The following is a 72,089-nucleotide window of genomic DNA, read 5'->3' as shown; positions in this document are numbered from 1 at the left end:
CAGGCGCTGCTAGAAATTTAACAGAAAAAACGAAGAAACCTTTTCTCCCGAGCAAGCGGTGAGAGCCGATGCCTGCGCAAGATGTTCAAACCACATGAAGGCTGCTAAGCAATTCGCAATAAGAAATTCACAATAATTTCAGGCAGCAACTTGGCGCTGAACTGGGCTGCGGCCTTGAACAAAGCGTGCAAAAAAAGTAAGCGGGTCGTTCGCTCATAGCGTTAATTTGATACTCCTGTCATACTCAAACATCAAGCGCAGTTGTTTTCTCCCGTCACGGCACCAAATCAAGCAGCAGTCAAAGGCTTCTCATAATGAAACAATCGCAGATCTGCCAGTGCCTTAAATAGCAGTGAACCTAAATAGATACCTTTTCGTGGCATACATTTGAAAAATAATGCTGAAGGGCTTCGAATGCTGAGCAAAAAAATTCCTCTATACGCTTCCCTAGTCTAGGACACATACGCAGCAACCATTATTGCTGCCGTTTGAAAAACGAACCGGAAATCTTCGCTCCTTGTCAGCCCACCAATGTGCCAGGAAAAGAAGCCGCTAAGAGGAGGGTGGTCACGGTGCACGTCCGACAGCTTTCTTCTTTATACGTGCTTCGAACTGCACGTTGCTGACCTGCGCACTCACACACAGAGACAGACAGGCACTTCAACTAACCGGACGCCTGAACTTCTGCTAATGATTTGCAGCACTTTTAGGCCGATTATCTGCGGACGGGAACAACTACTTCATGTCACCCGCTGCCATGTCCTCTACCACAGGCGAAAAGAGTCTCAACAAGGCCTGGCATTCTAACAAGCGAGGAAGGAAGCAGAGCAGTATTTTCTACCACAACATCCCACGGGTCGTTAATGCGGACAGAGTGGTAGGACCTCCCTCTTCAGAACTTCCGTGGCGCGGAGCAGCCTTGGGCAAACACAGCTGGCAGAGGTAATGTGTCGTTAACGGCTGGCTGGGTGCTGAGCTTTCGTTTATTTATTTGCTTTACTCACTGTACTATCCTCTTTTGTCAGAGTTGGTACTTGTTGCGCAACGTTTCTAGGTCAAGGAGTGCTTTCTTGCCGGTAAAAGAAGGCCACAGAAGCACACCGCAAGCAGGGAGAACTAAAATTCACAAGATTTTCGTTTAATGAATGAAAATCCTCAGTCACAATACGATTTCACTGCACTGCTTCGAAAATCTAACTCTACTGGTTCAAAACCAGCATCCAATTCAGAAAGCAGAATTATATCCGTGGTCTGCACAATCGGGTGCTTTTAAAGGGACACTGAGGAGAGCACTATTAATATTTTTTTAATAGCAAAATCCGATAGTTCGGCATTTCATGGCTTTGTTGCCACTTGGCCGGCAGCGAAAGATGCATTTATTTCTAAGAAATTTGGATTCGAAGTTGAAATAGTTTTTCGCGCCGCTCTGATTCAAACTTGGGGTTCTGCTATGACGACACAGAACTAAGTGACGTGAAACATGACATTCACATGACGTAACGCAGACTCCGTGATTTCTGGCCGGCAGCAGTGCGGCCCAGCAGCAGCCGAAAAGGAAGCTACCGCCGGCCGCACGTTGAAGGCATCTATCGGCTATTGCGGCCGTCGCTTCGTTTACATTTGCACCGGCGTTTTGCCAGCGTTACAATGGATCCCGTTCTCGAAGTCGTCAAAGAAGTTCTCGCAAATAGACGCCTTTAGCATACCGTACGTGTACCTTGTTACCGTTAGCGGAATACCGGGAGCCCCCATACCGCTGAGAGCAAGCGCTGATTGGTCCCGGCGCTGCAGGAGCGCGCGTAGCTATCGGGTACGTGGCGCCATCTGGCGACGTCAAGGAGATTTGCGCATGCATTTGCTGCGCCTCAGTGATTCGTAGCTTCTCGTGTCCTAGTGTTGCTAGAGCTATTGGTTCTAGCAACACTGTTTTGTGCTATGACGCCATGAAGCTTGTACTTGCGAGTTTGGCCTGTGGCGGCGATACCTGTATTTTGGTTGTTGCTCTTTTCTATGTTACAGGAGCTTTGTTGTCAGTATGAATGGCGTTTTTGTAATCAGGAGCTGGTATTCTGTCGATGCAAGTCAACTTCAATTTCTCCTCAGTGTCCCTTTAATGTTGCAAGGCAGTTTTCGTAATTATCGAAAAAGTCTCTAGTAGCGCTACAGTTCTGCACTATGAAATGGGGGTCGGGCAAGAGCTAGTCTCTCGCTACAGAGATTTCAACTGCCGAGTTTGCAAAATCATCTGCACAGGAAGAGGCACAAACAAACCGGAAGGGCTGTACTTATAATACCATGGCTCTTGTTTCAAGTACAAAATTCCATTGCCTCTCATTCGTGGGCTTACTTTTAGAACATTGCCTTGAACACCGCTGTCAACCAGGTGGGGCGAAAATTATGTGATAAACAGTAAGCTTACCTGCGTCGCAACCAAGGACGCAGATAATACCATGAAACCGCAGAGTTTTATATATCATCATCAGCCTGACTACGCCCAGTGGAGGGCAAAGGCCTCTCTCATGTCTCTCTAGTTAACCCTGTCACTGCCGACTGTGGCGACCGTATCCAGTCAAACTTCTTAGTCTCATCCACCCACCTAAAATTCTGCCGCGCTTGCCTTCCCTTGGTATCCACTCCGTTGCACTTAAGAACCAGCGGTAATCTTGCCTTCGCATTCCATTCCCTGCCAACGCTCATTACTTTGTCTTGATTTCGACTATAATGTCACTAACCCGCGTTTGTTCCCTGATCCACACTGGCCGCTTCCAGTCTCTTAAGGTTACACCTACCATTTTCCTTTCAGATCACTGAGTTGTCCTTAACATGAGCTAAACCTTCCTCTTTAGCCTCCATGTTTCTGCCCCATAAGTGAGTACCGCTAAGACACAGCTGTTGTACATTTTTCTCTTGAGATTTCGGTAATCTTCCATTCATGACCTGACAGAACCTGCCATATACGCTCTCTACACCATTCTGATTCTTCTGCTTATCTCCCTCTCATAATCCGGATCAGCGGTCCCTACGTGCCCTAAGTATACGTACTCCCTTGCCACTTCGAGCACCTCGGTGCCAATTGTGAACGGCTGTTCCCTTCCGAGACTATTGGAACATCATTTTGGTTTTCTGCATGTTGATATGAGACCCACCGTTCTGTTTCGCAGTTCATCGGCTGAGTGACTTGACAAGGCAACTTCATCAGTGATTCGCAAATTTCTTATTTATTATTCATTAACTCTTATCCTCAAGTTTTCCCAATCCAGGCTTCGGAACACCTCCTGTAAACCGGCGGTGAATAGCGCTGGAAAGATCATATCTCCTTGCCTGACACCCTTCCTCAGTTCTATTAGTATTCCATAAATTGCAGTCAATACGGGCGTTCAAATATCGGCTAGGAGTGCTTGGCGATTCTTCGAAGATGAAACTGCTAAAAAATAAAAAAGTGTCATAGTTAAATGAGTGAATTAGTAAATGAAATTAATTTTCAGAAAAATTATAAGGAAATTAGATTAGCAACAGAGTATGAAAATAATTGAAGAGTCCAATAAAAATGCGATATTCAAGTCAGACGTGGTATCGGATATCATGAGGTTTATGAATTGAAGCGAGCCACAGCTTGTGACATGAAATTTTAAAAGAACAACAGAAATATGTATGAACAGCAACATGGACATGTTGGTAATTCATTTGCGATGTAACAGCGCAGGACAACAGGACAGCGCCTGTCTCGTGTCCTGCCCCGTCATTCTGCGCTGTTCCACCCCAAATCACAAGTGAAATATGTTCCCTTTGAATACATACATTGCTGGTAGCTTAGTCAAAAGGGGTAACAATTTTTCCGAAGATTTGAATGCATTCACAAGCACCCGTTCTTTATTCAAAAACCACCTAGACATACTAACAAGCCTAGCCGAGGGTTCTTTTTTTTTTTGGAATCAGTATGCATGGAAATTCATTTATGTCTGGCGCCAAAGAATCGCGATTTTATCAGAACGAATTCGCGAGGCAGATCAGTACTCTCTGGGCCATTGTTAGTGGAAACGTGCTTCCTCATCGAAATAAAATTTGCTCATTAGATCACCGGTCTCTTGTGTGTGTTTCAGGCGTCATCATTTTACCATGAACACATTAAGAAGTGCACGTTTTCAGGAGAACTTCCGACGGGCTTCCTCGGTTAGAGAAAGCCTGTAAATTATTTCGTTTTAGGTGGCTGTTGAACATGGCGGCGTAATTACTGAATATTAACCTTGCTGTTCAAATTACCAAACGTTACGCAAGAAAATATATTTGGCGCAGAGGCCAGAAATACTGACCCCAATAAATAGACAGCGATAGTAAAAGGAAAAAATGTGGGCACGGACGCACAGCGGTGACCTGCGGGCTTCCCGAGATGGCAAAAAAAATGGGAAAACTGGGTTTGGAACGTGCAATAGTCTCGGAAGAAAGCAGAAGAAAACTAAAAACACGGAGACAGGGACAACCACAGGTAGGTGGTCGTTTTATAGTTAAACGCATAAATTTCGGAATTCGGCTTGGAAACCGCTTGCGGACACTATACTTACCATAGTGAACAACTGGTGTGTCAGCCAAAGCACCCTATTTACCATGAGAAACCAACAATATTTAAAATCTTCGCACCTAGTATAAAGGTTACTGGGTCCACTTGTAGGGATACCTTTATTGCGTTAGTCAGATGAAGGCCACAGAGTGGTGAGCTTTCATTTTTGGAGATTTCATGAATGTATTCCGAAGTGCAGAAAGTTTAAACCTATGAGGCAAAAGTCGTAGCTTTACGAAAATCATGGAAATCATGCGCTTCTGGCTCCTCACGTGAAATATTTTTATTTTAGAGGCGTGCCAGAAGAGCAGCAGTCTACGAAAACATAATTTTAGTAGCTTCCAGCAAGCACGCGTAAAGCAGTCAGCTGCGTGGTGGCGAGGGAAAAGCAAAAAATTTTAACTATAAAAAACCATTGAGATAATTAGAATCGCTTTGCACAGCACAGCTCATTTAGGACAATTTTTAAAACAAAACGTAGGCAGGGCACTTCACTGCATGCGTATCAGAACGCGCAAGTAGCTCCACTCTGCGAACGCAGGCGCTACGCTGTGTGGTATGATCTAATCCGATGAAACGCAGCTCTCGATTCTAAACCTGCATGGCTCTACGTATCCGTCGCCGCACCCTTCCTCATCTTCTTGAAAGCAGTCACCGCCCTACCGCGAACCGTGCCCCGCCTTAATTAAAGGTCAGCTCTCTAGCTAATGTGTTACTGCCCATATTTGGAACCAATGGAGTTTCTCTACTTAATATTCATAAATCCCTGGAAGTCCTCATGCCATCCCTGGAGCAGCGGTTAATCGGTGGGCCACTTCCCAGGGATGGCAGGTGGTGCCGCCGGTAGACTTTGTGCGATCCGCATTGCTCTCCACGACCAACCTCGAGCGGCCAATCATTAATTTAACCGCCGCCTGCCAAGCTGCGTGTGGACCCCATCTTTTATGGGTACCATTGAGTGTTAGTCACCACTGCCCTGGGATGGCAGGTGGTGCCACCGGTAGACTTTGTGCGGTCCAGATTCTCTCCACGACCAACCTCGAGCGGCCAATCATTAATTTAACCGCCGCCTGCCAGGCTGCGTGTGGACTCCATCTTTTATGGGTACCATTGAGTGTTAGTCACCACTGCCCTGGGATGGCAGGTGGTGCCACCGGTAGACTTTGTGCGGTCCAGATTGCTCTCCACGACCAACCTCGAGCGGCCAATCATTAATTTAACCGCCGCCTGCCAGGCTGCGTGTGGACTCCATCTTTTATGGGTACCATTGAGTGTTAGTCACCACTGCTCTGGGATGGCAGGTGGTGCCGCCGGTAGACTTTGTGCTGTCCAGATTGCTCTCCACGACCAACCTCGAGCGGCCAATCATTAATTTAACCGCCGCCTGATAGGTTGCGTGTGGACCCCATCTTTTATGGGTATCCTTGAGTGTTATTCACCACTGCCCTGGGATGGCAGGTGGTGCCGCCGGTAGACTTTGTGCGGTCCAGATTGCTCTCCACGACCAACCTCGCGCTACCAGGCGTTAATTTAACCGCTGCCTGCCAGGCTGCGTGTGGACCCCATCTTTTATGGGTACCATTGAGTGTCAGTCACCACTGCCCTGGGATGGCAGGTGGTGCCGCCGGTAGACTTTGTGCGATCCAGATTGCTCTCCACAACCAACCTCGCGCTACCAGACATTAATTTAACCGCTGCCTGCCAGGCTGCGTGTGGACCCCATCTTTTATGGGTACCATTGAGTGCCAGTCACCACTGCCCTGGGATGGCAGGTGGTGCTACCGATAGACTTTGTGCGGTCCAGATTCTCTCCCCGACCAACCTCGAGCGGCCAATCATTAATTTAACCGCCGCCTGCCAGGCTGCGTGTGGACTCCATCTTTATGGGTACCATTGAGTGTTAGTCACCACTGCCCTGGGATGGCAGGTGGTGCCGTCGGTAGACTTTGTGCGGTCCAGATTGCTCTCCACGACCAACCTCGAGCGGCCAATCATTAATTAAACCGCCGCCTGCCAAGCTGCGTGTGGACCCCATCTTTTATGGGTACCATTGAGTGTTAGTCACCACTGCCCTGGGATGACAGGTGGTGCCGCCTGTAGACTTTGTGCGGTCCAGATTGCTCTCCACGACCAACCTCGAGCGGCCAATCATTAATTTAACCGCCGCCTGCCAGGCTGCGTGTGGACCCCATCTTTTATGGGTACCATTGAGTGTTAGTCACCACTGCCCTGGGATGGCAGGTGGTGCCGCCGGTAGACTTTGTGCGGTCCAGATTGCTCTCCACGACCAACCTCGAGCGGCTAATCATTAATTTAACCGCCGCCTGACAGGTTGCGTGTGGACCCCATCTTTTATGGGTATCCTTGAGTGTCAGTCACCACTGCCCTGGGATGGCAGGTGGTGCCGCCGGTAGACTTTGTGCGGTCCAGATTGCTCTCCACGACCAACCTCGCGCTACCAGGCGTTAATTTAACCGCTGCCTGCCAGGCTGCGTGTGGACCCCATCTTTTATGGGTACTATTGACTGTCAGTCACCACTGCTTTGGGATGGCAGGTGGTGCCGGCGGTAGACTTTGTGCGATCCAGATTGCTCTCCACAACCAACCTCGCGCTACCAGACATTAATTTAACCGCTGCCTGCCAGGCTGCCTGTGGACCCCATCTTTTATGGGTACCGTTGAGTGCCAGTCACCACTGCCCTGGGATGGCAGGTGGTGCCGCCGGTAGACTTTGTGCGGTCCAGATTGCTCTCCACTGCCAACCTCGCGCTACCAGACATTAATTTAACCGCCGCCTGCTAGGCTGCGTGTGGACCCCATCTTTTATGGGTACCATTGAGTGTCAGTCACCACTGCCCTGGGATGGCAGGTGGTGCCGCCGGTAGACTTTGTGCGATCCAGATTGCTCTCCACGAGCACCCTCGCGCTACCAGACATTAATTTAACCGCTGCCTGCCAGGCTGCGTGTGGACCCCATCTTTTATGGGTACCATTGAGTGCCAGTCACGACTGCCCTGGGATGGCAGGTGGTGCCGCTGTCACAAAATTCGGCGCATTTTAGAAACAAACAAAGAAAAACCGCCGCGCGCACAGCGTCTCGCCGGCGCGAGCCCAACGGGAGAGAGGGAAAGCCCCCGCCGAGCGCGTGCCTCTCTCTCCACCGTCACGGCATGCGCCGAAGGAATGAGTCATCCAAGCCGAAGATTCTCGAACATGCGAGTCGGTTCTTCTGCTGACGGGAGGAAAACGGCGTGGCCTTGCGTGCACTAAGTCACGTCCCCCTCCTCTGCACTCGGACGTCGGCGACGCCGCCACAACGGCGCCGCGCTAGAACACGCTGGAACCTTCGCGAAACGACTCCTGACTCTGGCCAATGGGGACGCGCGGCCAGTGAGAAGAGAGAAGGGAGACAGCACTGCAAATGCTGCGTGTATGTGCGCGCCTACTCTGGCGCGTTGAACAGACGTGAAAGCAAGCCTATAAAAGAGGACGTTGACCGCTATCAGTCAGTCCGGACCGAAGCTTCATCGAAGCGCGCCCGTTCGACTCCCGGGAAAACACCACTCGGCCAGCATCGGACCAACGAGGCAACGTTCGCCAGTCTGCGGGACGGCATCGTCATGGACTTCTGGTCGTCGGACTGCCGCAGTGCCCGGTGAACAAATTGTGTTTTGCTTGTTACCTCTCTCTCGTGTGTTAGTACACTTTAGGTGCAACATTGCCTTTGTATTGCATTCTCTCTCGAGTTTAACTTTGCCCGAGTTGCATTGTTTGTTAACCACTTTGTATGTGTTTGTACTAGTGATTGTGAAATCCTCTATATCGTCTCTTTGCTATATAAACCTTGTTTTGTTTTGTGTACCTTTGGCTCCGACCCATTCTCTGGCTTGCGACCAGTGAAAGCTGGGCACTGAACGCCCAAAAACCTCTTGTCACTTGGTAGCTGGTCTCCGCTGAGTTTGCCACGCTGAGTCGAGGGCATCTCCTTTGAGTCCGAGACCGCTACCCCCACACGCTCTAAGGATGTCTGGGAGCTTCCCGCGAAAAGTGCGCGAAGTCTGGGTGACAGCCGCCGGTAGACTTTGTGCGGTCCAGATTGCTCTCCACGACCAACCTCGAGCGGCCAATCATTAATAAAACCGCCGCCTGCCAGGCTGCGTGTGGACCCCATCTTTTATGGGTGCCATTGAGTGCCAGTCACCACTGCCCTGGGATGACAGGTGGTGCAACCGGTAGACTTTGCGCGATCCAGATTGCTCTCCACGACCACCCTCGCGCTACCAGTCATTAATTTAACCGCCGCCTGCCAGGCTGCGTGTGGATCCCGTCTTTTATGGGTATCATTGAGTGTCAGTCACTACTACCTTAGGATGGCAGGGCCGCCGATTGTCAACACGCGCGCACGGACGCACGCATGCACGCACGCACAAGCACTCACACTCTCACACACACACACTGACGCGCAGGCGCGCGCGCAGGGATTTTCGCCTAATGGGGCAAGTAGGCTTACGCCTTAAATTACTCTGTAGTCCCCACCTGCACACTGTCCCCAAGCAACAAAAACAAAGAATCATTACATGCACGAAATGCTGCGTACGAAGGAGTTGAAGTTGGGATGTTACTCAATGTCAACGCCGCTTTTTTTCTGAATAGAGGATGCTAAGTTTATGTAACCGGCAGCGAAAGCTCGTGCTTCAAACTTTTGACGCAATTATTATTATTTTCAGTGCGAAATACAACAAATCACAATTATTGCTTCAGTTTCTAAAGCAGGGTATCGAAAATACGGTACACAATTTACTTTACCAGCGAGGTTAGGTGTCAGTCCTTGTGTAACTACCAGAATCTTTGTGACCGAGATGCGGATCACCAGAAAACAAGACTCAAAGAAGATACACAAGTAAAACATGTGGATTATAAGTATGTATTGACAAGGATATGAAAAGAGGCGATCATTTTTTATTTCGAGCTAATGCCAATATCCATAATTTGGGATTGCTATGTGCTATAGATTGTCGTATAAGCAATTTTTAAAAAATAACCTGTGCAGGCGCCTATTGTTTTTGCTCGCCGTCAGCCACTTGAAGAAGTCTCCTACTTTGTTGCTTCAAATTGCACTTGCCCTAATATTCGTGTCCTCCAAACCCTTTTCTCAGCACATGTGCACAGTAGGTGGCGAACGTCCATCTCCGCGGCCAAAAGGGAGGCCGTTTGGAGGTTCTCGGTTCGGGACTTGGCGTGTAGGGGCGTCTGCTTTTTTCCGGTTGGCTTTACCGCCATCATTTTGTTTCCAGTGTAACCGGATGTGTGTCTTCAGCTGCTTATTGATGGCATGTGACTCGTGAGTTACAGTTAGTGTCTTTGTTAGTGTGCTGTAGTATATAATTTTGTCACATGGGGAAATAAGACAAAGGCTACAAAAGGAGAACCTATGTTTATTTGGCATGCTTGAGATGATAATAAAGCGAGCAAGCAGGATAATACTCCTTCAACATAAAGGCAGTGTCTTGCATTTAAAGAATATATGAGATCCACAAAACGAATAGGAGCTAAAATAATAGGATGCGCAGATAAATATGCTTTCTCATAGATTCACCTCTAATAGTAATAATCGTTTTTATCAAGTCCTGTTGTACTTTTCTTTTAAATCGATTGCAGCTACCATATCAGGCTCTGCAGAAACCACTTGATGTTCTTAGTGCATGTTATCAGCGTTCATACAGATTGGCTTGCGAGTCATGAAAGGCCGATTCTGTTTTCAGGGATGACAATACGTGCTCAAGTTGCATATGGTATATGTCGTTTTCCGACCAGTTTGTTCGTACCGGTGTTACAGAAAAGAAAATAACGTTTCTCTCTGAGAACTCGTCTTAAAAAACACGGACGCTAATCTCAGCTAACAACGACGCGGGAAACATTAGCTTAGTCTGCAGTACCCATAATTTTTTTCGTAGCATATATGGGACATAGGCTTTCGATATCACTGAAAATATATTAAAGGTTTTCTCCTCTGCTCTCGGAAGCTGATAACTTTTCGATGTAATAGACGATATGCGAAATTGCTTGGCGGTCTGGCAACACCGCGCCCACAACTTCCGGTTTCCATCTTGGCACGGTCGAGCTCGTCGAGCTGGTGCGTACTTTCTTCTTGCGAGTGGATTTCAACAGGCAAGCTTCAGCTGCTGCGTTGTTTTCACAGCTGATCTTTGACCAAATGTAGGTGCTTTCAATAAGCGCCAGCTTACTCCTACCGCGTCCTCAGCTTCGCTTGAAGTATGGCGCTGATGATCGCAATAATCGGCACTCGAAAGTGGGTTGGAAAGTTGAACCGTGACCGTGTGCTGTGGTCGTTTTAATGCTCGCATTAAAGCGCCGTTCAAGCATCACGCATTATCATGGCTATTTTATTCCCAGGTGGACGCGAATTCATCTGGTAGGGTAGCGAGCGGTTATTTTGCGGTGAGTGCGCACGTGTGTTGACAAACATCTGTGACAGTGCGAACTTTCGTTCGCGCCGACGCCAGGAGCTTCGTGCATTGCAGTATAATCACACAAGAACCTCGACCAGCTGCGTAATTCGATTCCTTTACTGTAATGTGCAATGCGCATCCGCGGTTTTCAACGTCACCGTTTCAGAGCCCGGCGTCGGTTGATTTTCGCCACAATTCGTTGAAACCGCGTCCTGCTTAGACGCAGTCAGTCGACATTAACAAGAGGAAAGTAGGCATGCACATATAATTGAAAATATTAAGGCGAAAGCCTTTAATGTCTCATCGTTGTAAGCAGCAGTTGTCGACAGAGAATGTCACGCTTTTCAGTTGGTCGAAACGGTCGTGACGTCACAGTGCGCCAATTTCAAACGGGGCCAATTGTACTTTGGCTAGTAACCATGCAACCAATTGAAGGGACTATATAGTGATGCTCCAAGTAAGTGGGACTGAGCTTAGTTAATTGCTTAATTACCCAATTAGCCTAATTAACTTCTCTAGTCGGGCCATATAAATAAATAAAACCTAGTAAGAAATTGGTCGAGCTCGGGAATCGAACCCCGGTCTTCGGAGTGCGAGACGAGCATGCTATCCACTCCGCCATGCCAGCTCGATGGTTTGGAATGAACAAAGGCACGTCTAGTGAATACGGTGTCTTCGCTCACTGCCATCCTCCTCCCTTCCCTTCCTGCGAGGTTTAGGTGTCCACCGAGATATGAGAGAGAAATACATTTCCTTTCCTCAAAAACCAATTTACCGACGAGCGAGGCATAGAACCGAATGGGCGATGGCGTTCTATGGACTCCCTGGCAGCGTTGCAAGACTCTCCCGAGTTCCACTCTTAGAGGCGAAGCTTAACATCTTAACCACACATCAGTGACTCAAAAAAGTGCACCCCCCCCCCCCCCCCTGAATTTTGACGGGTGTCCACCGAGATATGTGAGACAGTTACTGAGTAATTTTCTTTCCTCAAATACAACTTTCATTTTCTTCATTACGGGCCATCTTCGTCTTTCTTCTTTCACTCCCACTTCCTCCGTTCCTCTACGGTGCGGTTCAGGTGTCCACCGAGATGACAGAGATTTACTGCGCCATTTCCTTTCCTCAAAAACCATTGCGTTGAAACGGCGGCAAGGCATCGCGCCGAACGGGTGGTGGCGTTCCGTGGACTCCCTGGCAGCGCTACAACACGCTGTCGCGTTCCACTCCTGAAGGCGAAGCTTAAGTTTAAGCTTAATTAGCAGTTAATTAGTATTCAGGCATTAATCGGTAATTAACCATTAATTAGTGATTTGTCATCACTTAGTGATTAGTACTCAATTACATGTGACGCCACCAGTGCCACAGAAGCACTGAAAGTGGTGCGGAAAATGCTTTCGCCTCTACGCACTTTAGACAGTCAAAGTGCGCCCTGAATTTTTGTAAGCAAAGATGCAGCTTTTTTTTTCAGATAAGCACTGAGCCACCGCGGCGGCTTGATTAAAGAAAGATGCTACAGCTGTAGGTGCATGCACAGACTCGATACGCTGGTCAAGCTGTGTGTGCAGGGGCGAAATTAGCATGTTCGGTTGCTTCCGAAACTTAATTAGCTTACTCCCAAACTTGGACAAATGGCTTTGTTGCGAAGCAAACTGTTGGAGCTTGCCACAACGATAATAAAATGATGGCCTGAAGCGTTTTCAGAACACTGTTGTACGTACTTTCTAGCTTAGAAATGCGTCCCTCCTTCATAATAAAGTAGCTATATTATTCGCTTCTTTTTTTTTAGATTTTCGTCGCCGCAGATATCGAAGGTATAGGAATCCTCAAGAAATAAAGCATTCGCACCTTAGTTTTTATACGTAGGGTGTATTGCTTCACAAACTCCTTAACGCGCATAACATATGCGCATGGTCCAGAGAGTTTGCTCGCCCTTCTAAAACTAATTGAACACGGGAAAAACTTAACTGAACACGTAGCAAACTAAGCAGTAATCGGCATATGGTTCTTCGAGTGAAAAAAATTACCTTCTCTATTACGTTGTTCAAGTATGCGTCTATATATATTCACGCCCGACCGGAGAGTTGATAAATGCACGAAATCGGCTTTTAATTTTAATCAGAGACAACAAAGGCTGTGGTCCTTATCTTAATTTAAACGCAAATCACCTCGAGAGATTTGTCAAAAAACAGCGCAGAAAGCGAAAGCTGCGCACTGATCCGCGTGCTGAGACATGATACCTCGCATGGCGTTTTGTGTTACTAAAACGTTGGGACGGAGTAAAAAAATAGAAAAGCGAAAAGCTGGAACGCACCTAGTTCTGGCACGCATCGTAGTGTCTTTTCACAGTGGAGAGGGTAGCGCAACACTGCATCGGCATTTTATTTTCCAAACGAAGCGCAGCCGTTTTAACCCAACGCTGGGCAACGGTTTCGATTTCTGTACCGTGCCAACATGGAGGACTTAGTTCTCGGAGCGCCGAGAGATGGCGCTGCGCATTTCGCATATCGTCTATTGAAACAAGAATTCGCTTTAGAAATTAATGCCGGCATGAAAGCTCTATCAAATCTTGTCGTGCAAAGCATTGGAATGTAGGCTTGGACCTTAACGTATAAAATTCATATTTTCATCGTGGTAGGTCGTTACTTATGCATGCGCATACTCAATTACAAATTCAGTGCATGCATTTATTCCGTTATTACACATTGTGCCAGCCTCTTATTTTGTGTTTGCCACATTATTGCCGACGTCCGCTTTGCTAAGGCGAGAAGGTAGAAAGAGACTAAGCTCGTAAGCTCGAAAGGCTCTGTCAATCTGAAGTCCCATTTTTTTCCGCAGTGTCTCCATGTGACCTTCCATTGCAAATAAGTGAAAATAATAGATCAATTCCGCACTTTTCGTCGCTGGATGTGCAAAACTTCTTTTTCTTTCCATCGTTCGTGTTTTCTAGAGCCATCGTTCGCACAGGCACCTGCGGCTCTGACACTGAATTCTAAATTTATCAATAATCTTACTACAACGCCAATTGCTCTGGTTGGTGTTTTTCAAAACTGACAATTTTTAACAAAGTGTGTGTTGCAAGTATGTTCTAGAAAACTTTAGTACCTAAACAGGAGTTTGTTACTAATGGCGGTGGAGGAACCTTCAAATGAAAATCAATTCGTCATGCGGAATTGAAAAGAGGAAAACAAACCTAACGAGTCGGACCTCGACCGCCAGCCATTATGAAAATCAGGTTTATGTATCCACATAAAGAACCTGAACAAATTCAGATGAAAAATATTTGTACAAAAGGCGGGTAAAGAAAATATTTACCTCTGCAGCTTGGGGCGCGTTGCAAAAAAAGCATGTGGTATAAAACCATTTTTGTTGTTCGTTCTCGGATCGCGGCCACAGGGTATCATGCTTCACTCCTGTCGACAGAACTTATATTAGTGGGCACATTGGCCGTTCTCGCCATACGTTTTGGTCCTAAGGAGAGGAGACTAGGTGTTACGCGAATATGTCCGTTAATATTTCACTTCTGGAGATGTCTTTCTACAAAATATCTGCACAATAAAAACGGCCCAGACTGAGATACTGCCAAGAAAATATGAGCACTCCAAGCTCTACAAGAAACAACTTCGCACTTTTGTTCTGCATCATCATCATCATCATCAACCTCATTACGACCCCTGCATGGCAAAGGCCTCTCCCATGTCTCCAAGAAACCTTGTCCTTTGCCAGCTGCGGCCACCTTATCCCCGAAAACTCTTCAATCTAATCCGCCCACCTGACTTTCCGCCAACCCTGCTGCGCTCTGCTTCTCTCAGAATCCTTTCAGTTACTATTAAGGACCAACGGCTATCTTTCCTTCACATTACATGCGCTGACCGAGCCAATATCTTTCCCTTATTTTGGCTATGATGTTAGTAACTCGCGTTTGTTCGCTCACCAACTCTGCCCGCTTCCGGTCTCTTAACGTTGCACCTGTCATTTTTCTTTCCAGAGCTGAAAGCTGAACCCTCGTTAGCCGCCATATTTCTGCCCCATAGGTGAGTTCCGGTAAGATACAGCTGTTGTATACTTTGCTCTTGAGGTTTTGGTAAACTGCTATTCATGATCTGAAAGAACCTGCCATATGAGCTCCACCCCATTTTTCATCTTTTAGTTATTTTCTTCTCATAATCTGAATCAGCAGCCACTACTTGCCCTAAGTATACGTAGTCCCATACCATTCTAGAACATCAACACCAACTGTGAACTGCTGTTCCCTTGCGAGACTGTTGAACATTACATTGATTTTCCTCCACATGTTAATTTTATGACCTACCGCACTGCTCTGCCTGTCTGGCTGATTTACCTTGTTTTCCAGCTTATCTCATTCAAGCCGATGTCATCAGCAAATTGCAAATTACTCAGGTATTCTCTATTAACTCTTATCCCCAACCGTTCCCAATTAAAGCAGCGGGATGCCTCCTGTAAATGGCCGTGAATAACATTCGCGAGATCGTGTCTCACTGGCTGACACCCTCCCTTATTGGAATTTTATTGTTGACTTTAAGAAGGACTATGGTAGCTGTGCAGGCGTTATAGATATCTTCCAGTATTTTCACATAAGCTTGCGGAGGGATGGCGTAGAGATGCAACATCCGCCTCGCGTGCAAGAGGACCGGGCCTTGAATCCCGGTGCCGCGGAATTCTCAAGCGGGTTTAAAAAAAAACAACTTTTCTCGATAGAGTTTCAAAGCCAGGCCTGGAACGCGGCTTCATCCCGGTGACCAGAGCCGACAAACCACACCCTCAGCAGAGCAGGATTTGGCCACCCTTGTGTAGTACTTGGCCACAACTTCTATGAGCAAACACATTAACCCTCGGCCCTCATTCCCCACGGCTGCAGAGCAACTGTCTAAGTCAGGCCTGTGATGCAGCGGAGGGTGCTAGTGAACTCTGGCTCCGGACAGAATGCCATTGGAAACAGAACATGGGAACCTTTAACGCTAAAACCTTATCCTTTGAGGCTGGCCTAGCAGTGCTGTGCAAGGAACTAGCGGGTTTTAAAAGGGATCAGCGACCACATCATAGGGATCAGTGAGGTCCGTGAGGTATACGCATCCTAGCTGCCGGTGGCAAATGCTGCCCAGGATGGCCCGCCCGAGCGGGGCCGTGGATATTCGGCGTGGCGGTGGCAGCTGATGTCTCCCTTCTACAGGAGAAGCGGAGAAGGTGTCAAAAAGGGTGCTGCGACAGAAAGTGACTGGATGCGGCGGAAGCGTCGCGTTCAGGAGAAATATGCGTGGCACCTCAATTTCTCCAGTTTATTCCCGTCCCACGATGCGCCTTTGGGTTGGAGTGCACACATGGAGCAGGCCTGCTTTGCTGCGATACGGCGCAGGCACCCCAATGAGCGAAGCGTGATCGGACGTGCAGGTAACAAGAGAGGACCTTCGCCAATAACCCGGAATGGAATGGTTGGTGGCTGAGGGCAGTTCCCCGAGGTACTGAGGAATGGCAGGTTACAGAAGTGAGGTATACAACACTGAGGAGCAGGCACGTGCAGAGCTATCGTGAGTTAGCGAACAGATAGGAACTAGGTGTGACATTGTTCATCAATCAGGATATAGCTGGCAGCATAGAGGACTTCTGCAGTGTTAATGAGAGGGTGGCAGCTATCGCAATTCGGCTTTATAAGAGGTACAAGAAGAAGGCGGTGCAGGCCTCTGCGCCTACATCCAGCCAATATCCCCTGATTATTGAAAGCTTCTTTAAAAAAGAAGCTTTCAATGCAAATATTTTGCAGATGACAGTGGCTGGTCCTTCATTGCACAATGTATAAGTATGTTTTATTATGAACGGCACAAGAATAAAACGAAAGGTTGATAGGTTAATGCTCATGCTGTTCTCCCAGCACTTTTGGCTGCAGTGTGACAAGCTGTAGTACGAATTTTTTTTAATTTTCCTACAGCTTGCAGGTAAACCAGAAGCGAACCAGGAAGCAAACTTGGAGACTTTTTGAAGTAGTAGTGTGGGCTGTGACACCTGCCATGGGCAACATTCTTATGCGACAACGTACATCGATGGCGCCATATATTATGTAGCCCGGTTCACCACTGATATTGTAGATGATACAGATTGATGCAGGTGTCTTTCAATTGAACGGCCTATAGATTCTAAACTGGCAAGTATTTCAGCTCATAGCAGGTAACAGTTTGTCAGCTCGCTACTAGAAACAGAGTTCATTTAGCTGAGGAATTGCCAATCCACAACCATGAAAACACATTTATCAATGCACGGAGTTACAGGCCCAACCATTTGTTATAACAGCGGTCGGGGACGAGGGGTGATATTTAGTCTTAAACGGGCTGCACACACTTGGTATCCTAAAATTCTCCATGAGTACAGTGATAACATTGCGCATAAAGGCAACCAATTCGGGTTTCTTCATGCCCTAAGTGCCATTATTTCTTGTGGCAGAAGCCAACAGGGAGTAAATTTTTATATTTTTATTTTTATCTGAATTTATGTTTGTTTATTCATTGATCACATACTGCAGTCTGTGAAGACCAAGCAGGTGGGAAAATACATGCAGATATAGATTACAACTTCTTTCCAATGCTTTAGGAAACATGCTTGAAACGTGCGCTTGGTCCCAGAGAAGCATACAGTAAAATCACTTTTCGCAGTGACTTGGCAAGCGTAGAAAATTAATAAATTCAACAAGATATGAACTGTAATTGTATTGTACACCGGTAGAGCAGATTTCCACAAACAAAAATAAACGACAAACGGCAAGAGCATTAGGTACAGAACTACGCCTGTACACAAAGATTAGAAAAGAGTCGAAATGAATGTAAAATTAGTATCAGGCATACAAGAGAACGGAAAAGAGGTCACCGTTATGGCGTACATGACGGAAGTCTGCCTCTCCGACAGACTGGTACTTCTCTGCCTTGTCTTCCTGAAAAAAACAGACTTCAAGACTTGACGTGAAATCAAGAGCTATGGACAAGGGTACCGCAGGCGAACACTCTAAGGTTCGCTTACACTAGACATGAATACCTGTGAAAGCAGCATATTGGATAGCCGCAACCGTAGCTAAGTTGGCGGAGCACCGGGCGCGAAATTCGGAGGTCGTGGGTTCGGGTCTCACTCGCGACATGTGGTTGTTTTGGAGCGTTAGCTTCGGTTTTCGCGTTAAAGTCGCAAAAGGCATTGTTTAAAAATGACAACCTAGTGTAGCCGCCGCATAGAAATAACGCATATATACCGTGTGACCAAGGTGGTACCATACCACGTGACCAGAATGGTGACAATACCACGGGGCTACACGGCGGCAGCCAAGAGCCACCGAAACAAAGGTGGATAGGGGATGTTTTTTTATTTGTAGTTTTTCATAAATGGCAGATTAGTAGAAGCAGAAGAAAAAACAACATGCCTCCCGTGAGATCGAACCAATGACCTCCGAAATTCGTGTCCGTGCTCAACCAACTGAACTACAGCGACGCATATCCAATCTGGTCCTTTAAGGGGTATTCATGAGTAGTGTAAGCGAACCTTGAGAGTGTTCACCGCCGCCACACTCGTCCATAGCGGCGGACGTGGTGCGTCCTGTATTAACACGAGTGCGACGTAGAAACGTGGTCGAACGGTGAGGGCGGAAGCTATGCGAGAAGCCTCTTAACTTACTTACGGCATCAAGGCTGCCAGGCTACAAATTAAAATTAAAATTTAATAATAAATAGAATTTGAAAAAAAAACAAACAAGTTAAAAGACAGGCGTTCTGTATTCTCCCTCGTTTCAGTGGCTGTTGGCTTCCGTCAGGTTGCCGTAACCAGCACCTCTTTTCCCATCACTTGTATGCTTAATAGTTTAACGAGGGCTTCGAATCTCACAGGCTTCCTGCCATAGGTAGCACAAGAGGGTTATCACACAGCTTCTGCCTTGGCCGTTTGACCACTTTCCTATCTGGCGCTGGCGGTAATACAGGACGTACTACGTCCGCCGCTATGAACGACAGTGGCGCTGGTGAAAACTATTAAGGTTCGCTTACACTACACATAGATACCCACGAAAGCAGCAGATTGGATAGCCGTCGCCATAGCTCAGTTGATAGAGCTACAGACGCTAAATTAGTAGGTCGTGGGATCGGATCCCCCGGCGGCATGTGGTTGTTTTTTCTTCTGCTTTTAACAATCCCTCATTGAAGAGAAACTACAAATTAGAAAGAAACTGAAGATCTCCTTTGCTCGTCGGTTTCAGTGGCTGTTGGCTTTCGTCATGTAGCTGTTATCAGGATTTTAGTACACTGGTCAAAGCATGCTCAACGTTTTCCGCAGAACAAAATTGCTGGATGCAGGTCATTCTACTTGATATGGTGCTTGGAAATAATGAACAGGTGAACACATTTTTGTGCGCGGCATATGGCAGGAAATTACTGGGATGCTGGTGCACGGATTGGCGCGTAAAAATTGCTTGACATAGATTTTTGAGATAGCATGATGCCGCTTTTTGGAAATTTCAAGCAAAAATTTAGACCTCACAGTTTGTCTTGTTATTCGAGCCTTGAGACTTATTTTCGAATTGGAGGTTTGGAAGAGATTCTGTGGCCCTCTATTTAATAATAACGCCGGAGGAGCTGAGCCGTACGATGGGCATTCGTCAGCTCCGTAAGGGTGTTCTGGACGCCCATGGACAATAGCCTAGCCGTCGAGGTAGATGTGGGAAGGGTTAGGGCCGACTTATACGCCTGGCGAATAAGGCTGTTGACTTTGTCCTCTTCGGTGCGAGAAAGGAAGAGAATAGATGAAGCGGCTTAGAACCAAGACCTGGACCAAGCGGCGTAGGTCGTCCTCGAGCATGCCGTGCTGGCTGTTGGCAATGCGGCGTATGAGGCGGATGGTATGGTGTACAGTGCTTGTGAGTCTAGTGATGAGGGTGGTGTGTTTGCCATTAAACTGGTGAAATTTTCCTCAGATCCGGAGAGTAGAGACAGGAGGAATGGGTATGCCGGCCAGGTAGACAGTGAGAGGTTCTAGAAGGCAACATGCAGACCACCCCCCGAGGCAGAAGAAGCAAAGACTGGTTCGGACGGGGAGCAGCTCAACCCGATAGCCCGGGCGTGAGTCACCACCGCGTCCGCGCCGGCCTGAAGAATGGTCTCCATATCGCCAAGATTGTCTGTGGTCCCCCAGAGCGAGATGATGATGATGATGTCCTCGGGCTGAATGGCACATACCCACGGCGGGGGATTGGCCAGGGTGCATAGCGGATACAAACGCACTCATGTACAGGGAATGGAGTAGAATTAAATCTAAAAATTTGGAACGCAGATGTCATCGGCGTCAGCGCGAGAGCATCTTTTCTTTCTCTTTCTCCAATAGAACACGCAACGAGATATTTACAAAGGGATTATTATGCTGTGACTACACCATAAACTCTCTTGTTACTATTTGTGTCTATTTCGGTTTTTTTTAAGTCTATGCTTTCTTAAAGCATGGAATTAAAGCGGCAGTCCTGATGTGAATGTGGATGTGATGTCTCGCGTTGTTCTTTTTTGCGTGTTGTTACCTTGTCCAGAACCTAGCGCTCCCCAGTCTCAGTATGGATGTCAGGATGCTTCGACAAGCCTCTGGATAACTTTTAGGGGTGTTCTTTTATTTGTGCTATCGCTTAGGAAGCGGGAAATTTGTCTGACATACCTGCAGCCTCAGGAAACAACTGAGTGCAGTGTGCCGAGATTTAATGACCGGAAATGATTTAGGTGCTTTTAATGCAAATAAGTATTTTTTCAGACTGCAGTTCACAGCTTTGCCATTTTTCAAGCCTCATTGGGAGCAACTGAAAAAAATCTGATCAATATCTGCTTATCTTTCTCATTTCTCTAAGTTGTGCCGCAGACTGTGCCTATACGTACGGGCGGACCGTTACATTGTTTCTTTTTTTTAGGCATTTAAACATTTGAGGCATTTAAACATGATAATTTTAGCATCTGCGTGCCGTACCATCGGAAGGAGACGTCAGTACGTAAATAAGGCAGCGAGCTTTCCTAAGGAAAACTGTTTCATTTTGGAAGCTACTTTTAACCACATGCTCACGAGAGCTTGGTAGTGCATTGTGGAAGCTCTGGTTTGCTGATGACTTCCCATCAGAATAAAATGAAAATGCCCAATTGTTGTCATTGGCCTGTTGATTTGGGTTCGAAATCCGAGCATACTTGGCTGCTTCACAGGTTAAATCGGATAAGCGATAACCAGAATATTCTGAGAACTGAGTTCACAATCACCTTATGTGATTGTAGAAAGTCTGTAATATGTGATAAACTCTGCGGCATTGAAGTATTACAAGGAGCGTCATCGAAGGAGAATAAAACAAAAGAATATTTTATATTAAACATCTTCGCTCACATGCGGCTTGCTCTTATATATCAAACATCTCCGGTTCCGAAAATAAGTAAAATGTCACTTAAAAATGCTTTATGCGGAATGAGATGAACACCTACATCTACTGTGAAAAGATGTCACGCCAAGTGTTAAAGTGCAGGGTAAAACCTGAGCAGGTTAAGAAACCTGCTAGATGTTGCACTGGCGATGTTTTGCAATGACACCACTGTAATTGTCAATGCAACTTATGACGCGAGTGAGAAACGTTTTACGTGAGAGCTAGTAAAAAGAGTTTTTAGTTCCACATACTACGGTTTTAAGTGTATGTAAGAGGTCATTGCTTTTCCCATTATAAGAAAATTGCTATAAGAAGGAATTATTAAGCGTTACGAGGTATACAAGTGCATGCATTTTTAGGGTTGGAAGGATCAAGATTTTACAGCCATTTTGTCATGATACAATAGCGAATTGTCGAAACTGGCATGCCACACTAAAGGGGTATGGGAAAAATACAATACCATCTGCGTTTATTGAAACCTAGTAATCATATCATATCATTGAAAATGGTGAAATAACAAAGGAACACCACCGGGCCACGATGTAACGTCTGCGTGGCGCGGAGATACGCCACGTAATGTCTAAGCCATCGTGAAATATTTGCGTCTTACGCATGGAGTAAGGTATGATAAATAATGCTCCTTCGTGTTATAGAGACGACGAGTTCCATAATCAAACGATACTATTGCAAAATAGGGAAACATTATCGTGCGGTACTCAATCGGCTCTCTCCTGGCCTCGTGATTTTAAAATTAGAAATTGCGCGCTCAGTCTCAGCCCATGTGCATCTGCGGCAACGCCGTGCCGAGTGGGCCGATTATAACGCTCTGGCCGCTGATGATGCGCACGTTAAACAAAAAATGTTCTTTTGTACCATGTAAATTTGTACAGTGACAACTAAGCGGTTTTAGTTTCTCAATGGTTGCAGCACTGAAACAGCAATTCGCACGTATGTGTGATCATGTTAGACTAATATAAAGTGTATTGATGTCATCAATCTTTCCTAAAGCTTACATCTCTGCTGAGGTTTTATTCTTTCCGTTAAAAAGGGAAACATCATAAGTGAGTTTCTAGTGTTCTCTTCCTGAAAGTAAACATTCTTCTGAGAACAGAGCGATGCTTCAGCGCACAAAAGTTCAACTATACTATCTACTGTACTATCTGCCGTATTTTTCGCGTATCTGGCCCGACATTCACCCGGCAGCCGGATGATGCCCTCGCGTAAACAGACTCCACAGAGTCCGCGCTGCTTATAACGTGCACCCCTCTACCTTCATTTTCCGCCTCAGCACGCTTCTTCTCTGTGTACCAAAGCTTATGAGCGCCGGCAGAACAACAGAGAAACAAGAAAACGGGAATAGCGGGTTCGCACTGTTCGCCCCCGAGGGCATGGGTTCGACGCGATGCTTTGTGTGGGCCCAGGGAAACGTGACCGGGCGTTCAAACAGGACACGGGGAAGGTGGATTTACTAGGATCTCCAATTGGAAATTCCAGCTCTTCCATTCAGGCTCCGCGGAAGTGGGCACTCTTGCCTCTTTCTCGGTGTGGCCGACTGAAAAGAGCCGGCTTATTTGGGCAGACCGAAAGAGTTTTGAACAGGTAAGATGAAAAGGGAATGGCGGAGCTGAGAGCGAGGCTTTGTTTAGCGAACGTAGGCGCTGAACAAACTTCATTTGGCTCAGTCCGGATTTCGCATCAAACACGCGCCTAGTTATGTTTTTGGTTTCCTCTGAGAATACGTATTGCGTTCTTTCGAGCTCCGCAACTGGCCTTCTATGAAGGAGAACATAAAAAGACGACGGTTTGTTGCAGTTTATATGTTCTGGGATACTTTCACATTTTCAGGGGCAATTAATAACAATTAGGACTAGCTACCAGTATTTAAGTGACGTGCTGTGGTCGGTTTTTCTTAGGCGTATATAGTGTGTATTGTTAGGCACGTGGGGTTAAGATCAGAGGTGCCATCTGTTCCGGCGCAGAACCTACATACGAAGAGCTTCGTAAATTGAGCGTTTGTTTTTCCCGCGAGCTTCTCAGCTTGAAAGGAATACCATTCCGATATGACTCCGGAAGTCTGAATACGCCAATATATTTGTACAGTCCCTCCCATTTAAATTAGAACCTAAGAGTCACAGCCAGCTCAACGAGGCTGGTCAGAAGGACGGTCATAAATATTCACTCTTCGCAGGCAGTTGCGTGTGTCGAACATATATTCAGTCAGGACGGCAACGCCATATTTATTGGTTTCGCTCTTCTGTTCGCCCGTATCGATGCCTAAAGCGATATTGGAGATTGTCTTCGCTCACTCTAGATTAGCTTTAGCTGCCGCTGTTATAGAAGCCGACCTGGCCGTATTTCCTTCTGTCAGTGGAATACATTGCGTGATGGTAAGAATATCAGCAAGGAGTGGAAAGAAGGAGAAACGCCTGATAAGGAAGCTGTTCAAGAAAATAAAGGTACTAGGAATGTTTTAATAAGTTAGCTACTGTGCATCCTGAATGGCGATGATCTTGATGGCTACAGTACTTTATGAAATCAAAAGAATCCTACAAACAAGAAGCGGAGGGGAATTCAGGGCACAAGTCATTAAAAAAACACAAATTTACCTTTTTGTGTCATCACTTCAAGGAAAGATTGATGAAATTATTGCTACGGTCGATGGCTACGAACGTCTTTTTAATAAGACGTTCAAAGCAAAAAAAAAAAATTACCATGTTCTGCGAGATAAAAATTTCAATTGAGGTTTTATAATGGATGTAAAAGTATTTAACTACTCCTCAAATTGCCGATCAGCTATGGCAGAAGAAGGATGTCCATGCAGTTCTTTAGATTCCTAACCATCTACAGGAGATATAAACAACCCCACTAAATATTTTTTTTTATTTCTACCCTGCGGGCATATATGGTTAATTCCATTCAAGCGATGCAAAAAGTACGTGCAAGTAAGTGTACAAACTTCCTTTCCTAAAGGAGTGGAACGCATTCGCAATCTTGAGCCCTGTTCAAATTACATTGTGCGTGTTTAACTTATACGAAAACAATAGCCGCATGTCTCATCTTTGTTATTCCGCTCCCATTATTAAGAAGTTAGGTTGTGCTTGAAAAAAGCACTAAATATTCATTTAACTATATTACTGAGAGTCATCCCTCAGCAACAAACCTCAGCTGGGAGGCGTGCGAGTCGAATGTTTAGGCGAAAAATCAGCCAGCACTGGGCTTCTCAATAACGAGAGAAGGGGCACTTATGGCCACCACACTGTGACGGGTCTGAAAATTAATAACCTCCCTATTCCATGCCACGCACATGCTCACACGCTTAGCTTTATCTGAGCAGAGGGTGACAAAAGCACGGTGTGTACATCAACAGTCCTTTGACAACTACGTAATCCGACACATTTTGAAATACATTAACTGCACTAACCATGGGCTCAGTGAACAGAAGCCCCACAATACTGGCGAAGCAACATTGTTCTCACGAACCATTTCAATGCTTACTCGTACCTTCAGCTAAACAATTTATTACCAACAGTTCGCGTGCGGAAAACAATGAGCCGCTATCAGTGTCTCATGCAACGTAGACCCCCTTGCACAATGTAGAGCAGGAGGGGATGAACGCCATTACGAGCTTCAATTCCTCCACTTGGCTACATCTCGTTAAGACCGTGCAACACTGGAAACACTTGGATACAGCATGGGCCATCTCCTATGGACATGCGATTCTCGACATCCATGGCACCATCTACTAGGCGTAACCGGTTGGCCCATACTTCCGCTGCATGGGCCTGAACAAGCTTCCACTGACCATGATAGAAGAACTTCTCATTCATTCTTTTTTAAGTATGACATGGTCCTGAGTATTGTGCAGGCTCCGGTCCTCGGTTTTGCTTAGCCTCAGTATTACGCAGTCCGTGAGGATCTCCGCGTCCCTGCGTGAGCCAATTGGAGGGACGGCGCAATATTAGAAACACCCTAGTAAATTCGGAACGAAAATTTTTTTAAAAGCGATTCTTCTCAGTGGCGCCGTTCAATCAGCGGTCGGTTCGCAGCTTTAGAAAAGAACATTAAATGGAGTAAACAATTAAAAGAACGGAAAGAAAGCAATACAATACAAATTCCCCTCAATTAGAAATAGCAATTTTGCAAAACCAGACAAGACAATCAGGCTTTCGGCGAGAGAAATACGACAGAAGAGGTTAGCCTGCAACCGGAGGAGTGAAATGTAGCTGGCTGGCCCGCACAAGGGCAGCACTCGAATACGAACTCCGCCTAGGTACGAAACTGCAATAGAAGGGAGCAAAAATAAAAGTAAATCATTCATGGTATGGCATTACCTCAGATGCGGCCTGTTGGTTTGAGCGTACACCTCGTCTCCGTCTTTCATTTGTGTGACACGTTTTGAAAAGGGTCTGCAAACAAAATACTGCCTTAGTAAGTCGGCGATCAGTTCCTTCGTAAAACAACATAATCCTCTTCGCAGGGTAAAAGCCACTTCGGAACTTTTCCCCAGTATCTTACAAAAAAACAGCCAAGCAGGAGGGTGATAATGTTTGCGCCCATTGGAAAACCGCTTGATGCTCCGAAGCACTACAGAGAAGAACCTAACAGCCCCCTTCCCCCTTGAGAGGCGGATGCCCTAGACTACTATGCTCTATCCCATGACTCCACCCCGTGACATACAGTTCAAAGGTGCACCTTACTCCACCTCCAGCGCTGCGTCAGCGTTGATATTCCGCCGCCGTCAGAAAGCCCATTATCCAATCGGTGTAATTCACCTCTGAACAGCTGAGGCACAAGTGAATACCGATGCAATACTGCGCTACCCTCACCAAACACCGCCACAGTGCGCACGGAAAGCCAGCACACTGTCCGTAACTTCGCCACCAACATGCTCCGGGGCATATACACGTCCCACTAAACCCGTACCTTTACGAGCACTTGCACCTGCACTTACTTCTGAAATGTTTTCCCGGTCGCCAGGCAGTAGAGAGTATACGAAAGGGCACATGCTCTCGCTCGCTACATTTGTACGGTAGCCGCTCCCCTTGGCCAGATGATTGCAAACTCAAAAGATGAGTGGGCTACGCAGATCGAATTCCGAAGAGACGGACTGAGAGAACTACTGCACACCTGCAGCCCCCGTCCAGCCCCTTGCCTACACTTCACTTGCCGTCAATACACATGTATATTAGACAAGCGCCAACTAATTCTCTCTCATATGACCTGTACACTACCACGTGTACTTGCAACCTGGCCATCTCCGCTGACAAAATGTGCCCCCCCCCCCCCCCAATACGCTAATTCCCCCTCCCACCCCTGCCGTCTCGTTACATCCCGTATTCACGGTAGAGCAGGGCCGCTCCTCTTCTGCGGTATACACCCAACGCCTAGGCAACTGCGCATAGCCCCATATCTCACATGTTGGGTGGAAACCATAATGCGTCGAGCTACAATGTCATCTGCAAAGACTCGAGACAGTGGCCTTTGCCTCGATCGTGCATTAGAAATGGTAGGGGGGGGGGGGGGGTGGCACTAAAGCTCTGCCTTAAGGGTATGACACGATAGTTTTGATAGTTTTAATGAGTTTATGGCCATTTATGCGGAATCGGTCACCCTCGAGTTTACGCTTGTAGATCCCTGGGAGTCCTCATGCACTCTTGGCGCAGTGGCGCAGCGGTTAAGAGAAGCGCTACTGCCCTAACATGCAGGTCCTGCTACCGATGCGGGTGTGTGCGACCCAGGCTGTTCTTGCCGAACAACCTCTCGCGATCAAGCTGAACTGCCGCCTTCAGCGCTGGACAGTTAGCTCACATTCCGGTGGGCCGGTTGTGATGACGCCACAAGGTTACGTGACCTGGGTGACCCATTTGCATATCTTCTCCGGGGATTTTTCGCTCGATACGCCGCGACCACCACCGCGGTTTTTTCGCAGAAAGGGAGCCTTAATGGTACCGTGCTAAAAGCTTTCTCTCCTTTCATGTCCGCCCCTCCGCTACTAATTCTAAGTTCACAATGTCTTCAACACGTTTCCTGATGCCATAGGAATCCGCAAGAAGCGGTGGTAGCGCAAAAAAGAATTATTTTCGTCTCAGATGCGACTGAAGGGCGAATATATCACAGAAGAAAGAACGTTAGGATGCAAGCAAAAGAAGCCTTTAGCGAAGAGCAAGTATTGGTCAATTGGTTCTTTTCTTCAACCGGCGCATTCAAAGACTCCTCATGGCACCGTCATCTAACGGCCGAGCTTTACGATAATGCAGAAGAGATTCGCAGCATAAATAAAACGCCCACCGGAGACCAGGAACAAAGAAGAAAGGACGGTGCTGCATTGCCACCAGATTTTATTTTTGAAAATACTTGACGTTTAAATACATTCAGTTGTCCTGACGTAAAGCCCAGTGACGTTCCCCCCCAAAAAGGTCATTATAATATTAACCAAATGGCCCAAACCACCTTGCTCCTGAGCGTTAGGAGCAATCCTGAGCGTGAGCGAGCCGCGACAGAGTGTATTGAAACAGGCTAACTGCTCAGCCATCGAATCTTGCAAAGAAAAGCACTTAAGAATAGGCAGAACGAAGGCGGCATATTGCGCACAATATGTGCAACGGTGAAATACAGATGTGAACTTATCAGGTTGAGCACCGGCTTCGAAATTAATGTTAAGAAATTTAGCAGAGCATACGAAGGAACGTGCATTTAAAAAAAAAATTATTGCAGCTAAAATCTTGCAGTTTACAAATTACTAAACGCTATTCTCGCAGGCCTCTTTCACCTCTCTTTAATATGCACTAAATGGCACGTTCATCAGTTTGTTAAGTACACCGTCTTTTACAAGACCTGCAGCCGAGTTGATAAAGGTAGCTTGCTTCGTACTACATTGTAAACACTCACTTGGATTTCTTCTGTTGGAATCGACTCCGTTACGCTTGCCCTTAAGGGCAGTGGAGTGGATTCCAAGAGAAGGGAAGCGTACCAGGGGGCGGCAGAAAGTTAGGTGGGCGGATGAGATTAAGAAGTTTGCGGAGATACGTTAGCCGCGGCTGGCAAAGGACAGAGTTGATTGGGGAGTCATAGGAGAGACCTTTGTCCTGCAGTGGCTTTACTCAGGCTGATTATGATGCTAGAAGTCTCAAGAAAGGAGGTTTGTATATTCATTTACTGCTCTCTCCTCTTGAAGGCTGGTACGGCACATAATAAGGTGGTCAGCTCAGACAACACAGCAAGTCTCTAATGTCTGAAAGAGGCTAGCTTTAGGTGCAACACATTTATGCTTCACATGCGCCTGTACTGCTTCATGCACATCATATTATTCACAATCAATATCAAAACAGCGCGATATTTTTTGCCGTTTACAGACTTTTATTTTAAATGCTGTCAGAGATATGTGGATGTGGTAAGTTGAGCTGAATGTGTAGCAAGATGGACAATATCTACGTCATACGGATCAATAATTAGACAATTAACTGTCGCACCAACTAGCCCTCCTACAAGTTTTACTCGAGTAAGATTTAATAACACACAAACCTAATAATTATTTATTCTTTATTTTGAGACACAAGGTTATATTGCGAAATAGATGGCTTCAACATCAAAGGTGATCTTTGTTTTTAAATTTTCTCAGTTAGCAATGCGATTCGAAATGTCGGTCGCCTACAATGCGCAGTTGAAAGCTTGTTGAGCTGACGTTCTTCGTTACCTAAATGTAAAATAACGTCCCTGTGCGTGGCATCGACGCCGAATTCTAGTTAACGTGTTTAGATCATCGAATACATGAAATGGTCCTGTATCTGCCGCATAAGTACGAGAGCCCCTATATTTCAAAAGACAAGCAAAGCAGGTGAGCCAACCCAACAATTTTTCAATTTCGCAGTTTTTCCAAACATATTGCAGAACCGGAAAGTTTAACACGAAGCTCACCTTCGATGCCGACGGCCATCGATTTCGAAATATAACCTTGCCCCCTAAGATCAAAGGAACTAAAGTTAGTAGTTAGTAGTAGTTTATTATTCGTTCAATTTTCAATCTATATGGAGTACATAATGTGAGTCATTCCGTGCAATTCACCTCTTGAGATCGCACCAACTTATCTTTCATAGTAGTTAAAATAACAATCTTTAAAGGTTAAAATCTTCCGTTGTTGATTACATTAGAGTCTAACTGCAGAACATATCTTCTAACAGAAAACTAGGTTCACATTTCTGTATTCCTTTACAAAGAGCGTGTTATATGCTCCATGAATTACACGCTGTGGGTAGCGCCGAAAACATTGAAAGGTGGTCTATAATTATTGAAGGATCGCCGCAGATGGCATAATTATGAGTCCATGCTTTGATAAGCGTTTATGCGCATTCCTGGTCCTCATTTCCGCGAGTCAGGAGAACTAGTGCGCATCAAAGGCATGCGCAGCTCCAGTGGTTGGAGCGGAGTAGATACTCACAATAGCAATGAAAATAATCACTCCCCTGCCATTTGTGAACGCAATGATTGAGTTTCGAAAAGAAGCCGGCGTGAAAGAAGAGGTTGGAGCAGAGATCGCGCGAGCATGTTTATCAGGTGGCCGTTTAGTGAGTGGTAATTAGCTGCTTTGATATGAGGCTGGCTCTGACGTTCGGCGCTTTCGGTAAGAAGCAAGCAAGCGAAACTCTGAGATGAGCGACGTGCTTTTGCTTTCTTGCTGGGGCATGCTAAAAAATATTTTTTTTTCCGTCGAGCTGTCTGCATTACCTCCAAGATCCCTTTAACTACTGATATCTTTTGCGATGATTTTCACTTTCGGTTTATTCCTGAAACCTTCAGCGCTGGCGTTCACATAGGAAGTTCTTCGAACGAGTTAACGCCACTAGCTGGTTTGAGAGGAATTTAACGGTTGTCCGCCTATGGATCCTGGCCAAGTTATTTTTACTGATTCTATAGCACAGTTAAGGCTGCTGATTCAGGTTTCCTTCGTAATAGTTTACGGCTGAAATAATTACTGAGCCTCGCGCTGGTTGGGCCTTATTCAAGTTCCAAAAAAAGATAATGGTTGTGTTGTGTTTTTGGAAATCTCTATTTCCTTATTATTAATCCTCCATTGTTAGCTGGTAACTTCGATCAAGTTGGTCCTGTTCAGATGCAGCATAATATAAGGTCGAGGAAAAATTGCCTAAAGAGCTAGAAACAAGAGAAAGTTTCTGTAATGTTACAGCTTCTTCTTCTTCTTCAAAAAAGTCTTTACAGCTTCTTATAACCCCTCGGGCACTCATTTACCCCTACGAAGAGCTGCCATAAAGTGAATTTGAAAACTTTATAAGTACTAACGCCATGAGAACCACGCCACGCACAGCAATTAATGGGTAGGTGACAGTTGTCACCACCCCGATACTAAGGACAGGCTGATAATTATCTAAGATAACAGATGGTAGTAAATATTCACAGATGCAGTCGCGCGCATTACTTACAATACAGTGAAATGAACTATACCCTTTTGGCTTAGTCTCTGCAGCTATCCGCGGCTGTGCGCAATTTCGTGTCACACTCGTAGATCTTCCATTTAACTATGCACGCTGCTCATCGTACGTTTATTACGCACGAAGACGCTCCGCACGAAAAACAGAATGCTTGCTAGAATTCATGTTGGAAGTCCCCGTTTTTTGCGTGTGCGTGAGCAAGTTCAATTGTGGCAAAAAAATATCGCGGCAACATCATTTTAACTCCGTTTTGTATCAACTTCGTGTTCCTTTCATGTATTTGCCTTTTACCGCGTCCGTTGTACCGTTATTGTGGTTTTTACTTCCGCATATTCCTTTTTCGATATGCCGCCCTCACCCAATGCTCTTCGGGGCCTGTGAGGTACAAATAAATAAATAGTTAGAGTTTAGAGAAAGGGCGGGCCTTAGGTACCTGTGCCCAAGATGCTGTGGCAGTAAGGGAAAAAGCCCACTTTAACCTGCAGGGCATGGACGCCCTTGCGCTGCCGCGGTAATAGAAGACTGCCATTGTTTATGTGCTTTCACCTTTGGAAGCACTGTCATAGCCATCATCAGCTACCCCACACGGATTGCCTTCACTCGCGTGGTATTGCAAATAGCGTTCCGTTCGCGTTCGAAACGGAACGGTCTCTTAAGATTGGCTGGAAACAGATGGCATGGTAGTCCTAACACACTTTCGCTTAGAGTACAGGGCGAAGCCGTGTTTTTTCCTACGCCATTTCGATGTCACCTCTTTGGCAATGATCTCCAAACTGAATGGAACGGCAGAACGGTCTCCTAAGCTGTTGATTTTGTAGTGAACAGACAGTTTACTTCTTCGAAATGGGCTGTAATTCACCCTTATTCAATTGTTATATGCAAAAAATGTATTTTTAATATCCACTGACATCCTCTTGCTTTAGTGTTGCTTCAACCGAAAATGAAAGAAGTGTAGTGAAGCGTGCTTCTGTGCCGGGACGAGAGCTCCGCCGCATCGAAGAAGGGGACCAGCAGGCGTCGATAAGATGCATTGATCAACTTGATTGATTAAAGGTAGACGCGAATCACTGGTTAAACTTAGAACTGAGGCAAAAATATAAGAGGTCACATAGTAAAACAGTCAGTCATACCCCTGGGCGTGCAGCATCTTTGGAGCGGAGGTCCCGAGCAGCAGCCGGGAGGCAGCCGTTCCTCTCTCGAGTCCCTTGTTGTTGAGAAACCCGCTCTTAAATGCACTTGACCAGCATTCTGGCGACCCTTTTCTCGACCAATCTAAAAAGCCGTTACCGGAGCCAACCAAAGGAGCTCCGGCAGCATTCTCAGGACCCTTTTTGGAACCAATTAGACCAATCAGGAAAGCCGTTACCGGAACCAATCAGAACACATCCTTTCAAGACATGCCGACAGCAAACACGTACACATTCTCAGACTAAAATAAACAAAATCACCCAGCGTGCGCCAGCTCGCAACCTTGTACGAGTAGGGACGGAATGCGCGCGCGTTTGTGTATATGTGTTGTGCGGGAACCAGGCGACGATGGGCATAACGGCCCAAACGCATACCGCGGAACGCGGCTAGAGAGCCCCCCGCACGGCAAGACCCGGGAAACGGCGCCAGAAAGCGGTCGGGAATCCACAGAAAAACACCGACTTTGTAACCTGATCCGACCGCGCCTAACGAAATGAAGTGGGGGACGCACGCGGGACCGCTCCACAGGGGAGCTGTGTCTTCCTTGCAACTAGAGGGCCGCAACTCTACGAAAACCGATGGCACCAAGAACGCACTCTTCTCGTCGGCTCCCGGCTTCAGCATTTGGCGCGAAAAACTCGAAAACTCGCTATGCGGCAGAAGTTTCAAAGCTTGTGGAATTTTATTAACAGCAGCGCAACGAAATTTCTGTTGCTCTAACTCAAGGTAATCTAAATTCAGATATCTGTTGTTTTTCTGTTGCAATATTACCTACTACTACAGCAGTTTTTTCTTGCTTAATGCTAGAAAAAAGAGGTTACATCTCAGAGGTTACATCTGGATGCAACATTATATGGTCAGTAATAAAGATAAGACAGTGATTCGCAGACATAGCTATATATCACAGATGCGGCTGGTCGAAATGATATTTGTGAATACACATACTGACTTAAAACTACACGTCTTTCACAGATCCTTAAAAAAGGAGCTTGAGCACGAGTGGATGCATGGTGCTCTCGGACGGATCGCTCTGCAGCGAAACAGTGTATAATGACCTCCTTGAACCTCACTAAAATACAGTTTTTATGCTTCGCACGCCACTGCGACACTAATTCCTAGAGATTTGTGTCATGGCAGATAACAGATACATAGTCAGGAATGTCCAAAAGTACCAGGAATTGTGAGAATTCAATGATTTGAGAAGTATAAAGAGTAGCGCGATGCGAATTTCACTGCAATGCCCTCAATGACATGACCCTTTTTTTTTTGTGTGAACATAGCATGACGTCACTGTCACACCCCAGCTGACGCATATTGTCTGAAGCCGCTATTTTGTTCGCTGAACGCCGCGACAAGGAAGGAAACGCGAAAGACCGAAGGCGAAAGCTTGAAATTTTGTGCTATTGGCGCAGCAGCGTATTGTGAGCGTTTAGAGTGATTATTTGAAAATAAATTCGAGAGTGGCAAGGCACTTAAGGAAACGTACATTATTATGTAGCCCTCCAAATCAATCAGAAGCACCGCGTGACATGATCGTGCCGACTGGTCACGCAACTGCTCTGATATCATGGAACCATCTCGTCTTTCGATCGGAACGCCACGCTATAATTGCGTGTTGGCTTACAGGGATCATTTTCGAGCTTAAAGCCTTCCATAATACCACCTGAAGGAAAAATCGAACCCATCGATGGCCAGGTCTTATTATGCGCCCCTAGCCTGGGTCGTAAGCGTCTTTTCCTCTTTTGTCCGTTAAAGCACCTAATTTGTCTTGACACCGATTCTGTTGCCCTTGGAGAGCAGCGCTCGTCTTCCTTGCGCTGTACGTCTATTTTCACAGTTTTCATAATTATATCAAGATGATCATTTGTTTCGTTCATTCTTTCACTCACCTTCTTTTCTCGCTAATTAAATTCTTTTATTTGAAAATTTAAACTTTTAACATCAGCTGCAATAGGTTGTAATTGATGTAACATTTAAATCGGCACCAGCGCTATAGCGAAAATGCAGCTGTGTTCTGACCACGTCGCTAACGCAGAGAAAACACCGTTCGGAATAAGAGCCTTGCACACACAGGGAAAGTGATGTTTGGGGGGGGGGGGGGGGGGGGTAAATTTGCGCCATATTTAGTTCTTTATTCTCATAGTGGCCCTGCTTCTTTCTATTTGGCCAGCATGTTATTTTTATGTCGGCTAGAGAAACTACCGGGAAAGCGAAAAGATAGTCGTATCGCTTCCTTCGAGCCCATCAACACTTTGCGGAAAACTTCCACGAGCTATCCTTCAAATCGTGAAATCAGACTAAGTTTCTCCAAGTATTACATTTCTTTTGTACTGAAAGCTAATAAGCTTGCCTCTGCCTTCGTTTCACTGGTTTTGGTCCCCTATCCTTCATAGCCTCCATATCTCCGCGAAATCCCCGCCACGACATGCCCGTGGTCGCCGGGTAATGGGTTTCCTTTGGATCTAGCAAGGAAGGAACCGTATCCCGATAGCTGTGTCTACGGGAAACGAACGCTTTCGTGCGAGCCTCCGCGACGGACCATATCAGATCCAGCGCTCTAGGTCATGACCCATCTTGCTTCTATTTTATACGCTAGCACATGGTATAAATATCCTTCGTGCAGATAGACCGCTAAATTGCTTCAAAGGGATGAGCAAAATGAAACTTAGCACTTCTTTCATTTGAAACAAAATGTTTCTTGTTTCAGAATGCTAGCTATTGTCAGCAGTTTCTCCGTAAACTCGCGCAGATATGGCAAAATATTTCGAAGATAATAGCGGAAAGCGGTAATGCACGGCGTACGTCTCTTGTACAACTTTCTATAGATAAAAATACCCTCAGGTTATTTTATACACAGCAAGTCTAGCATTAAATGCTCTCGTTCGGATATGTATATATAAACGCAGTTACAATTTGAGGGAAATGTCGAGCTTGATTTTCTGTATTACTCATCAACCAGAATGCGTGTAACGGGAGCTGCTGCAGACGGACGGACGCCGAGAGCCTGCAGTTTTCTTTTCCAGACACCTTTTTTTTTCACGGTTATTTCTTGCCTGGCGCTGTAAGCTCTTGCTTCCTCACTAGAGATGCAGGTCCCGCACCAGGGCACGTTTTGCAAACCTGCTTTTGAAATTACCACTTGGCTCGATGAGAAAATGATTAAAGCAGTAAATCACTTTACTAACTCGCTGAGCGATATAGCGTCTATAGCAAGGAGTACACTGCCAGCTAGTCCCATCTGAAGACGAAGAAAACACAGCAGAAGACTGCGTCCCTGCTTCTCTTGACGCTGAAATAGGCCTACGCCAAATCGCTTCACTCGCTTGGAATGCGCTTTTTGTTTTCGAGAAACTGAGTGACGCTTAATATGCGACTTTGAAAGTACAACGCGGTAGCTTATCGGGAACCGTTCGCATCGCCTACTCAAATACTTATACCCTTATCTGCGTGCTCATCATTTCTCATGCATGCAACAGTACATGACTCTATGACACGTCAGTTAGAAAAAGACTGCAAAACATTCACTAGGTCTGCTTTCATTCAGCATTGTTCAAGGAGCATTCGTAGCCTACTTCATCAATTGAAGGACACCATTCGGGTATGCGTTGGAACGGACCTTGAAAAAGAGAATTTATTTGACTTTTCACAGCATTCGAGTCCTCATCGGAGCAGAATATGTTGATAAACCCCTCGATATGTTTTTTTTTTTGTGATTGGACTACACAGCTTATGGAGAACTGTAATAATGAACCGGCACTGTGGATCAGTTGTTTCGACGAAATCGCAATTCTGCCAAAGGTATACTCAACTGAGGGAATTGTGTGTATAGAGCGACTTTAAGCCTGAGTGGTACACCCACTTGGTGATGTGCTCATCCTTGTCATCATCCTTGGTGATGTGCTCATCTAGTGCTCTCTTGCACTATCCTTTTGAGGTATCTTTCGTGGCGTTTCCTAAAACCTTTGTAAATAGCACACCTAAATTCACCATATTTTCATTGCAATAAACACCATGTTTAGTAAGAAAACAAGAACCTTCGTAGCTTATGGGAGTCGCGTTGCTGGCTGCGAGCTGGTTAAGTCGGGCTTTAAGACTTTCAGGTTGGGCGTACCTCCACGCAATAAAGACAGAAAAAGAAAAAGAAAACCTTCGTGGCTTAGGCTTTGCGTGCCGATGTCGCAGTCCGAAGACAGTGGGTTCGATTCACACGGAAGTTAATATTAACTAATTTTTCTTTTCTTTTCTTAATTTTTATTTCTTTTTTAATTCTTTTCTTCCGTCAGAATTATTGCTGACGGCCAACGATGCCAATGATGATGACGACGCGTCTTTTATGCGACACGGGCTCTTGACGCTTCCCCGTTCGGACACCACCCTCGTTGCGTGCACATTAGCATGGTGCACTGGTTCATCGTTATCAAAACCAACACTGGTCAAAAAAAAAAAAATTAGTGCCAGAGCGAGGGACCAACGCCAGAGGGAGGTGATCGAGGCCTGGCTCATATCCAGACGAGGTGACTGGTGCGTGAGCAAGCCATCGATTGCCTTATCGAAGAAAGAAATCAGGTTTCTGGACGGTAGCATTGGTTAGCCGCCTTTGTGCTTTTATGTTTTCTCTTCGCAGGGTGCATTATTTTTCCGTACTTCTTCTTCTTCACCATATGAAAATGGCACACACCCACGCGGGGGGATTGGCCAAGGTACGGTGGTGAATGGCAAGGAGGTATGAGTGCGGGAAACTACTTTCTCTCACTTCCTTGTCGCGGTTTTCACTACGTTTTTTTTTTGTTTCTTCTTTTTTTTTCACTTCTGTTGTTTCCGGGGGCCCATGGGGTGTTATTTCGTTGTTTTACTTTCACGCATTTGACTCGGCGTTTGCCACGCTGCTGACTTCCGTGTCTCAGTCTTTTAAACGAGATTACATCCTGTTCTGTTGTTTTCATGATTCATCCAGTTTTTAAGTAGCTGCACATGCCTTCTCGTGATTATCGGGTTGTGTGATATCCATTTGAGTGGTTTTGATGCTGGCATTCTATAATCTTTTGGTGAGTCATTATCTTCTTGGAATTGTGATAGCCTGTTTGTGTTTAAAGCTCTGCCGTTTTCAATAAAATTTCAGTCGTTAGTTCAGCGCCAGTCCTGTTGGTTGTGTCTCTCTTGTGTCCCCGTTTTTTTGCGCTGCTATTACCTTCCAACGCTGATGTATGACGCCTGAACGCGGAAAATCGCTCAACCTGAGAGTGTTGACGCATGCTACGAAATACAATCTAGCAAGAGACCTGCCAGCCGCTGCCGTCGCGATACTTGGCCGTCTTTATGTCATATGACATGGAATTTGTATATTCTCGCTCTGATTGGCAGGACCGCTGGAGCACCAGGACGTCATAAATATGACGTTGAAGTCAGCCAGTCTCATGGGTGATTGAATTGCGGAAGGATTCTGGAAAATTAATTGCTGATTTGTAAGGAACGCGGCAACGTGTAGGCTCTGCAAAAAATACGTTGGCAATGCTTCCGAGAATATTTTCTTCTTTTTTGTAAGTTCGTTATTTCCGTTTACCTTTAAAAGAACAAAAAAAAATATGGCTTCTTGGTCGAGGTCGGTTGCGAGTGTGAATAAGTAGAGGTGAAAATTGAGTGGCTTGGTTTGTGTTCATTGCGGGTCAACGGCACAATCAAAGGCGGGGCTCCTGTGTGTTTCCTTTTATTCGAGTTTTTGCTTGAGCTGATAACGCCCTATTATTAAATAAATGACGCACGTTGCTATTGCAATATGTGAGGCAAAAGCGCACAGCTAAAAAATAAATTAAAAGAAGTTTGACTTAACGAGGCAGCTTGTCGACCTCTTTCTTCCACCTGAAACTCCGGACACGTATTTGGCGCCTTTTTTAATGCTGCCGCGTGGGTAGTTTCTTCAAGGTTCTACAAGCACTATTTAGGCTAGCAAAAATTAACGGAGAATTATTGGCATGCTAATAGTGTATCTTTTAAAAAGTTTCTCCGACTTTATTTTATTTAACTCATCGTGTTAAGAGCCGGGAACACTAATATACACTAGGGACCTTGAATAAAGCAAATATCGTTTTCGTATAGTTTGAGTTATTTGCTAGACAAGCACGGACAGCTCCGAAATGTATGCTTCGGGGAACTGTGTTAATCACCCCACAGAGCTCAAGTGCATCCATTGAAAACATCCCCTTAAGAACGACTGACTGTCTTAAATCCCAAAGACAAGAAGCGCGGAAGAATTGTAATAACAGAGAAATGTGGCCGTGTGCTTCCTTATGTTTGATTAAAGCACCTAATTTCAGCTTAATTTTTGTATACTTCAAAATATAGTTGCTTCTGCGGTTGCTAGCGCTGTTTCTGCTTTGTGCTAGTTGAGTCACAATTCAGAGTTTCATACCAACCATAAAAGCTGATACTAGTGCTCATTGCCATAGCAACTGTGGCGCTCATTGCTCATTGCCATAGCAACTGTGACGTCGATATCAAGCCTACGTATAGCTGCTGTCTTACCTTGCATGTGCATCGCTCGTTGTCTTAGCAACTTAGCGCCAAGCAGCGAGAATTTGGTTTGGGCCAACCCCGAATTTTGACTTCGGATGATTTCCGCGAAAATCGATGCCCTAGCTTTACTGAGTTTGCCTAAAACGATGCCCACGTCCAAATATCGCCTGGGTCATTTCTAAAGTTTTACCCGGGCCAGCCCAGAAATTTGACCTTGGCCGATTTGGACCAAAATCGATGTTCAACCATAATTGGTGGGGCACGACATGATGGGGACGTCCAAATTTGAACCGGGTCAACTGCAAAAATTTGGCCCGGTCCACCCCGGAAAAAGTAGTTCAAGGCTTTGAGATTTGCGCCACCTCGTTGCTATGTCGTCACTTGTGGCCTCCCTATTTACGTCACCGCGCTGCCCCGCGTCACACGTCGGTTTAAGCAAGTTAAGCCTCGACTACCCGACTATTTTTTTTTTCTAACTTGAACTCCAGGTATCACTTCTTGAAGTTTATGGCGAGAAAAAACACTTTAATACACATTCGTTAAAATTCCACAATGATTTGATGTCACAAACCAGGCGATATTAATCAAACTGTAATGTTGAGCCCATACAACATATATTAAATATCAGAATTCTTTTGGCATGCATATATTTTCAAATTCCGTAGTTGATGAAAACAAGCTAAATCTACGACTGAAAGCCATTGTGGGACCCAGCTGTATTGGATCATGAGGCAACATGTCCTGATGCAAAAACCACATGACGCACGTAATTCCATCACAAAAACTGAAGATAAGCATTTCATACCAGTTTAGATGGCTTGTCTTCCAGAACAAGCATTGTAACCGCCTTTGCGACTCAGCAATTTGCTCTCTTTTTCACGATTTAACCATGCATGGCCCACGCTGTAACATGGCTCGGAATAACACACATGATATTTTCCTCATGGAAGCATGAGAGGCGTGTCTATTCGCAAAAAAAACATTGGTGCAGTAGAAAAAGAAGATGGAGCTACGGTTTTTGCATAAATGACATCGTGATTTCCGATATACAAAAAGACAGTGCAAATGCAATGGCATTTTAAAACAAAGAAACAGAAAGCAGTAGGCAGTAATTAGTGTTTAGTTTTAATCCACCAGTGAGAAACTCAAAAATATCTTTGAAGAAAATTAACGGGATGGAGTCAGTCTGCCGAAAATAATAGTTATCCTGGCAGACCTTACCGCAGTCCAGAATTAATGAGTGTTGAGCGAGCACCACTTTCCCCTAGGGGTAACAAACATTACACGCAACGCACGCTACTCGTTCTTTATCTTCTATTGTATGTCGCGAAGTTGGTTCTGTACAGCCATTTGGAACCCGAAACTTTGACTGCAGCGTCAGTATTTCTCGACGCCACTGCCATTTGTTCTCTGGGTTCTCATGACCTTCGCTATTCATACGCCAGCTGTCACCTTGACGTTCGCTGCACTTTCGCTGCAGAAAGCACTTTTCACAGAGAAAGCTATTTTGATTGCTCGCAGATGGCCTGCCGGTATCTAAACTTGATACAAAAAAAGTGAGAGAAAGCCGTTGGCTGGGAAGTCAGGTGTTGGAAAAAAAAGGGCACTCAGCGATTCCACTTAACCTTCTGACGAGAACTAGAGTATTTATTTAAATATTATGGCATTTTTTGCCATATCGCTTAGCAGCCGTTGACAGCCGTGTAATATGAAGAGCGAATCTAAAAGAAATGAAATTGCCTAAACCTCGGAATCTGACTTCCGTTTAAACACGTGGTTTCGTAGACGCTCAATCTGCAAAGGACCAACACGCAGGCTGCAATAAAGGGCTCGAAAAAATTTGGCACCTGATACATTCCAGGTCAAATCTGAGGAGCTGAGGAGCTGCTTATGCTTATGCTGAGGAGCAAAACACCACAGCGACTCAACCACCGCTGGGAACTCTCAGTCCTCCAACATTGAATGAGGCAACTACGCAGTTGCATGCGTCTCATAACCTTTATGTTTACTGCTGCAAATATCGCCGATGAAATTCCTTGAAAGCTTTGGAATCCATATTCAATTATAAGCAATTCCTCCTGAGCTAAAAAAAAGTTCTAACCTGCCTGCAATAAAGCAAGCTGATGAAGCCTCTGTATGCAAGTAAGAGCATTTCGAGGGTGCCAAGAATCTGATCACGAGGAGGCTGGCCTGCCACCTGTTGCTGTAAGCGCTTTAATCGGGATTAGTAAAACAGTGTTCCTGAAGCGGCTTGCGTCTTGGCCTCGGTGAGAAACATACATATGGAACCTCTCGAGAGCTTGGAAAACGCCATGATATGATCTCCTTCGAAGAAACCGATGACCTTATACAGCTTTTCTAAGAAACAAACGCCATTTTCGTCTGACTTCCCATCTTTGGCTGTAAAATGAAAAGTCAGCGTCTACGATTCTCAGATATAGTGAGCGCAATCTGCGCGACCATCAGTTTCGTCCTAGATGAGATCAATTGTGCTTATTTTTCATGGATTTGTACTCGCTTGTCTCGTAGTAGAATGGCGTCCAGACTTTTTTACTATTTTGTTTTACCGTCAGGGCCACACATGCATTGCAGAGAGGAGTGGGCAGAAAAAATGTACATTAAACAATGTAGAATAAAACGGGTACATAAATAGTTATTACTATATATACAATGCTTGCTAAGACAATAAATTAATTAGTCAGAGTTTATAGACTGGTGGCGAAAAAAACAGAAGAGTATTTATAGCATTAATGTATACAATTTGATGAGGAGCATTGTTGAATTTTTTAGCAGTACGTGGACCAAATGAGCATGAGAAAAAAAACTGTTTTCGATTAGGAGATGGCAACTTTGTGAGGATGATCAATGCGACGCGATATGCAATTTCGTCTATGAAATAAATTATTATAATTGCTGAAATGATAATATAATTTGCTAAATAAGGTTAGCGGCCAAACCTTTGGTCGTGAAACCAATTATTGCAGCCTCAGATTAATTTTCATTTTTGTTATACTAGCTTCTTAGTTACAGTTCGGAAGAATGAAACGAGCAGAGTTATTCTGAAAACGTTCAAGTGAAGTAATAATTGTTAGCGCCTGGATTTTTCATAATGTAATAATGTAGCATGGATAAGGTAGGATCCCGGAGTGCTGTTGAGTATTCTACCTTCGGGCGTATTAACGTCTTTTTAAATAATGGATTTCTAAGAAGGCGGTGAGCGAGAAAAATTACGTCGGAGATAACCTATTGTTCTGTTATCGTTATCTTTATATAATCTATGTGAAGCCTCCAAGTTAGGTTAGATGTAGAGTGAATGAGTAGGTATTTTTTAGAATTGGCGGCTTCAAGTGTGCAATATTATTCAGAAAGAATACCGGAGACAGATTAGCGGTACGGGATTCACGCATGATCTTGCATTTATTTAAGTTGTTTCAATAGCCATTGACTGCACCAATTAACAATAGCCGCAAGGTTGCGCTGTTGGTTGTTAATGTCATTAACGGTTTTAGTCCAGAAAAAAGTAACATAGTCATCGGCGAATTAATGTATGTTAGCTGACACACAGAATGGAAGTTCATTGATAAAATTAGCTACAGTAGTGGTCCGAGAACACAAGCCTCTGGAATACCAAAAGGCGTCTTCAAAAACACCAAATTGACTGTATTTTTTATTGGCTATTCGGCGGAGTTTTTTCGCCTTCCTTGCAAAAACTTGCAGCTCTACCGTCGAAACAAGATACGAAAAATATATTATTCCTTCCGCCACCAGCCTTGAATGAAAATTATTTAACACTTTTTGTCTTGCATTGCGCATAGCGCTACGGCTTAGGGCAACCTACGCCGTTTTCTGTACGTTTTCTGTACTGGGCCGATTACCTGCTCTGCTTGGGAAAATGCTTGAAGTTCTGTACTTTATTTCGCTTTTCAGTACGAGCCGCACGGGGAGTACGATTCCATTAGCCGAGAATAGCCCCTTGACCCTGCATCTTCCTCGGCGCAGCAGGGTTGGGAACTCTGTTCAGCTGAGAAAATAATAACTGCATCTTGAATCAATGGAACACGGAATAGAGATTGGTTTCTGAGACACGAAGATGAGCGTGAAAGAAAGAGAAATCCACACCGGGCAGCGTGAGCGTCTCTGCTGAAGCTTTCGCGAACGCGATGGTCGGCAAGACAACAAAGAACAGAAGTACGCTCATTACTCTTCCTTCGCGGCCTCGTATTCAATTACCGCAGGCGACGCTGGCACTTCATTGCGCTAGCTGTACCCGGTGTAGCAGGCATAAAATCAACTTTGTCTTCTTTCCATGTTTGTAACATGACAAGGACATCTTCTGTTTCGCTTCAGATTTCTAATACCTTGAAGCGCAGAGCACGCAAGGGGCAACACTTAATTATGGTTTTGGGTCAGTCGGCCTTGTGTGTGGAAACTGTATGACCTTTCCTCTATCAGTGCACCTAAGTTAGACATCGTTTTCTCATTGGCACGTTAGGGCACTGAGGAAACTAAGGATATAACAGACCAATTAGAACAGTACTCTCGACTAAGGGTACATATTTTATTAATCTTCTGGAGCGTGATGTATAAAAACAGCTTTGCGGTATTTGGCATGACTAAAAATGTGGCATCAAGATAAATAATAAAGAAGAAACGGCGGGAAGGATTAAAATGCAGCTAATTCGCAAATCCTTCAACTTTTGTAAAACGACATCTTCACGGCTCAAACTAAACGCTCTATGAAACCAGAGCTGCAATAACATTGAACCGCCCTCATTATTAAAGATTACGATCTGCAGATTTAAAATTCAAATAGAAAACTGAAGGCCGCTAAATTACCATTATCTGTTGACAAAGCGATAGCGTTTGTTTTTGCACTGACTTCATTCACACCAATGAGAAGTGACGTTCTCGGTTAAAATATCCCCCTGTTTTTATGTAATTCTGTGGAGGCTCGTCAGATGGCGCTCCATGTGCCTGCCATGCTTACAGTGGGAAAAGTAGTAGGGGCTTGAAGTAGTTAAACCGAGTAAATAAGTGAAAGCGTATGTTCATTCTTCAATTGGAGGCGACACTTCCGCTCCGCCTTAATGCTATGACGCGATAGCTTTAGTCGGCCAATGCCCATGTATGCAGAATTGCTCATTGTCGACTTAAAATTCATAGATCACGGCGAGTCCTCATACCAAAACCAGCGCAGTGGCGCAGTGGTTAAAAGATGCGCCACTGCCCTGACAGGTGGGTGTTTCTAACACAGCCACCGGAAGGGATTGTGCGACCAATGTTACTCTGCCCAGGCAAGTTCTCACCACCACCCTTAATTTAACTGCCACCTGCTACTGTAGTGGTCCGTTTTCTCAAAAATCCGGTGGGCAGGTTGTAATGACGCCTCAAGATTAAGTCACATTACGTCACAATTACGTCACAAGCCAAGACAAGTCACAAGCGAAGACAAGGCCAGATTCTTTGTCAGGGTAGGTATGTCTACACAAGAGCTTTTGCACTGATAGCCAGACTGGCATAATAGAAGTATCTCGAGGTATCGTTAAACGCAGGACCAATACGCATGGAAAAACATGAGCAGAGGGTTAGAGCGAAAGGACGAAGAGGTGCCGCATAAATTAGGCATAGAGATTTACGGGAGTTCAACAAGTATTATCTACTGAGAGGTATTCAGAGAGTATTAATGGCATCAGTGCACACTTTTGAGAACGCAGTTCGATGCCCTAAGGTTGAAGTTTATTAGGGACTAGAAATTAATTAGAGAGTTCTTGGAATATCACCATCAGGTGCGCATGACAAAAATACAAATGACGCAATGTAGAGGGACCTGGGCTGGGCATCGTTACAAGTACGGGAAGTTCAGAGTAATATATGATGTTAAGGACGCTTCAGAAAAGTGGACGATAGCAAACGGCCAGCTAAGTAATTTAAATATTTGTGTAGGAAGAGGATTGAGTTAAAGTGGCGCAAACGGACCACTAGGAAACCAATCAGCTAGCATGCAGGAAACAAAGACGGAGAAATGCAGCTTTAAGAAAGTGATAAAAAAAAGTTGGAAATTGGTTAATTAATTCCAAAAAAGCGAACTATACAACTGTACAGAAACTAGAAAAGTCAAATTAGGCAGGAATCTTTCTATGTATCCATGTAGCACCGGGTTCCGTAGTGGGCGCCTCCTTGTAGCCGTTCACAATTTGCAAGAGAATTTACGCCAATTACGAAAAAATAGCCAATAGGGGTGTAGTAGTTAAACTAAATTCCAACATAACAGTGGTTGGAAATATTTATTGGCTGTGAACTTATCTGCCTTATCTCAGTCGAGTCCACAGTGGAGAGGTTTATGAGCACGACTCGTAACTGAAGAATAGGAGAATCAAGAGAGCATAATAGCATAACAGCAAACGATATTTTTCTTTAATCCACTGACTCCCATGAATTCAGTAGATATTAGTTTATTAGAGCATTGAAAAGGAGGATTATAACCGCTATTTTGAAAAATATACATTTATATTTTAGGATGTTTGTGGCCATTTAAGAAATTGTTCCATGCCCAGCGTTTTCTGTCTCAGCGGGCTGGGGTCAAACCTGAAGAACGCGCTTTATTTCTCGCTCATAGGTAACAAAACTTTGGCCGCCCACGTGCTCTTTTGTAAGTTCAAATACGAGTTAGCAGAAAAAGCGCTCTCTCATGGTGCCCACAATTTTAAATTTCCCTCTTATAACCCTGTGTCGTCATAATAGGTACAGCTCATTTTTTTTTTCTATAGCCAACCTCTTGCTGCCGTAGTTGAGTCCAATTATTTTAAACGAAATTATAAAACATATTTACCATTCAGCTTTTTTCACTATCCTACACATTGCGATATTCTTATGCTTCTTCAAGTTTGTTCCTGGTTACCAACTATAAAAGAGTAGGCCTATATCAATTAAAAGTCCTCATTATTATGTTCTTGGCTTCATTTTGATTCACTAACGTGCCTCATGCATAAGTTTACTACTTGCAAAGCCCGTACATACACATTAGTACCTATACATTAACACATATAATATACATTAGTACACATTAATACATATATACCATGGCAGCGCAATCATTCGACCAGTTTGATTGTTGATAGTGGTGACCTGAGAGTTCACTGCTGGTCGTTGAACTCTCTTCAGAACTCGCTTCGGCAACCATAGTCCTCAACTGGGCAATCACGTCGCCAGCGTCTAGTTTCAAGAGCACTAAGCCGTGCTTCTGTGACCAGTGTAAGCCTCTGGTTGAGTGGTCTTTATCCCTGGATATATCGCCGCCATTGGGTGGTCGCCATTGGCTGGGCTCGTAATTGGCGTTAATTCTAACCGCGACGGTTAGTTCGCAAAGCCTTCTGGCTCGCTAATTTCTAGCCTAGAAACCTCGCTACCAGGTGCATTACATTCGACTGTGTTCGCTAGGCTGCCTTGCACTTCATCTAAGCCTCGAGGGGTACGAACCATAATGGATGCTACTCGACTGGATTGGTGCAGAATGCAGCTCAAAAGATTAGTGTTAGATGGTCGCTGGTTGCTGTTAATTCCCCTCTTAACACGCCAAATGTCATCGCTCGGTCGCTGCTTTAACACTATGCCTACTTAAAGTGTTGATTCGTTCGTGGTACTTAAGTTTGTCGAAAGGAAGCAGCTTATATAAGCGCCCAATGCGATTTTTATTTATGCAAGTGCTTTTCTGAACACAGAGCTCATTATGAAATAAAAACACGGCTACATCCGGCGTTACCATTACAAGCAGCTGTTGTTATGGAATTGTAAGATGATAAGAAAGGAAAAAATACATGAGCTGCGGAAATAAAAAAGAAACAAGCTCTGAAGCAAAAAGAAATAACGATGACCAACCAGACCGGAGTCCTCTGCATTGTGAGGGCGAAGTTTTTGCATTGTCTGCGGCTAGCTCGACAGACGTTGCGACCACACTTCCTTCCTTGGCACGCCTGTGTTATAAAAAAAAATTGCCGACGATTACTCTAATTCGTAAAGCAAAACTTGAGCGCAGCAAATCAGTTGTTTGAGTCTTGAAAGAATCTCGTACGCCAAAAAAAGGACGAAACAGGAAGGAAACACAGAACAGGAAAGAAGCGCCTTTTTCCTGTTCTGTGTTTCCTTGCTGTTCCGCCTTTTTTTGGCGTACGACATTCTTTCAAGACGATGTGCCAACTAAGCCGTCAAAAAGTTGTTTGAGCTTTTCGATAGATTGAGGCAAACAATTCGAGCAAGTCCTGTATGTACAATTACAGACAATTTGTTATTTTTCACATTTTCACATTTTCCTTCTTCAGGAAACGCTCCACTAACACTTCTTGATTGTCATGAAGGAAGCTTTGTGGTCAGAGAACAAGATGGATATATGCTCGACTTGCTGCACCAATGCCTGGTTGTCAAAGAAGAGGTCTTAGCAAGTATTTCGCGATGTTATCACAGTCGTTGGAGGCGTTACGAGCGAGCGACACGTAATGTTCTCCCACATAAGTGGTAAGAAATTGCTGTTTGTCTTTATGTCTACATTAAAGTTCCCACCCACCCTGCCACCCTGGCAGGTGGAAGTTACTGGTTGATCGGGAGAGCTCGCTCACCGTTGTCAGCGCTAACGCATGCACATCTCTCTCTCTCTCTCTCATCATCCCACGTACCCATAAGCGCGATTCAGGCGTCCATTGACCCAGGGCGCCAGCTATGCGCTCTTACTTTCCTTTAATTGGCACAACGTTGTCAATTCCAACGCATGCAGCGCACATCTGTCACTACCACCGCGTAGCATAAAACACGACCGAGGTTTCCACTGTTCCAAAAGGGCAGTTATGCGCCTTTCCTTTGCTTTCAAGCCCCCGCTCCATTGGCTTCGCAGCTTAAAGCGCAACTAAGGAGTCCGCTGCTGGTTGCAACGGACAACGGCGACGCCGCGAAACGCAGAAACGCGGGCCAGAGAGCTTCGCTCTAAAAAAACAGATATAAAGAAACGAAACGCCTACACCACAGCTACGATTCTAAGTGGATGGGAAACGCTATAAAGGGCAGGAAACCGCTGAAGACAACATTAAAATACTCTCGCCAAACTTGACCAAAGAACAATGAAAGCCTCTACCCTCTTAATCACCACGCGACACAGCTGGAAGGCACGGACTTCGACACCAAGGGTCCTGCTCTTCGAAGCGACCGCCCCCATGCAGCTGCGAAAGGAGGCACGTGCCGACAGTGTGACATCGTCCCTAAGTTTAACAGCGCCCGCGCACTGGCTTTAGCGCGATTTGGATTTGCCGAGGATGGGACTTGGTGCATGACCGCAGCAGCTTGCATGAGTGGTACGAATTAATGGAACTGAAACCTGACTGTAACCTGACTGAAACCTGACGCCATAGCTGGCGCTCATAATGCGCATTTACACGCTAGCAATCGTCACTAACTTTTGACCTGATGTGGGTTAGGGTAGATAAGTTGAGGAGTACTCCTGCAGAAATATAATTGCATAAAAAGTAAAAGAAACGGGAAGTTTTGAACAGTGGGATCAGGACGAGTCACCTCGGCATCTCAAGTGGAGCGCTGTATCACTTCAGCTAGGCGGGCTCTGATCTTTCGTTATATTTTCCTACGTGTTATTGTCATGTGAACCGTAGTGTCACCCGAATTCGCACCTGACACGTCCAGTCCTGGCCACAAACAACCAGGTCTGCATTTGAGGGGAGCACTTATGGTGCTCCTTAAAGTCTAAATCTGTGTAAATTAAGGAGGACCCTCTTCATCATCTTCCGCGACCTTAAGGTTTATATGTATGTCTTCTGCACTGTACGATTTAGAAGCAAACCCCGTTGCCTGGTTACTTTTCTCAAAAACGGTAAGTCGTGACTGAGCGTTGATGGCGGCTGCTATGCGCGATTTATATGGCATCAAGACTCCCATAACCGACGAAAAAGAAAAGAAGTACATTTGTTTGAATGCTGTTCTCAGGCGGTCTGACAAATTTTGGCATTTTTGTGGTTCTGTTCGTCGTTTCGTAAGCTCATTGGCCGTGGTGTGAACATGAAGGAGCAGTTCCGAGAGCTTCCTGTACGATGGGTTCCGGGTACGAAATGCTTGATTCTGTTCTTACGTGCCTTCCGCCACAACAGTGGTTGGTCGCCGTGACTGAACCCAGTGCTGCTCGTGGTAAATTGAGCACCATGAATGCCGCTCCTCGGTGCAGTCAAGAGCCGGTTGGCCCGCAAGTGCCGCATAACATTTGGAAGCTCCCGTTATGGATGCTCCAATGAGAAGGAGCGTCAGTAACGACGTCAAGAGCTATCAGTTAAAAAGAATTGGAAAACGAGAAGCACCGTCTCTAGGGCAACTGCAGGCATGATGAGAACTCATCTGTCTCCGTGCTCAGTGAACCAGCGGATAAAAAAATATAACAAGGCACCGTTTATGCTTCTCCCATGCTAGATGAAACGGCCTGAAGGAATTCCTGCAGTGTTCCTTCCGTCAGAGGAGAGCCGAAGCTTTTGGCAAGTGAATCCAAATAGAGTGTAATCGAAAATTGTAACAGCCGCCAGATAGAAAGTAAAATCATTCAGAGTAAACAAGAGCGGAAGTTCTCCGTTAGTGCTGCCTCCTTGGCAGCTGCTAAGTGTCTACTATTGCTATTTCACGTGGCCGGCCTTAGTGCGGGATCAGTCATGCCTGAGACGTACACGAGCAACGCAGGGAAAATATGTAATGTACATCTTCAGTACAATGATGGACACCTCATGGAGTTTTTAAGAGACGCTGGAGAGATTTCAGTTCGGCTTCATACAAGGCTCCAGCGCAAAGAGGATGGAGCAGTGAAGTCCCATCCCTTCTTCTCCGCGATTCTCACGTTCAGGGAAGGCTGCCTTATGCCCGGTACGGTGCACTTGGAATTTACAAGGCATCCCGATCAAGAGTACTTACGCATATCCTGGTCTGCAATGCTTCAACTCTTAGCGGGTCGGTCACATAGCAAAGAGCTGCCACAGTCCGCGCCAATGCAAGCTCTCTTCTCAGGCTTATGTGCACAAAGAGTGTAAATCCCTACTACAACCCAAGTGCGCGAACTATGGAGGTGGCCATGCTGCTTCCTTCCCTGGATGCTGTCAGAGCATAGCGGCTTCATTGCTCGGACAGAACCGAAATAGTTAATGGATGACAACCTCGTCGGATAGTTCTGCCTCCTAATTTGGACACAGTGAATATCGTGCGGCAGACTTTAGTGTAGAATCAACATCCGCAAGTTTTGAATTCTCAGGCATACTTCTACGCTTTAAAGAAGCCTGCTCGACAGAATTCTAGCACCCAAGTGCTGGATCGGGCTTCAGCTGTGTCGCATGCATCGGCATTGAAGAGTCTTGCTCAACATCAGTCAAGCGCGTGATCCTGCGTCGGATTCTCAAGTTGATTACATGTCAGAGCTCAAGAGGCCTGCTCAAGTGCAATCTCATGACTGAGATCCTCCAGTGGTGCACTTTCAGCGTGCTGACATCACGTCTTCGACAGCAGAATCTAAGGTAGCGTCAGAATCTGGAGAAAACGCTTCCATTTCAGTGGAGGAGTTGGTCCTACCCTTCCTCTTTGCAGTACGAGCGATTCCGTCGGCCCTTCTGCGGGAAAGTAATCTCTCGTAATATTGGCTCTTTTGTCTATAGAGATATTACTAGCTCAGCTACCAAGGTCCGCACTGCAGCAAGCAATCTAATTATAATCGTTATCACAATGTCATGTGTCTTCAGTGGAACGCCAACAGCTTAACAACAAAAATCGGAGATTTTCGTAGACTCCTTGTGCAGCATTATTTGCCTGCGTTGTGTGTACAGGCAGCTGGTCTGAGTGGTGATTTTCTCCCCTATAATTACGCGTCTTACAAGTCATAATGGCGTTTTGGCTTGAGGAGATGTATGGTGTGCGTGAGGAAAGGTTTTGCTTAATTTCTAATTCATTCGAGCGATTTAGACGTTCCGGAGTATGTGGTACGCAAGGTGTCCTTTGATAAGGTGCGTGTAACTGATGTAAGTAATTAGTTGAAAGCCTCTTGTCAGCCGACATTGCTTCTCTTGTGTCTAACTTCAAAATTTGCTGTTATCTTGAGACTTCAACGCTGACATTACCGCTTGGGGAAAGTGATCACTCAAACGCCTGCGGAATGATTGTCGAGTGTGCTGCTGAGAAATGTAACGTGTGGTTAACAACGGCTCAGCGACTTTTCTCTGTGGCTTCCGATATTCCAGTTGGGTAAATTTGAATTTGAGTCTTTGTACTTCGGACCTTGCATCTTGTGTGGGGTGGGTAACATACACTGAAACTCGGGGGAGTGGCCACCATCCCATACTAATAAAACACCTTCCCTTACGCTGCGAGGGAAAAAGGCGCCGAGAGGAATTTACCAACTGCAAGGTTTTTCGTTTCAATATATCTCAGCAAGTCAGCTCGGACATTGACATGGATGGTTTCGCCTCGCTGCTACATGACAACTTGAGGTGTTGCACCAAGGAAGTTCCTATAACTAGAGAAGTCACTAGCAATGGCTGTTAGAAGGCGAGCGGAAAGGACTTATCGTGGAAATGGTTCTTTAGCATCATATCATGAAGTTAAAAGGGTGCACGCTGTCATGCGTAAACGCCTGCAGAATTTTGACAGAAAGCGCTGCCGTCACGTCTGTGAAGCCTTCGCCCCTGAGACACTAGTGGCAAAGATCTGGATGACAATCCAAGCTTTAAGTTAACTCGTCGCGCAGAATAACCCGTACTCTTTTTAGGTACTCTCTCGAGTACGTCATTTCCCGGTAAACCAAAATACACAAAGCGGTACATGGGTGGACAGAAGAGCACACGAATTAAATCCTTCTACAACCGATTTGTCGAAATTGAAGATAGGAGGGAGCTCAGGCGAACAAGTAGAAAACGAACAGCAATACACACCTCATGCATTAATCCCTACAAACACGGGCGATCAAAAATAGATCAGAAACATTAGATAACACCGTGAGACACGGTAAAACGAACTAAATTGACTTGCAAGAAAGGGTGAATTATTGCATATGTAGCGTCCCGCAAAGACATGAAACGTGAAACTATGTGTTGGACATAAAGGTGTTCCAAACCAAGGCCGTCAGCGCTTACAGGCCGGAAAAGGTTATCGCGGCTCATTGATTGAAAGAATGAATCTCACAGAAAAGTAGCAAAAACTCTCTGGAAGCGCTGAATATATAGTGTTGTGTAGTGGACTATGTGGAGTACATAATAAGTTTTAGTGACGACAAACAAATAACAAGCGGTCGCCCTTCAAAAACTGAAACAACATGGGGGACGAAAATCCGAGCATAGCGCTGAATGGTTGCCACGCGGTCTTTTGTGCTATATGCACTATGCTTATGGGCACTCAAAGGGCCACCAATGTACATGGGTGGTGTACGTGTCCATTCCATGCCAGTATGTGTCCTTCCCCACATACCAAACCTGAGACCATAACTCCTAGGATGGTTAAGCGAGCTCCCTACACTGAATAAAAGTCCTCCATTAAACGAATAACCTCATCGATGCTCGGCTTATCAGCACAGAAAAGCGAGATGATGCGAAAAACACTGAAGGCTGTCCTGGGTATAACACTTATGCAGAGAGGCTCAAAGTATAGTACGAACAGGAGCGGGGACGGTGGGCAACCCTGTTTCGCAGAGGGGTAAATGCTGACTGGTGGTGGAAGACAGCCGTTTACATCCAAGTTTGTGGAACTATTTTTGCAACGAAGGAGCAACCCAGTAAAAAAAAAAGTTGAGCCTAGAGTCATTTAAAATTAAAAAGGAGTAAATTAGACCCCCGATCGAACGTCTTTGCCAGGTGAATTTGAACTAGTGCTACTAGTACTGCCACACCGTGAACGCTACATGTAGATTACACTTTATTGGCGGACCCGTCAAGCCACATGTCTGATGAGTTCAAATAAAAGTAGACATGAGACCCTGTAGCTCCTTTGAGTGGACTTTAACAAAAATCTTACAATCAGGATTAGAAAACGTGATAGGACTGTAGCCATCTACAAGTCATAGTTTTTCCTTATCGTCACTTTTTGGTACTAAGGGAATATTACTTTGGTAAATGGCTACGGCAGAAATCCTCCATTAATTCTGGTCATCAGAATTTCAAGTAGGAAAGGTGATAAAACGGATTTAAATGTCTTGTAAAATGCTATCACCACAGTAGATCACACCTCGTATGAAACTGCAACACACCCTCGCGCAGTGCATTGCACATCATCGAATTCATCAAATAATACTACTATCAAATTAATCTCGTCGCCAGACGTGCTGACGACCCAACGAAGCAAAACCATGAGCAAACCATGCTAAACTCGTGCATTCTCACATCCACTCGGCTTAGCATATTTAAGCCCCACAAGTGTTCTCTTTTTTTTTTTTGGTGCGTTCTGGTCGAAGGGATAGGGAAAACATCAACACTGCAAAATGAATGCCTCAAGCGCCCCTAGCGTCTCTGGCGGGTACTGTTTGTGGCGGGCTGCGAACGCATTATAACGCTCCGGTGCATAACTTTTCCCTTGGCTTTGCGTCCATGCCCGGCCGTGCCTTCGCCGATACACACATTTCAAGATTTTAACGTATGCTCCCGGCTGTTCCCGAAGTGCAACCGACAAACGAAGCATAAAAATGTTTTTCGAGGAACGCTCTGGCGCATGGAGCACCTCGACCAGAGTCTCGAAATGTGTGCTTTTCATGCCAGCTGTTTTGAACACAGTTACGAGAAGAAGCATGATGCTCTTGCGCCTCTAGTGCTTGCGAATTGTCACGTTGGGCCACGTTAAGACGCTGCGCAGGATCCCCAAAACTTAAATTTGGCGCGAAATGAAGCTTTTCCAGGACCGACTACGCGTGACATGCTGCAGCCCATGCCCGGAGTGGCTAGCTGCACGAATGAGCGGCACCCGAATAACAGCGGTAAAATAACAAAGTTTCTCGACATAAGAACCTCCTCAAAAATTTTGGCAGAAATGCGCGAGAACCAAGGTTGATTGCTTGGTTTATGGGGTTTAACGTCCCAAAGCGACTAAGGAGAGACGCCGAAGTGGAGGGCTCCGGAAATTTCGACCACCTGGGGTTCTTTAACGTGCACTGACATCGCACAGTACGCGGGTCTCGAATTTCTCCTCCAAAGAAATTCAACCGCCGCGGCCGGGATTGAACCCGTGTCTTTCGGGCCAGCCGCCGAGCACCATAGCCACTGAGCCACCGCGGCGGCGAGAACCCAGAGAACCAATGTTGCTAGCGTTGTTCATTATTGCGACACCCTCTCGCCTTGTGGTCTTCCTAATAGCGCTACCTTCACTTTAAAAAGTCTGGGTTGACAGCGTGCCAGGAGTACATCCAGGCGCGACAGCCACGACTCTGGGTTCGTTTTAACGGGCCTGAAAGTTGCGCCGCTGCATGAAGCAACGAACCTGATAGTCGACGGTGCTATAAAGATTGGTTTCGTATCCGTGTTATGAGATGACGCTTTCATGCAGAAGCGATGTGGACCATCTTCGCGGACATTTCTTGCGCGCATATGCCGGTGTCGGCAAATTAAAATATTAGATTTCGAAGGGCCGAAAAATGCGTTTCCTAGATTTTACGAATTCTTCGATTTAATGAAATAATTCGAGGCTGCTCTTCACTTCGTTAAATCGAGTTTTAACTAGATCACAACATTTTCTATCAAAGGAAACATAAATTTAGATTGCAAAAGGTCATCAACTGCCTTCTCTCATTTCTTAGTGCACAGGTTGTTTCTTCCGGAATCACAGATTTCCTCTGTTGTTGTTTGTTCTAGGAACCAAAGTTAGTAATCAGGACTAAAACATATTCTGCATAAGAAATTAAATATCCCGTTACTATGATGAAATGTTCAGAAGTTCTTGCATTTTCACTAGGGAAACAAAAAATCGGCCTTTGTGTTAAATTTAATTAATGAAACCATGCAAAGCTAGGCCGGTTAGGAGCCCTCAGTGAAAAGATAAGGTGCATAGCTAAGGTGCATAGTGCATAGCAGATTCTGTTTCATATACATTGTTAAACTTTAAAATTTCTTAAAGATACGTACGAATGTGAAAAACTTCTGGCTCGGAGTCATAATCTGGAAGCATATTTATCTGTAGTAAAAGAAAAACGTGCATATGCACCAAAAATCCTCCCGGCAGCAAGCCGTGCTCTTTTACTACTCTACTTAAATGTTTGTATTAGTAACTGCATCGTTCTTTGCTGGATCTCAACCGCTCCTAATATCGCAATCCCGTTACAACGAACACCACATTAACGAATATTTCAGATTAACGAACTTTTAAGAAATCCCACGCCGACTGCTTATAGTTTCAAATGTAAAAATATTTCACTACTACGAACGTTTCAGAATAACGATCGTTATTTAATTTCCACGTCATCTTAACAACACCTCAGTATTACGAACTCATATCCCAAAATGCGAGGATTCTTAGATTTCAGTGTATCCGTCACGGCAGCCGGAGCTCCAAGCTAGCAGACGACGCAGCGCGAAGAGCAGGCGCCTTGCAACTTGCTTCCCGCAAAAACCTGAGATGGCGCGGGAGGAGAAACATGCGGGCGGAGACTTTTTTTTTTCCTTCTCCGTTGCGGTACGCATCACGTTTTTCTTGCTTGTTTTTTCAGTTGTTCGCGTGCGGTCACCCGTGTCAGGCCTGTCCATCTTGTTTTTCTTCTGGTTTTTATTGTGTTCGAAGTGCGTGCCGGCGATCGCGTTGCCATGAGCTCAACAACTCCAACCACGCGGAATTAGCGAAAGCAGTTTTCTTTGAGTGAGAAAGTAGGCATTCTTCGCGAGATAGAAGACGGGAAGAAGCAATCCGTCGTGTCTAAAGAACGTGGAGTGGCGCGGTCGACGATCGCCACGATTCTCAAAGATAAAGAGAAAATCTTTAGGCACCAGCAAGAATCTCAGCTTACCCCATCAAGGAAGCGACTGCGGCTTGGCGATTTCCAGAATATTGACGCAGCAGTGCTGACTTGGTTTAAAGACGTGAAAGCACAGAATGTGCCCGTCAGAATGTGCAGCGCTCGACAGCCATCAACGTCCTACAGGCTGCGGAAATGCTGACAGGCGCATGGTGGAGCGTCACGTCCACCACCATCCAAAACTGCTGGAAGAAGGCCGGACTGACGATCACAGATGGCCAACCACAAACCGATGAACCGGCAGCGGAGGACAGTTCGAGCGAGCTTTGGAGCGAGGTGGCCGAGCAGCTAGCCGTCGATCCTTCAGTCACATTTGACGACTATGTCCAGTGTGACGAGGCGACGTGGACCTCAGCGGAGCTTACCACTGGTGACACTCTGCAGAGCGTCCAGGGCACGGCGACTCAAGATGAGGAATGCAGCGACGACATGTACGATGACGTTACGGCAGCACCCGATGACCGCGACGAGTCCGTGTCGGCCACAGATGCGTTGGACTGCTTGCGAAAACTCCGCATATTTATAGCCAAAAGCGGCACAGCGACCGAAGGCGTGCATAAGAATGCGGACGGTCTGGAATCGTTCGTTCTGCAGAGTCTCTGCTGCACCCGTCAGAAGACGATCACGGACTATTACAAATAAATGTGCCTTGTCCGACGATCACGTGTGCATTGTGTGAGAAACGAGTTCAAGGAGGTACCGTTTCAAAGGTAGGACGTTTGCGTTACTGTAGTGCTATTGTTATGACTAATTTTTGGGCTTTCACTATAACGACCTTTCAGAATAACGAACGTTTTCCCGCGGTCCCCTGAAGTTCGTTGTAACGGGGTTTGACTACCGCCATCGGAGGCCACTACCAAGATAAGTAAAATGAACAAAGAGCAATAAAATAGAGGCAAAGATGGCGGAAAAGGAAATAAGAGTTGCCTCAAAAAAACAATGCTCTTTGCGCCATACGCATGCACAAAAAAAGAAATGACCAAACAGGTGTAGGCAAATGCAAAAAGAGGAACGATATAAACAGCTCTGAGGTGCTAAAAAAAATCTAATCCGTAGCTAAACATATGTATAGACACTTCCGGGCACCTGAGTCTTCCACAAATATATCCGCCGGACGGGAAGAAAAATAGATCGCCTGTTTGCTTTGTATTACTGTGGTCGAATGATATGCAGAGCAGCAGCACTGCATGATGGATGCCAGAACAGCATGCAGCGACAGCAATTTTGACAGCCTGCGAAATAAATATTCTCAACCATACGCAGTGTATATATATTATGCAACGCAAAAATGCCAAGAGAAACCGATGTAAGTGTACGCCCACGTTATTTCCACAAAAGTGGAGCACCTACACACCAAAAGTTAGAATAACACAGAAAGGAGGCTCGCTTTCATGCACCAATCCGCCTCGAGGCTAGAAACTTCCCCTTCTAAGGCGGGCATTTTTCAACGCAGCCACGCGAAGAGGCATTACCCGCCGGCACGTCCAGTGCCTATGCATTTCCCGTCCTCATAGCTGCGAGAGCCTTTGCTCACCGGGTAGAAAAACGAGTATTTCTTTGGTTACTTCCGACACAACGCCATTCCATTTAGTAGCCGGCACGATTCTACCGTTCAGTATTGTTGCACATAGAGATTGTTTTGTTATCAGTGCAAATATTATTTATGCACAAAGAAGGTAAAAGTGGTTACTGAAACTGGTGCTTATAGTAGTCGTAACTGCATCACTGTGCATGTTTTCTAGAAAACACTCCACCGGCGAGCTTTGGGACTTCTTTTGTCGTTTCACATTCCTGGCGGCGACAGTGTGAGTTCAGTGAATTTACTTGTTCTAATACACATATGAGAAATTAGCAACTTGTGGTAGATTCATTGGTTCAGCCTTTCGACATGCTACCTAATGGCTTCTTAAAGGAGGCTAGGAACAAACAACTTATCAGGGGTTGCTCTATATTGATCTCACAACTGTCTACATTATCAGTTTGCCAAACTATGTGGCGTGCATTGCGCATGTGAAAAAGTAGCAAAGAGCAAGTACAAAGAAATGATAACTGAAAGCAGACATGCATAAACGTAACCTCTTTTCTATGCACCTAGCCACAATACACGTAATGAAAAGTAGCATAGCAAGAAAGACGCATTTGATTGAGCTTGAAGCATGCATTGCTTTTTAAAACAACCAGAAAGAATGAGTACTTCGGCCACACTAAAAAAAGTGCCCTATCTCGCATGGCTCTTCATCTTGACGTGACTAAGCCAACATTGTTTTGTTCTGAAAGAAATTGCATTGGAGAGCTAGTGATTGCGTTACCGTTTCTTATTGCGCTGTCTACTGGCGTGTCGTCACTTTGTGTTAGTTCGTGCTTTATATCACCGAAATATTTGAGGGTGTTGCATTTTTCATTGCTATCAATTTGCAGATGCGGCTGCTTGTTCTGCCTCAGGCCCGCTTTATGTCGTTCACTTTCAATTCAGTCTTTGTGCCCTGTTTTTCTGCATTTTGTTTGTTCGACTTGATTTTCGGTACCTACCCCTTATGTAGTACCCCCCCCCCCCGGTGTTTTTAATACATTAAAATGAAATGAAACGCAGTGCATCATTCCACTTTCCTGTTTCTGCATTCCTGCTCGTCCTTCAATTTTCTGCAGCGGGCCCGATGACAGGTGCAAGTTTTTTTCTTTGTCCTGTGCCTCTCCTATCATACTACTATACATTATATACTTGACCTAAAGGTGGAACTTTGAATTTTACAGCATTATATAGGTTCCAGTTCCCCTTTTTAGCAGTTGCTATCAATGGAATGGCTTGGCGAATATGACATGGATATATATTGTCTATAAGTGCAGGACGTGGTTTGCTCTCTTACGTGCAAAGTGTCGATCTCTGTAGAATTTCTGCACATCCTCTTTATTCTTGATTTACACAGTGGCCTTCTTGGAAAATCCGGAATTTCTTACTCCAGAACTGATCAATGTTTTACTGAGGGCTTATTACCCTCTCTTTTTTGTTCTCATAGTTGTGATACTCAGGCTCCTTTATGATACACAGTTATGATACTCCTTGTTATTGCCAGTATTAGCTGAATTATTTTGCTTTCACCCATTATGCTCAAGTGCATATGGGGAATATATCGCAAAGATTTCCGACCCGTAAGCAGCTGAGGCGAACAGATTAGAATCCTTAAGCATTCATCTGGCCACTCTGCTTCGCGGCACAGCCGGACCCTCTGCTACGTACTATCTGGTGCAAAATAACTTGCACGTCCTCCAAGTATACAATCGTACCATCACGCAATGAGGCATGATTCAGGACTTTGTGCCTCAGTTCCTCTTACCCCCGACAGTACAAGCAGCAAATGTTGTTCTGTCCCGGCCTGCCGTTTTCTTGTGCTGGCTGCTGCCTGCATGGTAACCATTATTCTGCATGCATGCGGCTAGTCGTGCAAAAATTAAGTGACCTTACGCCTGAAAATAAAAATAACGATGCTCATATCAGTGTTCATTTTTTGACTTTCTTTAACACACATGCTTAAAATGAATGGCAAGAGGAATTGCGGATAATTTTATGTGGATAAAACCGCACATGCTCCTTTATGCCACGCAAAATTTATGTCTGCCATGGCCGTAATTTTATTTCTGAAGTGTGTCTAAAACACTGCACTATTATGTGAACTTTTACTGTTGGAACAATTAACAGGGCAGAACTGCACAGGAAGTCTGCAGAAACCTCGGGGAGGCGCTGTGGATGGAAATGAGGAAGGGAACACGAGTTGTTTCCAGAAAAGGGTTGCAGCAACGAAAAGGACAACACAGAGAAAATGAGACGGGACAGGCGCAGCTTCCCACTGTTTATCCAGCGCGAATGGGAATGGATGTAAAAAAAAAACAATCAAGAGGGAGAGCAAGAACCACACATGCGCGCAAGTTTTGTAGAAAACAAAAGAACAAAAAGAAGAACAGGTAGGTGAGCCACACAGGTGTCTCACCCCCTCGTATGCAAAAAAGATTTTTCTCTCTAGTAAATGGTAATTGATGGGGTACTAACACAATCACTACGATTGCTTTTGATATAGAATGTCTTCAACAGTTCTTGGGCTGTCTGGCCCTTACTCTTGTTATAGCCGTTAACGAAAGTAAGTCTGCTTCTGTTAACAAGACCGTGCCCGTCAACGGAACTAGAGATGAGTCGTCCAGCAAAATTGTCGCCCAATTCTTCACGAAATACAGGCTTCGACTCAATCAAGCCGACAAGCAAGGCGGATTCGCCGTCATACCTTCTGGTATGTTCAACGAGAAGGCTCCTGAGGCTGTGAACAAGAATTTCCGCAAGACCGTGGTTAATCTGAGCAAGTTGAAATATAATGCCATTTCTCTGTGTGAAAGTATTGGCTTCGACATAATCGCTAAAGGTATTCGGCTCTGCGAAGGATATAGCTGAATTGTGTTTTTTAAAGCCGAAAAACATAAGGAAAGAATACCGTTCAGGTGTATTGTCAGTGAAGAGGGGCTTGGCATAGCCATGTAAGGTGCTTCCTGCTAAGACATCTTAATAGTTTAGAGGTCGAAGACACTTTTTCTTGCAGGAACTCTCTTGACGTTGATAGGTTTTTGGATGCCAATATTCTTCACGCTATATGTTTTCTATTGATGTTGATTTGTTCTATTATTTCTCACAGACTGAGTTGTTAGCCGCTGTACAGTTGAGCATTGAACACAACGGTAAGGTTTCCTTCCAAAACGCTGCCAGTGCTTCTGCTGCGAATTTTTATGATGATGATGATGTCCTCGGGCTGAATGGCCTGCGAATTTTGCACTTGCGGCAGCGAGAGCAGATCGTTTTCGCTGGCCAATGAACGAGAGCACTATGCTATCACCGCAGCCGATCGCACCTCGTGCACTGCAACACACCCTCTCTCTGTGCATTGCACGTCGTCGTCTTTATCAATCTCCGTCTGCGGCGCGAACAAATGATATCAACTTAACCTTGAACATAGCTTAACCTGAGTCTAATATCATCGGCAGACGTACCAACGACCCATCAAAGCAAAATCATGAGCCGACCAGGCTAAACACAATTTTCCGCACGTCTACTCAGTTGAACTAAGTTAAAGCCCTACCACATGTTTTGGAGAGAGCAAGAATGAGGAAGGAGGTGTACTGGTAACACTGATTTTAGGTTGCGACACACAGAAATCGAAATACTGCAGCCCCTACCCTGCTAATAAAAGGCAGAAAACTCGTTTGTATTTCATCCGGTTGGGGACATTTTTACTTATTTAATTTAGCGATCGTAAATATTTAGAATCACGATAGAAATATTCCGCTCGATCGAAAGAGGGGACAAGGTAAGCGACTTGCGAAGGACCCTATGTTTCAACATTGGAGCGAAATTACGTCGTAGGAGGAATTCACGGGAAAATGGTTTGGGAAAGAGAGAAGCAAAATTATTGCAAAAATATTCAGCACACGTTTCAGCACCTACACCCCTCCTTTTCAGCTAATTCTTTGAAGCCTTTATCTCACCCATTCACTCACTTTGATGACTGGGCCCGGTACGCGTCGCAAAATACCATCATCAACATCAATGTGCGGTTGTGCTTTTATTATTCAGTAACAAAAAAAATAGCCTTGCACATTCCATGAGTGATCGAATGAAAACATATTTTATAAGCGGGGTGCTCGGAAAAAATAGCACCTGCATCCGAAAAATTTTGCAGTGCTAGGAGCAGGATGGGGCAACAATTCGTGGTTGGTAATAAAATTCACCCATTTTCAAGGTTGACGTTACATCGCCAGTCCGGTGTGGACCTCGCTTCCGGTAAAGGCGTCAGCAGCTGGTAATGCTATTGGACTGCCAAATCACAAGGTAAGTAGGTCTCATTGCGTAGTTTTCTTAAAATTTTGGTGTATAAAGCAAGCCCTTCTTGGATTGAACAAAAGCTATTGCTTGCCTACTGGGTAAACAGCAACTGTTAGAGCATTCTTGCCAGCCATCATGTTTGGAAACGAAGGCACTCCAAAAGTTTTCTCGGCGAAGCTTGTTTGTATATTTAGCTCATGCTATGTACGGCACACTCTTGATTCAGTCACGCTTTTATCATTTCCACCAAAAGCGCCACTGGCACAATTTATGCCTATTGTTTTATGCAGGACTGGAGACACTAAAAGATCTAGTGCTAAAATAAAAAAAACAGGTAAGCTGCTGTTTTCTTAACGCGTTGCAGAGTATATTGGCTAGAAAAGAAGATGGAAATTCCTCGAATGAGAGGGGGAATATTTTTTATCAGCATGTCTTCTTCTAGTAATGAATTTTGTTCCTGTCCCATAACCGGCTACGACACATGCTGCCTTTCTGGAAAGCTACCGATTCACTTCGCCCGGTTGTTGTGATGAGCCAAATTTGCATTATGGAAATGTTTTCAAATTTTCACTTCATACAAATCTGACCTCGGTAGCCTCGATCCTGTTTCCGAGCTCGAACAACAAAACGTCGCGCTACAATGGAGACAAGGCTCAGTGTCCATACCGGTATTGATGAAAAGAAACGAATCAACAACAAAAGCTTGAATTTTCGGTGAAGGCAACTGTCATAAAGTTAAGAACCAAGCATTGTTAGCCGTAATGCGGTGGCGGGCCGTATTAGCCGTTTATATTACGGGTGTAGTTTCATACACTCCGAGAAGGCGGAATATTTTCCCACATCTTGTCCGTAGGCGTTTTCTAAAACACGTTTTAAAAGGGCGCAGTATTGATGATATAAGCAGCAAAACAAATAAGCTCTTTTGTAGCAGTACTGACGCGCATCTGCGCTGACAACACGCCTGCTCCGAGAGAGCGAATGCGACCAGCCTATATTTAAAATCTAGTATATCAAGAAGAAGATAGCAAAAGTAAAACAAAAAAAGAGACACACCGGGACGAGCATAGTTTCTTTTTGACTGGTGCTATCTTTCGCACAATGCACTAACTAGGTCAATCACATCCCCTATTTTGAGAGCAGTTCCACTACGTTATATAAAAGTGTATTCCAGTTATTTTGATATTTTGTGCTTTTCGTCGATTTGATAAATGAAATGTAAACCGAGGCTTACCTTTGTTTCTCCTAGACGTAGAAAGTATTGAATGTAAAATGGCGATTCGTGATCCTGCCAGAAAAGAAAAATCTGCAGTTGAAATGCCGGGCACAGCTTACTTCAGCATCAATGACATAAAGGGCAGGTAGAAATTTGTGTTTACACATGTTAAAGGAGATCACTTTTTTTTTTATTTGACGGATGCTCAAGATATCGATGAATAAGCCGTCTATTCACGACGTTGTAACAACAAAATGCTAACTTCGCTACTTCTATGCTGCTGAGTAAAAATTACTCTCTCAGTGTAACATTCAGTAAACTGCATACAGAGTATGGCGCTGTTATCGTATTCGATTTCCTGCGAAATTCCCCAAGTTTCATTCCTTCCATACTTAAAAAGGGCTGCCCTGAAAGAGTCCTGCCATCGATTTTTCAATCAGCGTGAAATCGTAGACTTGCAAAGAGGTGCATCAGCTATTCCGTAAAATGACTCTTCCTTTTCGCCCGTTCATCGGGAGTCGATGCGTGAATGCCATTTCAAAGGCTTCCTTCTTAGCTTACTGTAAAGGGAAATGGCTTATTTTGCAGCACGGCTCATTCTACCGTTTTCGGCAAAGTCGATATAAGGTGCCCTATTTTTTATTGCCAGAAAAAAAGCGGGAAAAAAATTGGCTACGCGACCTACCCAGGTACTGATCACTTCTATCCCTTTTTTAAACCTCTTTACTACGTAGACAGAGGCTTTAGCGCACAGATCCCGATACGCGCATACCCCAATAACAATCGCCTGTTCTTTCTCATCATATTCAGACGGAATGAGGGTTGTAATATACAAAGTAAAGCCACAAATAATTTATGGTGGTTGCCTTAAAACATACCAATATTACGTCCTAAGGCGCGCTGCTTCTGTTCCAGTTTGGAAAGAGAGCCCTAAAGACCGCGGTGTCACGGAGATCGGTGCCTTAAGGCTGAACCTCAATCACTTCTTTTTTCTCGCTTTGGTCGCGACATGGGATGTAATAAGTCATTGAAATCATGAGCGAGAAAAGCAGATAAGCACTAAGCGTCATCAACCGATGGTAGGATTGCAATTCCTCGTCACAGTGTTGATTGTTGGGCACAGCCACATACAACGCCACGTATTCAAGCACTGGGACATTTTCGGTACCGTCGTGCACGCCTTGACACCATCAACCAATAGAGGTTAAGCTACTTAAGCGAAAAGCATGTTGTTCTCGGAAACTCGATCACTTAAAAAAAAAGTGGGCTTCATGCGAACTGATGGTTTCGCCCTGTGGAGGCAGCTTGTACAGCAACAAAAGAAGAGCTCCGACAATGCATCGGGATTAACGGAAGTAGCGTCCAATTCAAAAAGCTGCGCTGTTGCCCTGTGTCGGTCTTGGAGATCATTTCTCCTCCGACCGAGAAGCCTCCAGTGGCCTGGCACTATATCTCTTAGCAATCGATCAAGTTGCTATTATGAGCACTTGACTACGGTGGCAATGGCGGTGCCATGCGCGTTAATTGCTTGTCTTCATCATCAGGCAGGCGACCATCAACGCAAGTACCGAACGCCAGCTGTGTTCTGGTTGCCAAACCTGCGCAATATAGCCGCTGTCATGTCACTGTCATGGCTCCGATTTTTTTTTTTTTGCGCCGCGTCTCTGTAGTTGCTCCCCGTCTCTGTAGTTGCTCCCCACAGGCAAATATAGGGAATTTCGCGTAGAGAGAAGGGCGCCGGAGGCCATAACAAACCCAGCACTTGCCGTCAATGCTTACCCGCCGTAATACTGACGAGCAGCGGAAGCATTTTGCGTATTGCTATACCGCATTTACTTTCGTGTTGCCATGTGGCTTATTTTGTGAATGCGTAATATGCGGGGAATTTCTCACCACCATCACGAGCTTACGGACTCGTGAGGAGCACGTTTTTCCACGCGCCATTGGACAGCACACCTGCCTCGTCCACACTCCGCAACTGTCTGCCACAGTCTCTCAACATTACCTCACGAGAAAGCCGGCGCCACCTTCTGTGTGAGTTTCTTGAAGAACACTTCTTCCGTCACTGGAATACTCGAAAATCGAGGTTTCTTATTTGGCTTGCCCAGTGTTGGTCCGAAAACGTTAACTCTGCCTCTGAATCCGCAGTGGCGCAGCTGTGCTCCGCGTTGCTGGGAATAGCCTGAAATTGCATCAATATTTCACTTTTACCTTTTTAAAGGGACACTGAGGAGAGCTCTATTAATATTTTTTTATAGCAAAATCCGATAGTTCGGCATTTCATGGCTTTGTTGCCACTTGGCTGGGTGCGAAAGATGCATTTATTTCTAAGAAATTTGGATTCGACGTTGAAATAGTTTTTCCCGCCGCTCTGATTCAAACTTGGGATTCTGCTATGACGACACAGAACTAAGTGACGTGAAACATGACATTCACATGACGTAACGCAGACTCCGTGATTTCTTGCGGCCAGCAGTGCGGCCCAGCAGCAGCCGAAAAGAAAGCTACCGCCGGCCGCACGTTGAAGGCATCTATCGGCTATTGCGGCCGTCGCTTCGTTTACATTTGCACCCGTGTTTTGCCAGCGTTACAATGGATCCCGTTCTGGAAGTCATCAATGAAGTTCTCGCAAATAGACGCCTTTAGCATACCGTGTACCTTGTTACCGTTAGCAGAATACCGGGAGCCCCCATACCGCTGAGAGCAAGCGCTGATTGGTCCCGGCGCTGCAGGAGCGCGCGTAGCTATCGGGTACGTGGCGCCATCTGGCGACGTCAAGGAGATTTGCGCATGCATTTGCTGCGCCTCAGTGATTCGTAGAGTCTCGTGTCCTAGTGTTGCTATAACTATTGGTTCTAGCAACACTGTTTTGTTCTATGACGCCATGAAGCTTGTACTTGCGAGTTTGGCCTGTGGCGGCGATACCTGTATTTTGGTTCTTGCTCTTTTCTACGTTACAAGAGCTTTGTTGTCAGTATGAATGGCGTTTTTGTAATCAGGAGCTGGTATTCTGTCGATGCAAGTCAACTTCAATTTCTCCTCAGTGTCCCTTTAATAAACACAGCAGAAGTGTTAGGCACAACGGAAATATTTACAGCCGTTCTTTGAGGTTTGCAGCCCCCTTGATGGCTGAGTTGTTACAGTGCTCGGCTGCTGAGTAGAAAGACGCGGGTTCGATCCCGGGCGCGGCCGCCTATTTTCGATAGAGGCTAAATGCTAGAGAGACGTGTTTTGTGCGATGTTTAGAGCACGTTGAAGAACCCGATGCGGTCCAATTTATGCAGACCCCCCCACTACGGCGTCCCTCGCAGCCTGAGTCAATTTGGGATGTTGAAGCCGTAAAAGAACTCTTCGACGTTTCCCGCATGAACAGACGTATTTTTATGGCTTAATCAACATTTCATACCTAGCATTAGCCAAGCAAAATACGAAACCTTATCTCTGCGTCATTGATGATGTGCAGTGCCGCCTTCCTTCCCTCTAGGTAATATTAGAAAACCTTCTGTCTGCCGCGTGAACGCCAAGGATCTGTTTATGTTCGGTGTATACGTTGACAAACGTATAGACATATAGATAGACAGGTGTATAGACAGATGGACGGATATATAGACAGGTGCATAGACGGACGGATAGACAGATGGCCAGATGGATAGATAGATCGATTTATGGTTTATAAGGGTTTAACGTTTCAAAGCGACTCAGGCTATGAGGGACGCCGTAGTAGAAGGCTCAAGAAATTTCGACTGCCACTGACATCGCATAATACGTGGGTCTCTAGCATTTCGCCTCAATCGAAATGAGACTGCCGCAACTGCGATCGAACCCGGGTCTTTCGGGTCAGCAGCCGTGTACCATAACCACAGACCCACCACGACGGTAGACGGACAAACAATCATACAGACAGATGGATATATAGATGGATCGATAGACAGATATAAGACAGAGAGATGGATATAGAGACGGCTATACAGATAGCACAGATGGGTAATATACAAGCGAATAGAAAATTGGCAGACTGTTGGTCTAAAATTAGCCTGCAGAACACCAAACTGTTGTTCAACAGTCGTGCGAGCCAACAGCAGTTTACTATTGGTAGCTAGGTGCTCGATTGGATCGCAATGCATTTATTTAGTCAGAAAAGACAAAACGCAGATAATCCGTGTCATGGGGCTATCAATCGACGGCTGACAGCGACCTGAGTAGCCCATTAAATGGCCCAGGCTCGAGTGTCTAGGCCTGAGCTGACCAACACGGCCTCTCATTGCTCGAAAGGGTAGGAACTTGTGTTAGAGATTCCGGTGGCGGCTCCTCTTTATAGTTCCGGATAATTTGATCGTAAGCGGTTATTTCGCCACGTACTGTACATCACGGGTCGTAATCACCCGGATAGAGTTTTGATTATTATTAATGAATATTGATGGATCGCGTCTGGAGCCGCCTCCAGTGGTTTCCTGCTCATAAACTAAAGTTTTGGCTGGAGGGGGAATGATCCTGCTTTCTAGTTTAAAATGATTACAAATGTCGTGATGCTAGGCCGTCCCTCAAGTAACTCTCAGTAACTTGAGCGTCCCCTGCTGGGCTAACGAGTACTCGAGTTTTCATGTGTGCCGCTTCGTTACCAGGGTTCCGCGAGTCAGCCATGACCTATACGCACTAAATAGTTCCTTTTTGTTAGACACAATATATTCATTGCTGCCTAAGACATTCTGCCGCTCGCATAATTGCGCACATGCCTAAATTGTAATCGCGAGCAGGCAGGCAGGCAGGCAGGCAGGCAGGCAGGCAGGCAGGCGGGCGGGCAGGCGGCGGGCGGGCGGGCGGGGAGGCGGGCAGGCGGGCAGGCGGGCAGGCAGGCAGGCGGGCAGGCAGGCAGGCAGGCAGGCAGGCAGGCAGGCAGGCGAATAAACAGATAGATAGATAGATCGGTAAACAGACAGACAGACAGACAGACAGACAGACAGACAGACAGACAGACAGACAGACAGACAGACAGACAGACAGACAGACAGACAGACAGACAGACAGACAGACAGACAGACAGACAGACAGACAGACAGACAGACAGACAGACAGACAGACAGACAGACAGACAGACAGACAGACAGACAGACAGACAGACAGACAGACAGACAGACAGACAGACAGACAGACAGACAGACAGACAGACAGACAGACAGACAGACAGACAGACAGACAGACAGACAGACAGACAGACAGACAGACAGACAGACAGACAGACAGACAGACAGACAGACAGACAGACAGACAGACAGACAGACAGACAGACAGACAGACAGACAGACAGACAGACAGACAGACAGACAGACAGACAGACAGACAGACAGACAGACAGACAGACAGACAGACAGACAGACAGACAGACAGACAGACAGACAGACAGACAGACAGACAGACAGACAGACAGACAGACAGACAGACAGACAGACAGACAGACAGACAGACAGACAGACAGACAGACAGACAGACAGACAGACAGACAGACAGACAGACAGACAGACAGACAGACAGACAGACAGACAGACAGACAGACAGACAGACAGACAGACAGACAGACAGACAGACAGACAGACAGACAGACAGACAGACAGACAGACAGACAGACAGACAGACAGACAGACAGACAGACAGACAGACAGACAGACAGACAGACAGACAGACAGACAGACAGACAGACAGACAGACAGACAGACAGACAGACAGACAGACAGACAGACAGACAGACAGACAGACAGACAGACAGACAGACAGACAGACAGACAGACAGACAGACAGACAGACAGACAGACAGACAGACAGACAGACAGACAGACAGACAGACAGACAGACAGACAGACAGACAGACAGACAGACAGACAGACAGACAGACAGACAGACAGACAGACAGACAGACAGACAGACAGACAGACAGACAGACAGACAGACAGACAGACAGACAGACAGACAGACAGACAGACAGACAGACAGACAGACAGACAGACAGACAGACAGACAGACAGACAGACAGACAGACAGACAGACAGACAGACAGACAGACAGACAGACAGACAGACAGACAGACAGACAGACAGACAGACAGACAGACAGACAGACAGACAGACAGACAGACAGACAGACAGACAGACAGACAGACAGACAGACAGACAGACAGACAGACAGACAGACAGACAGACAGACAGACAGACAGACAGACAGACAGACAGACAGACAGACAGACAGACAGACAGACAGACAGACAGACAGACAGACAGACAGACAGACAGACAGACAGACAGACAGACAGACAGACAGACAGACAGACAGACAGACAGACAGACAGACAGACAGACAGACAGACAGACAGACAGACAGACAGACAGACAGACAGACAGACAGACAGACAGACAGACAGACAGACAGACAGACAGACAGACAGACAGACAGACAGACAGACAGACAGACAGACAGACAGACAGACAGACAGACAGACAGACAGACAGACAGACAGACAGACAGACAGACAGACAGACAGACAGACAGACAGACAGACAGACAGACAGACAGACAGACAGACAGACAGACAGACAGACAGACAGACAGACAGACAGACAGACAGACAGACAGACAGACAGACAGACAGACAGACAGACAGACAGACAGACAGACAGACAGACAGACAGACAGACAGACAGACAGACAGACAGACAGACAGACAGACAGACAGACAGACAGACAGACAGACAGACAGACAGACAGACAGACAGACAGACAGACAGACAGACAGACAGACAGACAGACAGACAGACAGACAGACAGACAGACAGACAGACAGACAGACAGACAGACAGACAGACAGACAGACAGACAGACAGACAGACAGACAGACAGACAGACAGACAGACAGACAGACAGACAGACAGACAGACAGACAGACAGACAGACAGACAGACAGACAGACAGACAGACAGACAGACAGACAGACAGACAGACAGACAGACAGACAGGCTGACAGACAGACGGGCGGGTGGGTGAGGGGGGCGGGTGGGTTGATGGATGGACGGATGGACGGACGGACGGACGGACGGACGGACGGATGGAGGCAGGCAAGGCAAGGCAACAGGCAGGCAGCCAGGCAGGCAGGAGGCAATGCAGGTAGGCAGGCAAGTAAACAGGCAAGTTGGTTGGCAGGCAGCTACGTAGGTAGGTAGGTATGAACGTAAGCGGAAGGACGGGCGGACAGACAGACAGATAAATATACACAGAGTTATTAACCGCCCCTTTGTATATGAATGGTGAGAAGTGTCACCTAGCCATTAACTCCTTCCGTAAATTCAATAAGCCATTAATAATGCCACCAGGTGGCCCCAGGTGGCATCAGAAGACAAAGAGGTGACAGTTGGCTCACGCGCACTGAGTGCTAGATACTCCATTCCCTGCACATGAGTGCATTTGTATCCGCTATGCACCCTGGCCAATCCCCCGCCGTGGGTATGTGCCATTCAGCCCGAGGACATCATCATCATCGTCAACGCTGCCGGCGAACGATGTCTCCTTCCTTGGTTCCGTGACATATTTTTGGTGGAGTGCGCTGGGTATTTTCCTGGCCTATGTCACACACACCTCCTCGCACTGCGGTCCTCGCGCCTCTGCCGGTCGACACACCGGTGCACCGAGTCAGTCGCCGCAACCTAAGAGTTCCACCCCCTGGGCACGGGCCACTGGACTCTACTTCGGCGCCTGGCCCACGACCAGCCATGCAAAGTACTCATTACTACACTCTTCAGAACCCACAAGTACCGAAGCCCTTCCACGGCAGTCAGCTTGAGGATGCGGAAGACTGGCTCATGCAGTTTGAACGCGTCGCATCTTTCAATCAGTGGAACGACGCCGCAAGGCTTCGGAATGTCTTCTTCAGTCTGGAAGACAGCGCTCGTACGTGATACGAGAATAGTGAAGAAGTTGTAACATCATGGCATGATCTCCGGCGTCGTCTGCTCGAGACATACTCGTACACCAGCGCGGATCGCCAGGAACGAGCTCAGCGGGCTCTGCAGACCCGCACACAGATGCCCAATGAGGCTGTCAGCATGTATGTTGAAGACATGCCACGGCTGTTCCGGAGAGCTGACCTTGCTATGTCGGAACACAAAAAACTCCGACACTTAATGCGCGGAGTCAAAGAGCACCTTTTCGCTGGCCTCGTATGCAGCCCCCCCCCCCCCCCCCCCGGGACTGTCGCCGAGTTTTTGATGGAGGCGGTTACAATGGAGCAGGTCCTTCAGAAGCGTTCCACCGTATACGGCAGGCCAGTACTTGCTGTTTCCGTGCCAGAGCCCTTCCCGGCATTCGGACAGAACCCTGACCTCCTACGGGACATGGTCCGCTCTATTTTACGTGAAGAGCTCCAGAAGATTTGCGGTACGTCGCAGCCTGCGGTCGGCTCTCTTGCCAGTGTCATCCGCGAGGAGGTGCAGCAAGTGATCCGACCTCCGTTGCTGGGTGACAAACTTCCGCCCTACCGGAATGACTTTCACCGTCCGACATACGCTGAGGCCCTGCGACGCCCTGCCCTAGCATCTGCGTCATTTGTTCGTGACCATCACGTCCCGCTACCTTCCGTGCAGCCGGCGCAGTAGCCGAATGATCGGCCACCTCTGCGCAAGGCGGACGTCTGGCGTGGCCCCTACCGAAGGCGTTCGTGCTTCCACTGTGGAGAGCCCGGCCATCTCTTCCGGCAGTGCCCACAACGCGAAGATCGGCTGGCAGGAACGTGATGACATCGACGCTCACAGCTTCAGAACATGAGGACCGGTTTTCACTCGACATACCTGTACTCATTGACGGTCACAACATTAGCGGGCTGCTGGACACTGCAGCCGATTTTTCCATCTTAAGCGGCAAATTGGCAGCTATTCTTAATAAAGTTACGACACAATGGTCTGGCACGCAGATCGGCACGGCTGGCGGCCACATCGTCACTCCACTTGGCCAGTGTACAGCTGGGGTCCAGATCCGCAACTCCACGTTCATTGTCAGCTACCTGGTTCTCCGTGATTGTTCTCGTGACCTGATCCTGGGCGTTGACTTTCTCCGTGAAAATGGGGCCATCATCGATCTCCGCCAGCGCACAGTTACTTTTTCGACAGACAACGCCGATGACACTTCCCACACTCGTCCATGTCGCTCCGCCCTTCGCGTTTCCTCCGAGAGTGTTTTCATCCCGCCACGCTCCAGTGGTTTTGTCACTGTCGACTGCGATGGGCTCCGTGACGGGACAGCGGTCGCCGAAGGCAATTTTTCAATGTTGCCGACACACGGCATTTGTACGGCCCGAAGCCTCATCCACATACGCAATGGTAGGACTTAATTACTGGTTACCAATTTCAACCACGATCTTCGGCACCTCTTCCGCGCCACAGCGATCGCGTTCGCCGACCAATAGCTTTCTG

This window comes from Amblyomma mixtum, chromosome 6, assembly GCF_055824585.1.
Source record: "Amblyomma mixtum isolate Tamu chromosome 6, ASM5582458v1, whole genome shotgun sequence".
Classification (NCBI taxonomy): Eukaryota; Metazoa; Arthropoda; class Arachnida; order Ixodida; family Ixodidae; genus Amblyomma; species Amblyomma mixtum.
The sequence above is the reverse complement of the archived record's forward strand: the minus strand, read 5'-3'. Positions refer to the sequence as shown.